This window comes from Podarcis muralis, chromosome 17 (genome assembly GCF_964188315.1).
Source record: "Podarcis muralis chromosome 17, rPodMur119.hap1.1, whole genome shotgun sequence".
NCBI lineage: Eukaryota > Metazoa > Chordata > Lepidosauria > Squamata > Lacertidae > Podarcis > Podarcis muralis.
Window position 1 is genome coordinate 29,965,424 of NC_135671.1, and position 55,596 is coordinate 30,021,019.

Consider the following 55,596-nt stretch of genomic DNA (forward strand, 5'->3'; position numbering starts at 1 on the left):
TTCTGGAGCACTCAGTTCTTGCAAAGCACTATCTACGCCTGCTGAGCCTCACCATGTTTCAAGGAAGCGTGTCGGTCATTATTGATCTAGCTGAAGAATTTGGTGGTTTCACAGAGTACTGTTCAAAAATGATTGGCACATAGAATTTTTCAAGCACAAATGTTTTCTTGCTCATCAAATATTGACTACAAAAAGCCCCATAATTCAGCCAAATTTATTTAATGAATATGTGTTTCAGAACAAAAATATAAAGGCACACGCTGTAATTCTTTTAAACCACACTTTGCAGAATTAAGGCACCTTGATGAAATGTTGTTACTCCCTTCACAAAGATTCTTGCATAGTTGACATACAAGTATGGGAGAAGAAGCAAATAAACTAGTTATAAAAACGACCATTTACAAACAAGGCCCACATCAATAATGGAAATTGGTAGGGCTTCCTTTATGCAAAGGCTTCTGGGCCAAGTACCAGTTGATATATATCTTCCTGAACAAGAATAATTTGTTGCATGCATTTCATTGATTGTTTTAGTATTCAACAATTCAGAGCAGGCTTTTTAAAGGCTAATGTTTCACAAACCTTACAATTGTCTCCTGTACTTATACGCTATAGTGGAGATATATTTCTTTTGATTTTTAGATTCATGTGGGTTACTTAGTACAATGGCTCATTGAATAAGACCTGTTGAATTCACCAGGGCTCACTATTTCCGCAGGAATACACATTCCATAAAGCAGAGGACTTCAGCAAGAGAGTCAAATTCACAAATCAGACAAGCCAAAGTTCTTAAATATAAATTGTTTTAGTTCCACTGAAGTCAATAGCATATCTTTTTCCGAATTCAAATCTATCAAAGCTTCTCAGGTTTAGTTTCAACCAGAGGGAAGTGGCGTCAACTATAAGCATGCCTAAAAGCTAATTCGGTTAACATCCCTGGAATGAATGGCCACTTCATATTCTGTACTCAGCTACAGAAAGTACAAAATGTAAATGAATGTTGCTTCATTGGGGATATGGGGAACATACATATAAACAACTGTTTTCTTCTGTAAAATACATACGAGGCTGCAATGCTAACCCCACTTGTTTATGAATAAGCTCCATTGAATTCTGTAAGTCAGGAAAGGCTCTGCCCCCCATTTCTATACATTTGAACCAAAAATAAGTGCTTTTTTCAAATTCAGTCTGCCCTTATCAACGAAAGGAAGGTGCATGTATTTTATACTTTGGCATCAGTATGTGAGTACACTATTTAAAACAAAAGAGCATCTCTTGCTTCTAATCAAATTAGCCTGACTCATAAACAGATTTTGCAATCTGGTTTCGGGCTGGTTCCTATATGTACAAAAAATGATAGTACAAAAGAATATACAAAAGTTAGAACCCACATTCAACATCCCCACATGTACACAGTTGAAAATATGGGGAGTTTAAAATCCATACAATGTCCGCAACCTTTTGCACCTCGAACAGGTGAACGGTAGTGCTGGTGTTTAAGTATGTAGTATCTACTGCTTCATTCAAGCATCTCTGAATGGAAGCTAATGTGTTTACTGTAAGTTTATTTTCATTGGGGACCTTCGATAGCCAGTACAGTAATCGATCCAAGAACATTCCTGAATGCTTGCGCTTTGAGAGAGTTATCTTTGGAGAGTGCAGGAGAGAGACTCTATCAGCTTCACTAGCAAATGTTTTAAGTAGTGATGAAAACGAAGATCCTATGTCATTGCTTAAAGTTTATTATGATTTCTAAGGTAACGTCTGTGTCATAATAGTACTTAATAACATAAATCACATGGTTTTGCTGATCTAAAGGTGATACATTTACATAGCTTACACTCTTGGATTTTCTCACTTTAAAGCTTATTTACTTGCAGGTGGAATGCATTTAAATTATAGAATTCGGATTCATAGAAAAGGGGTACATTTTGAGTTGATCCCTGCTCTTTAGGATCGTACCAGCTAATGCATCTTTTAGGAAGTGCTTTCCTCCCATATGCAATCCCATATGCTTTTATGGGGTAGAGGATGCTATGCCCAATTGTTAACGGGAACAAGTGATTTGGTTAATGTTTTCCCTTATGACTTTTTGTTGTTGCTTTTCTTCAGAGCTTCAGTTCTCTTTCTGTACAGTCTGCTTTTTTGCAGGTCTGACGAGCCTTGTTCTTCTCCGTGGTGAGCCTGTGGACCAAAAAAGAGAACAGATGTTATTAAGGTGAACTAATGCCCCCTTCCACTGGTCCCATCACCTCCTGGCAAATAGAAGGGGAAGAAATGGAGGCAGTGAGAGATTTTACTTTCTTGGGCTCCATGATCACTGCAGATGGTGACAGCAGCCACAAAATTAAAAGACGCCTGCTTCTTGGGGAAAAAGCAATGACTAACCTAGACAGCATCTTAAAAAGCAGAGACATCACCTTGCCAACAAAGGTCAGTATAGTAAAAGCTATGGTTTTCCTAATAGTGATGTATGGAAGTGAGAGCTGGACCATAAAGAAGGCTGATCGCCACAGAATTGATGCTTTTGAATTATGGTGCTGGAGGAGACTCTTGAGAGTTCCATGGACTGCAAGAAGATCAAACCTCTCCATTCTGAAGGAAATCAGCCCTGAGTGCTCACTGGAAGGACAGATCCTGAAGCTGAGGCTCCAATACTTTGGCCACCTCACGAGAAGAGAAGACTCCCTGGAAAAGACCCTGATGTTGGGAAAGATGGAGGGCACAAGGAGAAGGGGACGACAGAGGACGAGATGGTTGGACAGTGTTCTCGAAGCTGCCAGCATGAATTTGACCAAACTGTGGGAGGCAGTGGAAGACAGGAGTGCCTGGCGTGCTCTGGTCCATGGGGTCACGAAGAGTCGGACACGACTAAACAACTAAACAACAACAACAACAACAAAATGCCCCCTTCCTATATGTTGTTGTTGTTGTTGTTGCTGCTGCTGCTATTTTTAAAATTTGCATACAGCCCTTCATCTGAAGATCCCAAGGGGGTTCACAACAGAAAAATACAAAAGGAGAACACAAAATACACAATAATACAAAAACAAAAACAAACTATCGCAAACTACCCCAAAGACACAATTGATTGCACATAATATAAATGCCTAAATAATTAAGAAATAAATACGACAGTGTTATGTTCCTCCTCATACCTTGTGTTCTTCTGGATGTTTGTACTTTTCTAACAGGTGCTTCTAAAAAGAAGAAACAGAAAACAGTGTTGCAGTCTTGCATTATTTATTGCAGAGGTTTGAAACAGCGCAGTAGGTATCTTCTGAAATGTCAAAAATTTAAAGCTGACAAATTCTTTTTCAGTTTAAGACACTGGATGAATAATAAAAGCTTTTTACTATACAATATATTTCACATGCTCTATAGATCACTTGCTGTTCTGATGGCAGATATGATTCAGTGATCAGAGTACTCTCCAAAACATGTTATCATCTGCACACAGAAAAAAACAGCATGTCAGGCAGAAGAGCTCTAGCCTAGTTTTGTCCCTGATAAGCAACATGTCTAGTTGTAGGGTTGCCCTCCCTCCGCCAAGGAACCCTCAGTGATTTTGAGCCTCTCCTTTAATTCAAACGTAGTACCACCCAAACATAGGGATGCGGGTGGTGCTGTGGGTTAAACCACAGAGCCTAGGACTTGCCGATCAGAAGGTCGGCAGTTCGAATCCCCGCAACGGGGTGAGCTCCCGTTGCTCGGTCCCTGCTCCTGCCAACCTAGCAGTTCAAAAGCACGTCAAAGTGCAAGTAGATAAATAGGTACCGCTCTGGCGGGAAGGTAAACGGCGTTTCCGTGTGCTGCTCTGATTCGCCAGAAGCGGCTTAGTCATGCTGGCCACATGACTCCCTTGGCCAATAAAGCGAGATGAGCGCCGCAACCCCAGAGTCGGTCGCGACTGGACCTAATGGCGACTGGACCCTTTACCTTTTTACCACCCAAACATAGACTTACCACCTCAGTGAGATGTAGGCCACTGTGTGCAACTATAGATACAGACTGAGATCCAAAAAAACTACTTTAAGCATTGTGAAGCACTCCAACATGTCCAGGTGGATTTTTCAATTTTCAAAAAATTGAAAACAAAATTATCTCTGCCTCCTGGCACGAGGGGCTGCTGCTTCAGAAATACACACACACACACACACACACACACACACACACACACACACACACAATAGTACATGGCACTAGTTGACCAGAGCTTTGGGTTCTCTATCCACAGTCCTAGAAAGCTGAGATACGGAGCTATGAGGCAAACAATGTTAAATACCTGTAAATCACTCCGAATGGAAGAGACCATAATTTGGAAGAAGAAAATAAGATACACTGAAGTGGAAGCCAGTGCTTTTAAGTTATTGCAGGCAGGGGGATGAGTACATGCAGTTTCACACTGTAGCATCCAAGTATCGTAGGGGCAGAATGCTACAGTTTAACAGGCTGATATTAGAAAAAAAAAAATTATCAATGGTGATGCTGTCAAAAATACCAGCTGCCCACCCGTAATGCTGAGCCTCCCCCCCCCCTTCACAGTACTGTGAAAGTTCCCACATTCCCCCCACATCCTTTCTGGGTACCAGCTCCAATGTTTCTAGTTGGCTTAGGCTTGTGAAACACTTGGATATTTTTGAACAGGCATTCTGCATAAGTTTTAAATAAGACCTGGTTCAAAAAATTTTTTAGCAATTAATATTCTGCTTAATCATGCAATATGTCTTGAACAAATCCTTGACATCAGCGAGCACAACTTAATATACATAGTAAAGTAGATGACAGGTATATTGTAGTCTTGTTGGAAGTTTAAAAGTAAAAGAACTATGAGAAATGCTTAACATCCCTTTATGGTGGTTAGAATCATTGAAACAGATTTTTGTTTGTTTGTTAATGACTAATAAATTATTCAAGTAAGTTGTAAATATACAGAACACTGCAACTTTAAACTGGTGAACAAAACAAAGTCATTTCATGCCAATAGGCTACGTAAGCAACTGCGTTCGAAAGTATAGGGTGGAAATAAACAATTCTGTATTCTCTAGGTCTGGTCCTGATTTCCATTCAAGTAATTCACTCACAACAATTGTTTGGATAAAAGGGTGGTTCCATATTACTGCATAACTAACCTTCCAGATGAATTTTCTTTATTTCTGTCTCGATAATCTGTGGCTCTGCCTCAATTACTTTAGTAACTTTGGTGTACTCAGATCCAGCTACAACAGGCATTAAAAACAATTGCCAGTTAAGAGTGGGTAGGTTTTTTAAAAACAGGAAAGTGGTCCATATTTGAAATGTTACATCTGAAGAGGCTGTGGATGGGTAGAACATGAGCAAATTCCGAAATATTTTCTTAGAAGTGACAAATCCTCTGTTCTGTGGCTGGTAGCCAAGAATTGCCTCAACGAGCATGCACTGTTGTTAGTTTACATTGCAATAATCTTAACAGTGCGGTTCACAACTTGCAAAGGGCTTGTTGTGTTACCGTAGGCAATGGAATAATTTTTGTTCCAGTTTCAACTGGGGAAAGACAGCTCCAGAATGTCTGTGGAGCCATCGCCATCATGATCGCAGCGTGCAAATCATGTGTTTGTTTATATCTGTGTATGGGGGTGGGGTGGGTGGGGGTCTAGGCAAGTCTCAAACAATTATACTGGTCTCTCATGGCAGTCAGAGGAAAAGAAGGGCTGGAATAAATGAAGCAAAGTAAGAAAAATAAAAAATAAAAATAAAGACAAAGACAAATAAACGAGTCAAGGGTTCTGTTTCTAGTAGCCACTTCACAATTGCAAGAAGAACGGGGAAAAAGAATTCAGTGGATCACTTTATGATATTTCAGGTTTTATGGCAGAGATTCTAGCTACTTCCGTGTGGTCTGTGACTCACTACTTGACCATCCGACCCAGGACCCTATTCTGACTATCAGAAGCTTCCCAAGTCCCAGGCAGGGACCATTTCTCAGCCCTGTTACTGGAGATGATTTTAAATTGAGATTCTGCGGAAGGTGTCTGAGATCTTCAGCATCCATCACCTGCACTCTCCCACTGAGCTAATTGTACTCATGATTTATCACTTGGAATATTTGGGGGGGAAATGGCAAAGAATTGAGATTAGAAACAATGGATTGCACTGTTGTTGTTGTTGTTTTTTTAAAAAAATTACAGCATAAGTTTGAATAAGCCATATCAACTCCATGAAAACTGGATTAGGCAATTCTTATGTTACAGTTTGAAGGCTACTGCCTTCAATTGCCTGCCTGCTGTTAGATCCACATCCTGCAACCTACAGCTACTTATCCTTTAGATTTTTTTTTTTTTTAAGGGAGATTCCAGTCTTCCAGATGCTACTCTTCTCAAATGCACAATTGTGAAACCACTATTGGAGTCACCTTTTGGTTTGTGGAATGCCATAAAAATGGATGCTTTTCAGTATTTATTTTCTCTACAGTTAGGTCCCTTAGATAAAATAAATATGTTATCACCTGTTCTTATAGTTTTATTAAACTAAAGCTAGAACCCTAATACCACTTCTCTGAGAATGAGCCCCATTGAATTCAATGGGACTTTCACAGCTGGGTTTTTGTGCTGTAAAGTGACATTTGCTAAATGCTTTCTGAGTTCTTTAGGCAATTTTTATGCAAGAAAGGGTTTCCTGGTTAACTTCATTATATAAGGATTTCAAACTGTAATCCAATGTAGAGCCAGCTGGACTGTAATTCTGTGAGATAATCACAGCAGAAGCTGATGTGGTCTCACTTTAACTTGAGCAGGAATAAAAATATATGGTCTGGATTTAGCGGTCAGGGTTACTGTTAACTTTGTCCAGATACTTGAATTCTTTTTTCCCTTCACTTCTTAAATATCCCACAACAAGCAAAACCATTCAATTGAGGCATACAGATTAATAACATAAGCATTCGATTTTTTAAAAATTGCCCGTCAGTTTCTGCTGGTTATTTCTTGGTGATCAGTAGATTATTAAGGAGAATAGAGAGGATCAGAATGTCATTTCTGGCAATACAGTGCACCCGACTAATACTGTATGGCAGTTCATTATGCTCAGATGCTATTGGCTGGCTGGCAACCATATGGTGGCGAAATCCTCGTCCTACAAATGGGCGCCAAGGATTGGGCACAAAACAGCATGCTGTGAGTTGAACATCCATTGAAAGGTGTTACTTGTATCTCTCAGACACATGGGATTGTCACAGCACCAAATTGGTTGCCTCTGTAGCGTAGTACACATGTTTTTAGGATGCTACTTCTAGGAATCACTGCCCAATTCTACTGCAGTCATTCCTCATTTGAACCAACCATATAGCCATTTTGCATGACATTTGTACGCCATATCTGGTAATAGTACCTGCTACTTCCACAGTTGCACTGAGAACTGCTTTGTTGGCTAGCATTAAGTTGGCCAGTGGCGCCAGGTCAAGATAGCGCTGCACATTATTGCAATAGGTGTTCAGACTGCGAATTGTGCACCTTTTTATTATTAACTGAAATGAGTTTGCATCAACATGCTCATCAGTACAAAGATGAGTGCACTGTACTCTTGAAGATAATTACAAAGCTTTAATGCACAGAACCAAAAGTCATTTCAAAAGAAGGATGCCGTACATGCCTTTGACAGTTAAATAGTGAGCAATGAATATTCATTTTTAAACGAGCAATGCAAAAAGATTTGGACTTTTCTCACCTGTTGCACTTACTTTTGGAAGAATATCTTAAAATTCAAAAGTGATCACAGAATATTTATAATGCAAATAAATCTTCATTGCTCATTTGGAACTTTTTAAAGACTGGACAGATTCGCACAAATAAAGCTTTATTGTACTCCAACATGCGTGGAGGTAAACGGATTGCTCAAAGTTCATCATTTCATGCATTGGGTTTGGTTTTTCTTCCATAAATTTGGCTTAATTGAATCAGTCTTGAAAAAGTTTAAAAGATCAGTTTGTCAGCTCTTGGCACTCATTACGATGAGGTTAGTTGTCTCACACTCACTAACCTCCCTTGAGGAATCTTTTGATTTCTTCATCTTCAAGTAAATGACCGTCACCTTCAATGAATTTGGTCACCTTGGTCACCTCTGACAGAATACATGTTTATGGCATGATGCGGAACATTGAGAAATTGGTAGTTGCAGCACATTTAACGAGCTCACTTTATAATTACACAATTATCTATTGCAGTGAAAAGCCTCACGCCAAACATCTGGTTGTTTTCTTTAAAAGAAATAAATGGTTGCAGTGTGTTCCTGGTCTATAATATGCAGCATATTGGCTGTTTCACTTGAACAAGAATTAAAATATCAATGTAGTACATATTGAATTCAAGACAGATTACAGCTAAGATATGCCTTCCATTGAAACCAAATAGTAGACTAGAAAGTCAATTTTGAATACTGCCAATTCCAGATGGATTTTGCTAATTTCTAAATGCTTCAGAAATTTGCAAATGAATGCTGAAAATCTTGTTTAGGTGACTGCCAACATTAAATGGATGTGTATCTGAGTTTTCAGACATTCACAAAATTCATTTCTTTAGACATTTGAATTCCTGTTAATTTTGTGCATATCATTCCCATGATCAAATGTTCAGATCTAGTCATTTCCAGACTCTGCCTTGTATAATCGCTGTTCATGTTACGGAGCTGCTAAAATCAGCATTATTATCCTTAGAAAATAAGCCCTTGAGCGTGCCAGATCACAGTCCATACTTCCCCCTTTGACATAGAATACTAACCTTCTTCCAGCAATTTCTTAAGAGTCTCCTCAGTATCTGCCCCACCTCCTGTAGTGATTCGAGTGTATTTCAGTTCAGGACCTGAAGTGAAAAAGATCCAGTTAGGTACATGCGAGGTGGGGGGGGGGACCCTCCCAAATTATCGTTGTTGTGCTGTAGGTAACCATATCTTCCTGTTCAAAGTAATGATCTCAGAGAGCAATAAAAAAAGTCATGGTGGAATAAGGTCTCAGTAGAAGCTTAGGTGCGTTGAGTGTATCTTACAGGAGGGTGGCATGTTTGGTGGACGGTTTGACAGACACATAGCTGACAACAAAGAGAGCAGGGTGGCTTTTGAAAGTGCAGGGAAATTTGCTGCAAGAAGTGCTACAATTATCTGACCAATACACACAACCACATTCTTCTCAGAGGCTGATTTTTCACACAGCTTTCCTGAATTTGGTGGTGTGGTTTGAGAGTGACATGCAGAGGGCGCTTGGGGGCAAGGTGCTGTTGCTATGCTGAAGAGACTCAGCTCTATTTTTCAATAACATTTGGATCAGGAGAGGCTGTGCAGGCCCTGAACTGATGCCTGGATGCAATGGTAGGATGGATGAGGCCAGGGCCGGATTTAGGTTTGATGAGGCCCTAAGCTACTGAAGGTAATGGGGCCCTTTATATGTCCAGCTGTCCTTTGCCAACAATAAATTGTCGCTGTTTTTTGTGTTGAATATATGCCATATGGTAATGTGTGGACCTAATAGGTATCTAAAGCCATTTGCACATAACAAAATACGTATTTTATCAAAGTAATGGTTGAACTTCTCTTATATTTTGGAAATGTACATCCAGTTTTTTCCCCTTTAATTTTTTTGGGGGGGCAAGAGAGTGGGGCCCTAAGCTATAGCTTGTTTAGCTTATAATGGGCGCGTACAAATAATAAATTACAATTATATGTAAATCTGGCACTGGATAAGGTGGCTTTCGCCAGGGGTAAGGTCCTGTCAGCATAGTACATCTCTGCTCAGAGAACTGCACTGATTTGTTGATTACTACCATGCCAAGTTCAAAGTGTTACTATCAGAGCTTTCGTTCTGATGGTACGCAATGGTACGCAGTGCAGAGATGTTTTGAGAGAGAAGGAGGCAGGGGGGCTCTTGGATCCTGTGAGAGCATCGCACCTCCTTCCCCCAACCCGGGAAGTGTTTGCCCAGCTTAGGGAAGGAAGCGCGATGCTCTGAAAGTCCTGGAGTCCTCCTGCCTCCTTCCCAAAGCAGGGCATGGGAGGCCTCTTCCCTGGGGCAGCAGTGCCCTGGTAGTTGGGCAGGTGGACAAGGGAGCATCAAGCAGCTAATCCACCCTCGCCACCCAGCCTTGGCATTAGGCCACGCCCCCCCCACATGCTGGACACTCCCCCTGCTTGTTGGTGAGTGCCAGCACTTTTTCCTGGAAAAAAAGCACTGGTCTGTATTCATATATAAAGTCCTTAACAGCTTGGGGCCAATTTACTTGCAGGATAGCGTTACCCTATATATGCTCATTGGACCTCTTCGGTCTGCAGAAATGGCACTGTTAGAGGTGCTACATAACACTTGTTCTGCAAATAGTACGAAATCAAGCTTTTTAGTGAAGCGCTGCCTACACTTTGGAACTCCTTGAAGGTTGATATTAGCCAAGCATTGTCACTGAACACTCTTTAAATATTTACTTTAATATTTACTTTAATACCTACTTTAAATATTTTTGTTTAGGCAAGCCACTCCTGACATCTAATTTGGATGTGCTTGCATCTGTTTTTAGTTTATTGTTATTTTTAATTAGTTTTTGAATGTTTCTCAATATCAGTTTTCAACTATCTTTTTTTTTAAAGTGTATTTTTTTTTTTTAAAAAAAGCTACTTTAAGGTTTTATTACAATCAAGTGGTATATAATTTTTTTATACAAACAAACAAACAAACAGATATGCAGCAAACAGATAACAAATAAGAGGAACATGAGATGGCAATGATGGAAGATGGCAATGAACGTTAAGGTGGGAATGGAATTCCTTGATTGACGGTTATTTCTTCCTCCTCCTAAGGTATTTTCTCAAGAACTGAGATTATATGGCCATTCTGTGAAAAGGTTTGTTCTGCTTCTGGTAACTATCTCAAGTGGCCCAGAATCAGAAGTGGACTCTGTCAGGAAACCTTTAAAACTGTGCATATTCTTTTCGTTATAAAGCTTTTGTTTTCAAAACTGGGCGTATTTTTGACACATTTCTTTTTACCTTGAATGATTCTTTCTTCGGTCACTTCTTTTTCAGTCACTTCCACAGGGTAACCATCAATTATTTTCGTGTATTTTTTAATTTTAGGCTCTATAAAGATGTTTTAAAAAGTTAGAGACGGTCAAGTCACTGGATTATTTCGATGTTTCCCCATTGTCTCCGTTACGCAGCCATTGGGGCAAGAGGGTCAATGTTAGAAATGGTTAGATTCAAAGTTCTCACTCAGGGCCTTGCAGAAGAGTGCAAAAATAAGTCATTTACATTCCCAAGCATGCCCATGTCAAATATTCACCATCTCAAGCTATGAACATAATGTATTATTTAAAAATAAATAAATATTTAGTTGAGCCTTTGGGTAGACTGGCAGGTAGTTTTCATTTTTTTGTTCACAGCTAGGATGACAAAACATCAAGTTTCTTGAGGCTCAGTCATGACTCTTAGAAACATGCTACTTATGTTAGAATACGAAGGAATCAAAAGAGTTTTTCCACATTCCATCTCATGGGTACAATTCAGAGGGCAGGTGTGAAAAAATAGAGAAAGCAAAAATTCAGTGCACAAAATGAAAAAAAAGAGAGGAAACATTCCAAGAAGAAGGGAAAGCGAGGCAAAGGGTTTAATAATAAAACCGTGTAGTTGCAATACATCATTATAACACATGCTAAGAACAAATCCAGCAGTTTAAGAGAACCGGGAACTGCCTCTTCCAAACCATTCTGGTTAGTAATGTGCAGTCCATGAGACATATTCACCTCCATGAATAACTTTAGTGACTGTCTCGCCTTCCCTGACCAGCTTAAATTCTGGGTCCCCTTCAATCACTTTGGTGAGCCTTGTAATAGTGGGCCCTGAAAAGCATTATTTCAAAATGGGAAGGTGCATTATAAATATGACGTACAAAGCAAACAATGCTTAATGAAAATGCCTCGGACAAAATTAACTCCTACTCATTTGTGTCAGAGCCAATCCTAAAGCTATTGGGACTAGGATATAATTCTTCAGAGTGATGCACCATATCTTGAATGGACTCTTATATCTAGTGCTTTTTTGGGGGGGGGGGGGATGCAGGGGTGCGCATACCCCTAAACATTTTGTGAATTTAAGTTTGGCCTCAATGAGGGGCAGTATTTCAATATGAGTAGGAAAATGAGAGTACCCCTAAACATTTTTAAGGGGAAAAAACACTGCTTATATCACTTTCACAGTCATGGCTCCCCCCAAAGAATACTGGGAACTCTAGTTTGTTAAGAGTGCTGAGGGTTGTTGGGAGACGCCTGTTCTGCTCACAGAGTTACAATTTCCCTCTTTCCAGGGAACTCTGTGCGAAGTCTCCTAATAACTCTCAATACCCTCAACAGTTTCTACAGTTAACAGCCTACACCTTTAATGGTCTAGTTTTCTTTAGGGGAAGCCATGCCTGGTACATATGAGGCCACTGTTGTAGACTGAGTTGGGATTCCAGAGCATGAATATGCAAAGGTAAAAAAGGTAAAGGACCCCTGGACAGTTAAGTCCAGTCAAAGGCGACTATGGGGTTGCGGCACTCATCTCGCTTTCAGGCCGTGGGAGCCAGTGTTTGTCCACAGATAGCTTTCCGGGTCATGTGGTCATCATGACTAAACTGCTTCTGGCACAACAGGACACTGTGACAGAGCGCACAGAAACGCCGTTTACCTTCCCACCACAGCAGTACCTATTTATTTACTTGCTTTCAAACTGCTAGGTTGGCAGGAGCTGGGACAGCAATGGATTCAAACTGCCGACCTTCTGATCGGCAAGCCCAAGAGGCTCAATGGTTTAGACCACAGCGCCACCCGCGTCCCGAAATATGTAGAGTGTTTGATCCTGGTGTAAATTGATATACATTAAATGCAACTGTGTAATCCAATGTGTCATGGATTAAGTAGGCCTGCAAAAATAGGAATATGTGGAACATGGGAGATATCTGTTCACAATAGCTGTGCAGGCGGGTTCAAGGTTTTGGCATTTCTGATTCCCATCTGTTGCTTTTGTGCCTCTGCTGTTTTGCGGCTATAATATTTTGGCTGCAAACTCAACAGAAGCACATTGGCCACTTGATGATGTCATAGAATCATAGAGCGTACAGCTGGAAGGGACCACAAAGGTCATCTAGTCCAACCCTCTGCACTTCAGGAATCTTTTGCCCACTGTGGAGCTTGAACCCACGACCCTGAGGTTTAGAGTCTTGTGCTTTCTTGACTGAGCCATCCCAGAAGTATTACATTAAAAGTGGCAGCAGCCATACATTAAAAGGAAGTAGGGAAGGAAGCATTTCCCTCTTCGAGGTCAAATGAAGTACAGCATCTGGAAACTTTGCTTGGTCCTTGGCTCCCTGGCTGTGTGATTTTTCTGCCCTAAAAATATTTTTTTTTGGGGGGGGGGAAGGCTTGATGCTTTGCTTCATAGCTGGATATTATGGAAAGTCTATTAGTTATCCTCTTTCATGATACATTACCTTCAATCTCTTTTCGAACTGTGGTGCCGCCAACTACTTTTATTTCTGTGACAATGATAAGAAATATTTCAAGAGAATCAGATGGCTGCAGTTTTTAAAACACTTTTATGTTGTGCTAGGCTACATAATCTAAACATAAGAAAACATTTGACCAACTCCAATAAAAAGCTAAGGGCATAATCTAATCCCATTTAAGTACCAGGACCTGTTGAGATAAACACATGCTCAACTTTTCCAGTGAAGTCAATGGTGCTTAAAAGTGCCTAACTATGCTTGAGTTGTATCCACCACTGGCTTATTTGCTTATTCATGCTAGTTGTAAAATCTCTTCTGTGTTTCCATGCATTGTGTCTAAAATACATGTTGAAATACAGAGCCAGAGCAGAACAACCAGTGTTGTCCCGTTATAACCGCAGCCTTTCCTTTCGGCTGTCAGAAACAAAACAGAAGTAAAGTTGAGGGAAAACATGGCACACCAGAAACATCACCAGAACCTGCACACACAGTGTGTTCACAGCCATGTAGCATTTCGTATTGGATTTACTTTCCCTCTTCAGGTTGCCAGTTGGATGAGGAGAACATCGTGCACACAACACAAATTAAATGGGAAGGCGAACAGCAGCACGTACACATTTCGGCACCGGTGTGGACAAGCCCTTTCCTTTTGAATGAATGATTGGAATATGGCTTCCTGAAACATTTCCCGACCCAAGTATCTTCTGGTCTCTCCACACATTTGGGAGGCCCTGTGAAGAATGCTTCTGTGTTCTTTTGTGGCTGCCAATGTTGCAATTGTTGGCATATAGAGAAAAGCTGGAATTGGCTTCTAAAGAGGACTGTTCTTGAGTCATCGGAGGTGGGATTGTGAGCAACGTTGAGAAGCCTGCCCAACACAAATCATACCCTGGGGTGAAGCCAGCGGTAGGATGACGAGTCTGGCAGCCAATGACAAGTTGGCTGCATAGAGGGCGTGATTAGCACTCACTATTTTCTCTGCTTATTTAATCTCCACTCGGGGAGCTGCTTTTCTAACCTATAAGCCTGGCATTACTGAATGTTAGTCATTGCCTTTGGCATAACTCAATGTGAGTCACTGCTCTTGGCTTCCTTCTAGAATTCTGGGATCTGCATTTAAGGCTTGTAACAATCATAGATCTTTGAGGGGTCTCCTAACAGTTCTCAGCCCCCATAACTAGCTACAGTTTCCAGCATTCTTGGAGAAAAGCCATGGCTGTTAAAGTGGTATCAGAGTGCTTTAAATACATGGCATGGATGAGACCGTGTGATGAAGCAGACTTACTCTTTCAAGCCACAAATACAATCATTACAGAACTTAAAGGAGAACAATAATAAAGAACATGCATTTTCGGTTAAGTTATACCTCTATATGACCCAGTCTGCGCTTGCGGCAACGTATTATTAAGCCCACTCTATATTCCCCTTTTAGAACACAAAATGAGCATGGACTTGGTTGCCTAAGTAACCCTGATCTTATTAAGTTTTCCCTTCATTTTTTCATCGCCAGTCTGTAAAGTCACACATTGAATTCAAGGTTAGAGCATTTAAAACATTTTTTCCCCAGTGTTCTTCTAAGGTAAAAATTGGAAGTGGATTTGTTGAGAATTGTGGCTTGAGAAGTCCAATCCATTGTCATAATCATTTGTTATTTGTACTGACAAATTTTAAAAACCCACGCAATCCACTTGCAAAAGTAGCAGGAAGTTCTCCAATATATACCATCAGGTAAAGGGAGTGTAGCGGTTGTTGTTGGGAAAGATGGAGGGCACAAGAAGAAGGGAACGACAGAGGACGAGATGGTTGGACAGTGTTCTCGAAGCTACAAACATGAGTCTGACCAAACTGTGGGAGACAGTGGAAGACAGGAGTACCTGGTGTGCTCTGGCCCATGGGGTCACGAAGAGTCGGACACGACTAAACGACTAAACAACAAAGCTCCTTCATGGAGAGCACGTGTTGCGGTGGGGTCTGCTGAGCCACCCCTCTGTTACCAGGCAGGGTCTCTAAAGATGGCCTGGGGCAGTGATCGGTTCACTGGGTTGCTGGGGTAAAAGTTATGTTGCAATTTTGGTGGGAGGGGTAAAAATGTTTAAATACTCTGCACACAGCCTGGAGCTTTCTCTTTGCTGCGTGCAACGGATCACCCGCCCACCTGCCCTTGAGTAAGGGGTTGTTGCATTGACCTTGCTAAGCCTGTCATGGGGTCGTCTGCCGTTGGGGCAGGGGCCTGGTAGGAATTTTGTCCATCTGGCAGATTGGCTGGGCCATTTGATTTTTGCCTACTGCGTAGCAAATCGTCACAACTTGTAAGGTTGTGGTTAGGCATTGGTTATAAATTGGTGGAGGAGGGGTTAGGATAGGCTGGGCCTGCCCCTCCATGGTTGCTGCGGAAAGGGAATTCTATTAAAGGAATCCTGGGGCTTGCCATCTTTTTGTCCAATCCCTGGAATGGGACTAGGGCCGGCAAGCCTTTGGGGAGCATGCGGATGAGAATTGAGGGTCTGTGACTCAGCTCCATTTCTCCCCGACTTGCTTTCCCCCGCACTGTCTTTCGGTGGTGCCTGGAAGTCAGTTCTGTCCCCAGGCGGGGGGACAGATAGTCTTAACCAATGCCTAAACAACCACTCACGGTTTTGTATTTAAATAAAGTTGTGGCCAAAATTATGCCAAAAACCTTAAACAAAAATTAAGTGTGCGTTGTGAGTTATTTGGGGGGTGGCTTGGGGACCTCGACACGCAACAAGCGGTTGTTGCCTCCACCTCAAAATCAAAACAGATTGTTTTCAAATGGGCAGTGGATGTTCTTCTAAATTAATCTGTTTTAATTGGCCTCTTTCTGATTTGGATAGGCAAAGGCCCACCCAGCACTAATTTTTTTCCAATAGATTAAATTTGGGTGGCATCTCTCGCTTTTACCTCACAATTTCAACACGTTGTGGGCTTTTTTTCCTTTCAACAAACTCAAAGTTTCTGAGTTTTATTTGGCTATATCTGCTATTATTCATATTACTCCTTCCAACCAACCACTTTTACCTTTTCGGATGCTGGGCTCAAAGCTGCTCTCAATTACTTTAGTCCCGGGGTCAACAACTTTAATAATTCGGGTGGCTGAAAGTAAAAGAAAGCAAAAACTGGTGGATTTAGAAACGGCTACCCTACACTGTCCTTTTTAATGGTATTGGGGAACTTACTGGGATTGAATGAGTTTTATGTGAGATCGCCAAAACAGGAATGTGATGCCCTCAAGAGATGCAGACTGTGCATGCTTTTTGTTCCAGAGAACAAAGAAGAATCTTCTTCAGAGTTAAACGAAACATGTGGGGAGCATGCTATTTCTTCTCCCTGCCACTGTTCTGATCACCCTCCACACATTAGAGGGAGAATTTCTGAAGCAGGGAGCTTCCTGTACAAACTCTGTGAAGAAGAATCTGTGAAGAGAGTTCCTGTCACATATACAATGCTACTCCCGTTAGCAAGACAACTGATGTGGTATCAGTAAACCTGTGGCCACCAAAGTCCTTTTTTAATTTTAAAAAAGTGATAGCTCAGTTGTTAGAGCATGAGGCTCTTGATCTCTGGGTCGTGGGTTCGAGCCCCACATTGGGCAAAAGTTTTCTGCATTTCAGGGGGGTGGACTAGATGAACCTCATGGTCCCTTCCAACTCTAAAATTCTGTGATTCTGTGATGCTATACCAATGAAGCCCTTTGCTAACAGCTACCTCCTTTCTGACTGAAAGACAACTCCATACCATATATATATATATATATATATATATATATATATATATATATGTGGACACGGGTGGTGCTGTGGGTTAAACCACAGAGCCTAGGCCTTGCCGATCAGAAGGTTGGCAGTTCGAATCCCCGCGACGGGGTGAGCTCCCGTTGCTCGGTCCCAGCTCCTGCCAACCTAGCAGTTCAAAAGTACGTCAAAGTGGAAGTAGATAAATAGGTACTGCTCTGGCGGGAAGGTAAACGGTGTTTCCGTGAGCTGCTCTGGTTCGCCAGAAGCGGCTTAGTCATGCTGGCCACATGACCCGGAAGCTGTACGCCGGCTCCCTCGGCCAGTAAAGCGAGATGAGTGCCGCAACCCCAGAGTCGTCTGCGACTGGACCTAATGGTCAGGGGTCCCTTTACCTTTACTATATATATCTCTCCTTTTTAGGCTGAAAGCAATAATTTAAGCTATATTTTCCAGAATTATTTGTGCTTCTTTCACCAGCACAATATCTATATATTTGGGTGATACAAATGCAGGGCATGATCCTGCCGAATTTCAGTACTTCCAAGTCCCATGTATTCTGACTGCCTTTGCTTTTCCATATTAAAAGTCCAGTTGCACCTTTTAGGAAACGATTTTGCTGAAGGAGTCAGCTGAAATCTCTGGTTTGCATCTCACAGTAGCAACAACAGCAACTCTTCTTCAAGCCATGTACATCCATGAATGGACAGTTAACATTAATGGACATTCATGAATGGAGAGTTATCTTCACTATGAACTGAATGGAAAATCCAGGCTTCAAAATGGGTGATCATCTGCTAATGAATGAGTTTTAGGGACATTTGTTTTAGTGTCCACTCTGTGCCACGCATGCAGTATTGCCCCTCCAATTTCCTGACCATTATTTGACAGTTCTAGTTATCCAAAACGGACATTCAAATCCCTCCATCTCATCAAACATTTGCGACTGTTCATGTCACCTTTAAAAATACTTACTGTAAAATGTCAATGGAATCTCTTTGAATGTGCTGCCACGGACATACTGTGGAGGGGAGAGAAAGATGGGTTAAATCTAGTGGTACCTAAAGGGAAGTGGAAAACAATACTTCACATTTCACAAGGAAGAAATGACCATCGCACCGGCAGCACATGGGGTCATGTTCACATGGCGAGAATGTCATCTGAAGCATGCAACACAGAGGAGCAGAGATCCTTGGAAGTTAATCTAGGACTCTGATTAAAAAAATAAAATAATAATCCCATTTTTGGCCAAGAACTAAATGTTCCCAAAAACACAGGGTTGCCAAAACTCCCTTCTAGTAAACATCTAGTAAAACTCAGCCTGTAGACCGAACTCGTCATCAAAACTGAGCTTGCATCCTGATGTTTTCTACCTCCACAGCTGGGGGCAGTGTCCCTCTGAACAGCAGCAGCTGCAGGGAATCACAAGTTGGGAGAGCAGCAGTTGTGCTCTGGTCCTGCTCAAAGGCTTCCCACAGACATCTGGTTGTCCACTGAGAGCAGGATGCTGGCTCAGGATGCCATTGGCCTGATTCAGTAGGGCTGTTCTGACATTCTTACCACGTTGTGCATTTTCTTGCAACAGCAGTCAATAAGGTGGAGTAGAGGAGGTGAAACCAGGGGCGAACGAAGGCTAACCAACACCCGGGCCGGGGCAAACCATCGGCTGTGCATGCGTGGCACCACTACGTGTGATGCATGCACTGCACAGATATGTATGACACCTGTGCGGCGTCTCTACGTAGCGTTGCTAGGTAGGGTGGATGCACCATATGTAGCAACACTGCACATGCACCGTACATAGTGGTTTGCCGCTGGCGCCGCTCGAGCGCCATACGGACGGTGGCGGGATCCTCTGCCCGCGGCTGCAGCCACAAATGGAGGATCCTCCACGTGCAGCTGTAGCGGCGGCAGAGTAATCCCACCGCCGTCCGTACGGCGCTTGAGCGGCGCCAGCGGCAAACCGCTATGTCTGGTGCATGTGCACTGTCACTATGTACAGCACATGTGTGCAACGCCACACATGTGTTGTACATAGCAGTTTGCCACATGCGTTGCTTGAGCACTGAATGGATGTGAATGGCGGACCCTCCACATGTGGCTGCGGCGGCGCGATGGCTGTGTGTGCCGCCGCGCCTGGGGCAGTGGGGTGAGCACCCCACGGGGTGCCTTCTTGTCACCCCCCAGACATGGCACCCGGAGTGCACCCCCCCTGCCCCCTTGCAACGCCACTGGGTGAAACATGCTATTGCAATGGTTGCAGGGCACAGACTAAGCTCTATGAAATGGGAGAGGGAGACTCTCAATATGGAGTTATTCTTTGCTGCAGCTGCTGCTCTGAGTTCATTGTGACATTAATTTTGACCCACAGCTGTCACTGTAACCTCCACTTTCATGAGCATCTTTGACTGTGGGCGCCCGGGGCTCTGGTTGCCCTGCAGTTTGGATGGCCCTGGTACAGAAATTTGTGGGTGCCTGGCCACTTCATGGGGAATTTTGTGGGTGCTCAGACACCCAGGTCCCCAGGGAGTTGGCACCTATGGTGCACAGCTGTCAGGCGGCAGAGGAACCAACCCCCACGGCAGGTTGCCAGGAACGGCTAAGACAAGGAAAAGTCCTTGCCACCCGCTTTTTATTCAATATTTACAGAAAGAGGCTTGAGAATACAGCCTCTTGGAATAATGGCGCTGTCCCGAGTAAATCTCCACCCTTCCTTTCACCCACTCCCCATTTCGTCAACAGCAGCAAGGCCTTTACAGTTGTCACTTTGGGCCATCTGCCTCCAAGCTCTTTGCTCTCCTACTTTTAACGCTCGCTGGAGTCTGGGAGATGGTGGGTCTTGAATGCTTTTTGGTGATAACGTGTCAGCCAGCTGCTCCAGCTCCTCCTCCTCCTCTACTGTTATTTCCCAACTTTCTCCCTCATCTTCCCCTCAGCTGTGACTTCCCTCAAACCCCTGTTGTAATTGTGAGCTGTCTTCTTCTTCTCTGGAAGGGTCAGGCTGCGGAGGCAGTCTCCATCATTCTGCCCAGTCCCTGACAACAGCATTCCCTTCTAAGGCCTTGCAGAATCACAGAACTGTAGAGCTGGGAGGGATCTCAAGGATTAACTAGCCCAACTCCCTTGCAATTGCAGGAATCACAGCTGAAGAACCCCTGACAGGTGAAGGAAAGTCCACCTTTGAAACCTGCAGTGCAGAAACTGGAGCACAGAGCAAATTGGGGGCAACCCCTCAAGCATAGCTGTCAACTTTTCCCTTTTCTTGTGAGGAATCCTATTCGGAATAAGGGAATTTCCCTTAAAAAAGGGGAACCGTTGACAGCTATGCCCTCAAGGCTCTGTCCACAACCAGATACCTTGCCACATACCAAATTATTTCTCTTTTCTTTGCCATTGGGCTCTACTCATTCGAGTTCATTTCTGTGCTGTTCTCTGTATATTTGCTATCCTCTTGAACAAAAAGCATTTGGGGAATTACTTGTTACTAAGGGCTCTTGGCACCCATGTCAAAGTCAAGTTTATGGGCAGCCACCCCAGCTTGCTCTTTCAAGAGCACCAACCCCGCAAGGGGCAAGTGTGCAACGGAGCAATTTTCATTGCATAGCCAAGAGGATGTCCAAAAGTGGAGTTAAGAGCATGGATCCTATTTGCAAAGTCCTCTTTCCACCTCACTGTCAGGATTGTGGCCATCAAAGTGTATTGATGCTTAGTAAGGTAAAGGGACCCCTGACCATTAGGTCCAGTTGTGGCCAACTCTGGGGTTGCGGCGCTCATCTCACTTTATTGGCCGAGGGAGCTTCCGGGTTATGCGGCCAGCATGACTAAGCCACTTCTGGCGAACCAGAGCAGTGCACAGAAACACCGTTTACCTTACCGCCAGAGCGGTACCTATTTATCTACTTGCACTTTGACGTGCTTTCGAACTGCTAGGTTGGCAGGAGCAGGGACCGAGCAACGGGAGCTCACCCCGTTGTGGGGATTCGAACTGCCAACCTTCTGATCGGCAATTCCTAGGCTTAGTGGTTTAACCCACAGCGCCACCCACGTCCATTGATGCTTAGTAGGCAATAGGAAAAGAACATCATGGAACTGATGATCATCAACATTTGGTGAAGTAGATATGCTTTGTGGGATAGGAGTTATTGAGGTGTCTCTGCCTTGGGCATCTGCTGGTGGTTAACTGCCCCACATCTCACTGACATTGCTGTTCTATGACAAACGTATTTTCTGGCCTCATGGACAAAAAGCAGTGGAAATAAACCCACCAGTGTGATTCAGATTTGGCTCTATGTGTATCACAAATCACAATCTATAGAACATACCTTGAGCTGGATGTACTTAATCAATTTTTTCAGAATTGTGAGGAGCTGGTCATTTCCGACAGGTACATCTACATTTTTGTTTATAAAGAAAAAGATTTTTTAAAAGTATGGTGAGATAAAGATAATTTTAACACAGAGAGAAAATCCTAAACAATACTCTGGTTTGTTCAAAATGGAAAGTCAGTAAAATGTTTCGGCTATGCCCTATATATGAATAACTTGAATTGGAAAACAGGAGAAAGGGATTGTCAAGTTGTCAAACGCACCACATTTCCTCAGAGTAATTATAAACATAAATATTGCGTTTCCTAAGTACTTCTGTCCCAGAGAGCTAAATGCTTCATTTATTTCTTTTCGATATTTATATACCAACTCTATACCGTCTAAATTACCATCTCTGGGTAATTTTTAAGTAAAAATTAAAAACATAAAATGCAACATGAAACAGAACTCGAAAGCAAAAGAAAACCAGCTCTAAACAAGAACTAAAATATAATTAGCAGCAGAGAATTATATCAGTACAATAGTGTGAAAACTGCTAAAATATTTAAGAATAAAAAGCCTGGGAAATAGAAAAGCTCTTTGTGTGCTAAAAATACCATAACATAGGCGACGGCAAAGCTTTTCTGGGGCACCGCTCAGAGATAGGAGACGGGTATAATGTTCATTCATCTACCATCAGGTGAGATTTGTGCAGATGACTGAATCAATTTACCAAATGGTCAGATGCTACAGAAAACCTGCTTCCCTTTTGATTGGAAAACAACACATGAATGGTCTAAGGAACACGAGTGAATACATTACAATAATCCACAACCCACCTGCGGGATACAGGAGCTTGTCAATGACATGAATCACACCATTGGTCGCCATAAGGTCAGATTCCTTTGCTTTTAAATCATTCACCAGAAGAGTGTCATTCACCTAAGGATTAAATAATAAAGGTGAACAACAAAAAGAGAGAATACATTTCCAAACAGTTGAAATAAATATTATTATAATGTCTAGTATCTTATATAGTGGAATACACATGGTAAGGCAATGTTAGAAAATCCTCTTCTGGCAAAACGCTTTAGGGAGTGCAAGCGAAGCCAAAAGAGTTCTGACAAAATCAGAGAAATTTCTTGGCAGGTTTTGCACATCTCTCGGAATACTGTCTCCGTCCTTCAACTTAAATTACAGGGTTAATAATTCTTGTCGAAAGGTTACTCTCATACTCACCACTTTCAAGTACAATTTGCCGCCTTGGATAGTTTTGAGGATGTTGGTCACACGAGGTTCAAATCCGCTTCCGATGAAAACTCCTCGAGTTAAGTGATAAAGCAGAATATTCCTGAGAGCATTTTGGTCCCCTGTGGAAGAAAATCAGTGATGGACGTAAGTACGGTTGGATCAATGATTCCCCAAGCCTTTCCACTGGCAAGTAAAGTTTCCTACAGGGGAGCTGTTTATTTTTATTTTATTTTTTGTGCTACAGAGAACTTGTTTACCTCTAAATCCTTATCCCAGAACAAAATGCCCTAAATTCAAGATCTGGTTTCTTTTCACATCCACAAGGAAAATCAGAGAGTTGAGCTGGGATCAAGAAACTTTGACAAGACCAGGGGCTCTTTCACCCTTGAAAAAGTAAAAATAAAATAAATACACAGTAACAAGGTTGTTGCCTCTAGTAGTGTTCAGAGTTTCATAGAAAGCATAGTAGACTGTGAATAATCCAAGAGATTATCAACTAGGGCTGGGTTTTAGTGTATTATTGATTTGTTTATTTCAACAGTTTGTGTATATCTTATTCACAGGCCCCTGAAATTCAACACGGGTATCAACTGGATATGGAATAACTGATTAGTTCAAAATTGGGAAAGGAGTACGACAAGGCTGTATATTGTCTCCCTGCTTATTTAATTTATATGCAGAATTCATTATGCAAAAGGCTGGACTGGATGAATCCCAAACTGGAATTAAGATCGCCGGAAGAAATATCAACAACCTCAGATATACTGATGACACAACCTTGATGACAGAAAGTGAGGAGGAATTAAAGAACGTTTTAATGAGGGTGAAAGAGGAGAGTGCAAAATATGGTCTGAAGCTCAACATCAAAAAAACTAAGATCATGGCCACTGGTCCCATCACCTCCTGGCAAACAGAAAGGGAAGAAATGGAGTTGTGAGAGATTTTACTTTCTTGGGTTCCATGATCACTGCAGATGGTGACAGCAGTCATGAAATTGAAAGACGCCTGCTTCTTGGGAGAAAAGCAATGACAAACCTAGACAGCATCTTAAAAGCAGAGATATCACCTTGCTGACGAAGGTCTGTATAGTTAAAGCTATGGTTTTCCCAGTAGTGATGTATGGAAGTGAGAGCTGGACCATAAAGAAGGCTGATTGATGAAGAATTGATGCTTTTGAATTATGGTGCTGGAGGAGACTCTTGAGAGTCCCATGGACTGCAAGAAGATCAAACGCATCCATTCTTAAGGAAATCAGCCCTGAGTGCTCACTGGAAGGACAGATCGTGAAGCTGAGGCTCCAATACTTTGGCCACCTCATGAGAAGAGAAGACTCCCTAGAAAAGACCCTGATGCTGGGAAAGATGAAGGGCACAAGGAGAAGGGGACGACAGAGGACGAGATGGTTGGGCAGTGTTCTCGAAGCTATCAACATGAGTTTGACCAAACTGCGGGAGGCAGTAGAAGACAGGAGTGCCTGGGGTGCTCTGGTCCATGGGGTCACGAAGAGTCAGACACAACTAAATGACTAAACAACAACAAATCATTCAGGAGTAGGTATGGTGATGAAGTTCATTTAATGTTCATACGCAAACTAGGCAGAGGGCCTTCTTGGTAGTGGCGCCTGCCCTGTGGAACGCTCTCCCATCAGATGTCAAGGAAATCAACAACTATCTGACTTTTAGAGGACATCTGAAAGCAGTCCTGTTCTTTTACTGTGTTTTTAATGTTCTGTTGGGAGCCTCCTAGAGAGGCTGGGGAAACCCAGCCAGATGGGTGGGATATAAATAATAAATTATCATCATCATCATCTCCCGCCATGCATGTGATCACTCACAAGCAGTCTTCAATATGGATCTTTTCATAAACTTTTCACCACCACCCCTTTGTCATCACTGTTCTCGATCTCCAAGCTTAAGGTCGTAAATCTGCCTGGCTCACTGTCATTGTTTTTTTGATTCCCTTCCAATTCAGCATGACTGCATGTGTATTGGAAACCTCTGCTGTGTACTCTGCCTGGTTTTTAAAAATGCATATTCTGTCTACTCCTGCTGTGACTGTCAGAAGCGTGTGTTCTCAGAAAATATCCACTAATTAATTGAATACACTTTGTCTGTAGGAAGTGGAAGTTTTTCCAAGAAAAGTCAAGAATCTTTAAAGGCTTAAATTCTGGTCTATGCATGCAGTAAAGATTTGTAAAGGCTTAATGGTTAGTATCACAATGTCCAAACAGGAGCTTTGTTGTTTTATTCTGCAATAGACAACTACAGCTACTACAGAACAAAGCGATAAACAACTACCTGACATTCAGAAGACATCTGAAGGCAGCCCTGTTCAGGGAAGTTTTTAATATGTGACATTTTAGTGTATTTTTTATCTTTGTTGGAAGCCGCCCAGAGTGGCTGGGGAAACCCAGCCAGATGGGCGGGGTACAAATAATAAATTATTATTATTATTATTATTATTATTATTATTATTATTAGAATAAAGAGGTGTCTTCCTCTTTTCAGTCCTAGAGACTTCGGGAAGCTAAAGTGGCCAAGAGAAATCACACAGCATCTCTCACAACCAGGGCTGGATTTAGGTTTGATGATGTCCTAAACTACTGGAGGTAATGGGGCCCTTTATATGTCCAGCTGTCCTTTGTCAACAACAAATTGACGCTGGTTTTTTGTTGCTGAATATATGCTATATGGTAATTTGTGGACGTAATAGGTCTCTAAAGCCATTTGCACATAATATGTATTTTATCAAGTAATTGTTGAACTGAAATACAATTAAGAAGAAGTATGTTAATAGTGAAATACAACCCTATATATATTAGTGAGCAAACCAGTGATATTTTAGGGAGCAAGCTAGCAGGCGGGGCCCATTACCTACATCATAGGAGCCTACACAACACAAAACACTGTGGCTGTATGTAGGTTTTATTTTAGTTGTTTTTTATCTTATGTTTTGGAAACACACATCCAGTGTTTTTTCCCTTTAAATTTTTTTGGGGCCCCCAAGGGCATGGAGCCCTAAGCTATAGCTTGTTTAGCTTATATGCAAATCCGGCACTGCTCACAACATTGAAAAGGACTACTGCAGAGAAGCCGCTGGCTCTGTGATCTGCTTTTTGTGACCTACTTACTTATCAGGGTCTGTTTCTCCTGCTCAGTCAAGCCTTTGAAAGCATCATTAGTTGGGACAAACAAGGTCCAGTCACCAGGTTGAGAAAGAACCTCTTCTAAGTCTGCTGCTTCCACTAGGCTGAGGAATGTGCTGAGGAAGAAAAGAGAGCACAAAACAATTAACAACTGCCCAGTTTCTGCATGAAGACAGGAACATTGTCCTATTGTTTCAGGCGAACGTCTTCACAGGCAGAAGAGTGCCCCTAAAGTCAGATTCATATTATGAAGGAGTGAAGGGTGGCAAACTCATCAATCATCATCATATTCACCATCATGATCTTTTAAAAGCGTTAAAAAACTGCAAAAAATATCTAAAACCAAGTTTAAAATATTTCAAAAACATTTTCAGAACAGTTTAAAACTAGTTAGGGAACCTTTTAATGTTTGATGCATTACTGTATTTTAATATTTTATTGGAAGCTGCCCAGAGTGGGGAAGCCCAGGCAGATGGGCGGGGTATGAGTAATAAATTATTATTATTATTATTATTATTATTATTATTATTATTATTATTAAAAACCTATTCACGCAAGTAGTGATTTCAGGGATTGCCAGGAACACTGTCTTTCAGCCATCAAATGCCTGGATAAACAGGGATATTTCTGAATTCCTCCTGGAAGTCAGTAATGAAGGAAACAAGGTGTACTTCACCAGGAATGGCATTCCACAAACGGGGAATTGCCACAAGAAAGTCCTGTCATGGGTCAACTCCAACTAGGCAGCTCCCGGTGGCGGCAACGCCACCAAGGTCCCACCTCCCAATTGTAGGGTCTGAGATGGTTGACACTGGGTAAGTTGCTGCTTGGGTCCCAAAACATTTAGAGCTCTGTATGTTAATCATAAGGGATGCGGGTGGCGTTGTGGTCTAAACCACTGAGCCTAGGGCTTGCTGATCAGAAGGTCGGCGGTTCGAATCCCCGCGACGGGGTGAGCTCCCATTGCTCTGTCCCAGCTCCTGCCAACCTAGCAGTTCAAAAGCACATCAAAGTGCAAGTAGATAAATAGGTACCGCTCCGGCGGGAAGGTAAATGGCATTTCCGTGCGCTGCTCTGGTTTCACCAGAAGCGGCTTAGTCATGCTGGCCACATGACCTGGAAAAACTGTCTGCGGACAAACACCAGCTCCCTCGGCCAGTAAAGCGAGATGAGCGCTGCAACCCCAGAGTCATTCGCGACTGGACTTAACTGTCAGGGGTCCTTTAAGGTAAAGGTAAAGGGACCCCTGACCATTAGGTCCAGTCGTGACCGACTCTGGGGTTGCGGTGCTCATCTTGCTTTATTGGCCGAGGGAGCCGGCATACAGCTTCCGGGTCATGTGGCCAGCATGACTAAGCCGCTTCTGGCAAACCAGAGCAGTGCACGGAAACGCCGTTTACCTTCCCGCTGGAGTGGTACCTATTTATCTACTTGCACTTTGACGTGCTTTCGAATTGCTAGGTTATGCTAATAATAACCCCTTGAATTGGGCCCAGTAGCTCACTGGCAGTCAGTGCAGTACATTCAGGTGTGGTGACACATTGTCCCTTTTGTTCTGCCCCCATTACCAGTATAGAAGCCACATTCCACATTAGCTACCAGCTCCAGACCATCTTCAAGGGCAGGCACACATACAGCACATTACAGCAGTCCAGATGGGAGGTCACCAATATGGCGTCCTCAGTTTGTTGTAGGACTCCAATTCCCATCGGGCTCTGCCAGAATGACCAGTTTTCAGGGATTCTGGTAGTGGTAGTCCAACGACATCTGGAGGATGCTATATTGGCTATATTTAGGCAATGTACGTGACTGAATTCTACTGGGATGTTTCAGACATAAACACCAAAGATGCTGCTTTTCATTTTTTTCCTCTTTTCCTTGAATCTAAAGAAAGAAAAAGCACCACAAGCATGCTGGGATAGGAGCAACCAACAATAAGATACGAACAGCAAGGCAGTGAAAATATAGAACTTTCTTTTTCTGATAGACCCTCCAACATTTCTGGCTGGAAAATGTGGAAAGCAATAAATGATTCATTCTCCTAGTCAGATTTTTTTCCTGGAGAACATTATAGTTGTTGTTTTTTAAAAAAATATATTGCAGTCTTGCCTCCAGCTTCGTGGACTTGATCATGATAATAGTTGACATTCGCATGCATACGCAATATATCTGCCAAAGTACATTTAGAGGTAGTATATATTTAGAGCTCCAAAATGCAAGTACCAAGACAGTTCCTGTATTTTTGCGCTACTCATAAGGAAAATTGGCACAGATGCTGCTTCTCCTATCAAGACAGCATTAGAACTTCTCCTATCAAGAACAGCATTAGAACCTGGCTTGAGAGCAGTACATGTGAAAAGGATCTAGGAGTCTTGGTTGACCACAAACTTGACATGAGCCAACAGTGTGACGCGGCAGCTAAAAAAGCCAATGCAATTCTGGGCTGCATCAATAGGAGTATAGCATCTAGATCAAGGGAAGTAATAGTGCCACTGTATTCTGCTCTGGTCAGACCTCACCTGGAGTACTGTGTCCAGTTCTGGGCACCACAGTTCAAGAAGGACACTGACAAACTGGAACGTGTCCAGAGGAGGGCAACCAAAATGGTCAAAGGCCTGGAAACGATGCCTTATGAGGAACGGCTAAGGGAGCTGGGCATGTTTAGCCTGGAGAAGAGGAGGTTAAGGGGTGATATGATAGCCATGTTCAAATATATAAAAGGATGTCACATAGAGGAGGGAGAAAGGTTGTTTTCTGCTGCTACAGAGAAGCGGACACGGAGCAATGGATCCAAACTACAAGAAAGAAGATTCCACCTAAACATTAGGAAGAACTTCCTGACAGTAAGAGCTGTTCGACAGTGGAATTTGCTGCCAAGGAGTGTGGTGGAGTCTCCTTCTTTGGAGGTCTTTAAGCAGAGGCTTGACAACCATATGTCAGGAGTGCTCTGATGGTGTTTCCTGCTTGGCAGGGGGTTGGACTCGATGGCCCTTGTGGTCTCTTCCAACTCTATGATTCTATGATTCTATGAGAACTGGAATTCTTCCTTCCAACTGAACTTTATTGTATTTAATTCCTTTGCTATGGCTTGTGGCTGATGCAAATAAAGATTCTATCTATCTATCTATCATCTATCTATCTATCATCTATCTATCTATCTATCTATCTATCTATCTATCTATCTATCTATCATCTCTCATCTATCTATCTATCTATATCTATCTATCTATCATCTATCTATCTATCTATCTATCTATCTATCTATCTATCTATCTATCTATCATCATCTATCATCTATCTATCTATCATCTATCTATCTATCTATCTATCTATCTATCTATCTATCTATCTATCTATCTATCTATCATCTATCATCTATCTATCTGAGGTCTGAAAGGTTTGGAGGTTTCCCTGGGATCTAGCCCCAGCTTTTCTTTTAAAATTTCATTGTGGACTTATGAGCCACTGTTTGCTTCTTAAATTACTAAGTATTAAAATAATCGTTTCATTTTATGATCCCCCAAACCTCTAATTACAGATGGCAGGCTATTCACTAAAACTGGTGACAAGAGTCATCGACTCACGACACTTGGTGGATTTTATTATGATTTTAGATAATTTTCACTCCAAGCCTAAAACAACAACAGTTAAACTGAGGGTGAGAATTTTTTTTAGAATGATTCTCAACATCACTCAGTCTCAGCATGTATAACTGAGATCTCATCTTTCTGTTTAGTTTGCCAGGGGCAGGGGGAGTTTTGATACGGTTAAAAATCATGGTGTACCTGAATCGTTTATCCGATCTCAATACTTCATGTAGAGTTTTCTCTGCTGGATCAATTAATTCCCTGAAAATGTGGATAAATCCATTTCTTCCCTCTTTGCTTCCTCGAACCATGCATGAATTCTCAACACATACAGCCTAGTAATGAAAAAATAAACAGAAGTATCACAAAAATCAGCCTTGTGGGGAAACATATTAAACAAGCTCTGGATTATGCAACTTCTCCAAACTTTTGTGCTATATAAAATGTAGTTCACCCAGTTCTCTTGCAGGTGTTTAATTTCTGCTCTTTTCAGGAACCAATGTTCCCTGTTGGCTATACAAAATGTGCAGTATAGCAACGAATGGGACAGCTTTTTTCTAGATGGATGGAGTGAAGAGAGAATCTCTTACTGATCATGTTTGCATGGCACCAAGAAGTTTGCTTTGGTCCACAAAACTTTGAGCTGTTGTGCGACTTTTCAAGGGAACAAGGGGAGGGAATGTGAAGGAACATTTTCCTACTGTGGCTATGGAGAAACTACAGAAATGTTTTGATTTATTTTTTACTTAAAGCCAGCCGTTTGCTTGTATTTGAAATATACCGTTCTCCCCGAATGTGTTTACAAGCTAAGCTGGATGGACATGAAGAAATCCAAGGCAGGAACAGGAAACAGTTTTAAAAGTATCCAAATGGTCTTCAAACATTCTCAGAAACCAAATTTTGCACTCTGGCTCAGATTATTCCCAGGATTGCAATATTCTGAAAGGTCTCCTTCCCTTTTAAGGCACACGTTCTCCCCAGATAGCCTTTCCTATCAAACACTTGGATCGATGGGAGAAACTGAATCTGGAAAGATTTCTCTTTCAGTACCGTTCTTTACAACTAGCAAAGGAACAGCTCTCATGGTTCAGGCTAGGCCACTAGAGATTGGCAAATTTTGCAAGTTCTCCTTTTTCCAAGCTTAAATTCAGTTCTTACTGATTTCCTCATCAGTCTGTGATCATTATTATTAATCCACATGAAAATACAGTGGTACCTCTGGTTATGTACTTAATTCGTTCTGGAGGTCCGTTCTTAACCTGAAACTGTTCTTAACCTGAAACACGACTTTAGCTAATGGGGCCTCCCTCTGCCGCCACGCCACCACCGTGCAATTTCTGTTCTCCTCCTGAAGCAAAGTTCTTAACCTGAGTCTGTAACCTGAAGTGTTTGTAACCTGAGGTACCACTGTACACCAGAATTTCAGTGTGAAGACTCTTAACATACACATTCTTGTATGCAATTTCCCCAAATATACACATTTTTTATGCAAAGCAATTCTCTTAATGCATACTTTTGTATATACAACGTTAGCCTAGCATACGTGTTTTTGACATTACTCAGCTGGAGAACTGTACTGCAAAATTCATAAAAGTGTGAATTTTTAAGGATTACTCTACTTTGCCTCATGTATTGTTTGGGAAACAGCTAGTTAGAAAGATTTGCCTATAAATGTGAGGTGAATCAAGTTTCTTCCCCATCCCTAATGGCAACCCATTTCCAAGTTTAAAGCCTCAGTTCTCGGATTCTCAGGAGCATCGGGCTCACTAGTCACCTTTCCAACAAGTCAATTTGATTGCTGGCATCAATCCTTGCTCTCTGAAATCATTTTTTTTTCCATTGCTGTACTCAACACATGGAACTGCCTTCCAATCTTATTCTTCTAATTTGTTAAATCACTGGTCTTCAACTGGTGGATTGGGACCCACTAGCAGGACACAGCCTGTCCAAGGTGGGTCACAACAGGAGAAGAAGAAGAAAAGTTTGGATTTGATATCCCGCTTTATCACTACCCAAAGGAGTCTCAAAGCGGCTAACATTCTCCTTTCCCTTCCTCCCCCACAACAAACACTCTGTGAGGTGAGTGGGGCTGAGAGACTTCAAAGAAGTGTGACTGGCCCAAGGTCACCCAGCAGCTGCATGTGGAGGAGCGGAGACGCAAACCCGGTTCCCCAGATTACGAGACTACCGCTCTTAACCACTACACCACACTGGCTCTCACACATAGCACTACCACTATGCAAATATATGGTAAAAAACTAAGAAATGGGTCCCCAAATGCATTTTGGGGTTAAAAGTGGGTATTGGTTCCCAAGATTCTTGCTTTAAATCATGCACTTTCCCAGCTGCTGTCAATCTCGCAGCTAGACATCATTAAAAAGTACAACTGTGAATAATTCACTACACCTCTCTGTAAAACCGTATACAATCCTTCTTTCCCAAAGCCCACACACTGCCAAAAGCTCATGGACAAGATTGCTAACCAGAAACACTGGGGAGATGAAACAATGGACTCATTCCTTATAAGATTTACCTCCAGATACAGAAGAAAAACATTTCGGATCCTGGCTCCTTAGAGCTTGCTCCTGCCCCACTTTAAATCAAAGGAATACTAAGAACACAAGCAGAGCAGGGGAAATCACTGGGCAACTTTGGATACTGGATTTCCATGGTAAAATCCAATTTCTGTTAAAACGGGGCAACATAATTTACTCTTATTCTCAAAGGGCATTGGATCTCTCCAACTGTAAATATTGAAAATGATACAGTCGTATAGATCTTGAATGCCTTGGCTCCTGAACAAATTGGCTGCTGAACGATCAAAACCCAGAAGTGAGTGTTCCGGTTTTAAAACTATTTTTGGAAGCTGAATGTCCAACAGGGCTTCCACAACTGCCAGTTGGCTGCAGGAGCTTCCTGCAGCATATCAGAAGCCGCACTTTGTTTTTCGAATGTTTTGGAAGTTGAATGGACTTCAAGAACAGATTCCGTTTGACTTCCAAGGTACGACTGTACTGTGTAAAGAATACCTTTCAAAACCGTACCTGCCAGGTTCCTAGCACAGTCATATATTTAACTATAGAAGTGTTGGAGATGGTTTAGCAAGGATTCCAGATTTAACTTTGGGGTCCAAGAATTACTGAAATTTTAAAAATGTTTTTAATAAGGCACAGTGAAGTAACATAATAGTGTAGATTTTCAAGATTACGTTGGAGAACCCTATCCCTTTTACAGCAGTTCCAACACATTGCAATCTTTTGCTGTCATAAATGTTTCCCGAGTTTTAAAATTCACTTACTGTACGATACACAAATACTCTGAGCTTCTTTCCTCCCAGTGTCTCCAAGAACTGTCCATTGTAGAGGTCATTCAGGCCAATTTTCACTTTCAAAATGTGATTCTGCAGAATCAATCTGAGGATCCTCTGGTCCGTAGTTAAGACGTCATCTAACAGTTTGGATAGAACATAATGCCTAAATTAGGTTTCGTTCATGTAGTTTTACATATAATCTCAGATATAATGGAAAATGTTATCCACCTCCATTCAGCTTTGGCCTCATTCTTTCACATCTGTTATTTACCCAAAAACCAACAATTGCCTCTTTTTAAAGCATGCAGTAGCTTGCATGATGCACTGTCCTCCACTGAATTCAGATGTGTGAAGAACTATTTGAGTGGTCAAATAAATGCATAGGTGTGGAGAAAGACTGTGTGTGGAGGGAGGCCCTTTAACTATGTCTCTGGCATAGTGATGGCAGTAGTAGGTTGGGATGCAGTGACAGTCTTTTCTCTTGGTTAAGACGAGTCTCATTATTCCATATTTGTACCCACCTGGAGCCTCTCCAAGCTCCAAGCTTGGATGTGGATGTGGTTCAGTCATAGACATAATTGGGAATTTGGGGGATTGCTCTTACTCTTTTTAAAGCAAGTCCAGACACTTCCATACCAGGAATTTGAGTTAACTGTTACTGTCCTCACAGGCTGTAGTAATGACAACTCAGCCAGGCCAGTCTTGGTGCATATATATGTGTGTGCATCAGAGAACAGAGCAACGACTCTCCTCCTCCAGCATTTGTGCTTCCACCAGCAGTTGATAAGACTAGCTCCTCAGGAATGCCTCTCCCTCTGAAGCCATGAAAGGTAAAGGTAAAGGACCCCTGGACAGTGAAGTCCAGTCAAAGGCGACTATGGGGTTGCAGCACTCATCTCACTTTCAGGCTGAGGGAGCCGGCGTTTGTCCACAGACAGCTTTCCGGGTCATGTGGCCAGCATGACTAAACCACTTTTGGTGCAACAGAACACCATGACAGAAACCGGGGTATACAGAGCCGTTTACCTTCCCGCCACAGCAGTACCTATTTATCTACTTGCACTGGCGTGCTTTCGAACTGCTAAGTTGGCAGGAGCTGGGACAGAGCAACAGGAGCTCACCCTGTCGTGGGGATTTGAACCGCCGACCTTCTGATCGGCAAGCCCAAGAGGCTCAGTGGTTTAGACCACAGTGCCACCCACATCCCATGACAGTGAAGCAACCATAGCATGGAACTACCAGGCACTCACTCCTAGCCATGGAGGTCCCATGGACTTCCAGCAACAGGTCTCACAGAGCTATCTTCTTGTATTGATCAAGACTTATTTGTAGAGTCTGAGCATCCTAAATCTATCAAGGGGATTTCAGTTTCAGTGATTGTAAGTAGTTTCAACTCTCTCGTGTTGGACTTCTTCACAAAGTTGTTGAAGAAGATATTTAAGATATCTCTTAAGCGTTATTTTTGGTGCCACCAAGTCTGTCGGTCTACCTACCGGAGAAAGCCCCATTCACTGGAGCTAGCAAGGTATATTCTTCCTCTGGCTTTAAAGCTGCGGCCAAGCCAACCTGAGACACCAGGTCTTTGAAGGTGGTTTGTTGAGGACCAGCAAGATCTATAACTTGCTTAGCTGAAATTGAGGAAGAAATGGGTGGACAAGCATTAGGTTTCACTCCAAAACTCTTGACAAACAGACAAATATTTTTAAAAGGATACTCAAGGAATATCCATAGAGTTCATAAATGGGTTACTTCTTCAAAAGAGATAATTAGTTGAGACTACCTGCCTATCTATTCCAGGGGTCAATTAGTACTATAGAAAGTGCATAGGATTGGAAGTCGCCTGTGTGTCACTCTCAAGTCAAATCTTAAAAAATGTAGCATAAACACAGACAACTGGGAAACACCAGCCTGTGAGCACTCCAGTTGGAGAACAGCCTCTACCAAAGGTGTCATGGGCTTTGAAGACGTCCTGAGTTTCAGGACGAAGGGGAGAAATGTGCTAAGAGAAAGGCACATTTGGCAAACCCTCACCATGACCAACTCCCGCCCGGAAACCTATGTCCCCACTGTGGGAGGATCCAAAATTGGCCTCCACAGTCACTTATGGACTCACTGTTAAAACCATGTTTATGGAAGACAATCTTACTCGGCTATGAGTGATCGCCAAAGAAAAAGAAGAAGACTCACCAGAGTCAGGAATAAGCACTTGGTCTACCAGATGAATGACACCATTGCTTGTCACAATGTCTTTTCGCTTCACCATTTTGACGCCATTGATTGTCAAGCTTTCGCCATCACAGCCAACTTCGACAGTATTGCCTTCCAAGGTCTCGTAGACACCTCCACTCATGATGGCTTCAGAACACTGGAGAGTATTCAGAATGTGGAACTTCATCAGAGCTAAACAGGGGAGAGAACAGAAAGGACTCAAATGAAACCTGAGGCGATGCTGCAGCCATCTAAAACTGGTACGTTTTAGAAAATACAATGCCATTATAAACAGTTAATGTAATGAGTTTTGCTTTCGTTTTGTAAATAATGACATTCATTTCCACTAGAGATTGGAACGTTCTTAACTATTTAGGGGGAAAGAGAGATTCCCCCACACCTTTAGTAGTACCCATATTGAAACATTTGCTATGTGCTTGCTCCAGCTAGAAAAGTGAGTGTGGACTGCACTTGAACAAGACCTTTACAAGCATCATATGCCTTTGGACAAGGGCTTAGAAGAAGAAGAAGAGTTTGGATTTGATATCCTGCCTTTCACTCCCTTTAAGGAGTCTCAAAGCGGCTAACATTCTCCTTTCCCTTCCTCCCCCACAACAAACACTCTGTGAGGTGAGTGGGGCTGAGAGACTTCAGAGAAGTGTGACTGGCCCAAGGTCACCCAGCAGCTGCATGTGGAGGAGCGGAGACGTGAACCCGGTTCCCCAGATTACGAGACTACCGCTCTTAACCACTACACCACACTTAGCCCTTCAAATGTACATTTCATTGTGAATTTTATTTTGTACCTTGCAACTTATTATACTTACATTAGAATCAAAATCATGAGCAGAAAAATAGCAAAACCATTAAATAGCACATATAGCTAGGGATATTTAGAACATATATTTAAACTGTTTCATTAAAAAAAAAACAACCCTGTACATTATCTCTCCGGTGGCAATATGTGACATGAATCAGTAACTTGCTGTTTGTGGGAAGGGGGCAGAGGGAGAGGCAAAAGTTGCCAGTGCTGCTTATTTCAGACGGTTCATACTGAGCTGCCAGAACGGTGCTGGTTTCACATATCAATCTCTTAGCCATTCCTGCATTGAGGGGGTTGGACTAGATGACCCTTGGGGTCTCTTCCAGCTCTACAGTTCTATGATTCTGTGATTCTACTATGTTATGCATGAATCTCAAACCCAATCGCATTTGGCCAATAACCCTACACCAGGGGTCAGCAAACTTTTTTCAGCAGGGGGCCGGTCCACTGTCCCTCAGACCTTGTGGGGGCCGGACTATATTTTGAAGGGAAAAAATGAACGAATTCCTATGCCCCACAAATAACCCAGAGATGCATTTTAAATAAAAGCACACATTCTCCTCATGGAAAAACACCAGGCAGGCCCCACAAATAACCCAGAGATACATTTTAAATTAAAGGGCACATTCTAGTCATGTAAAAACATGCTGATTCCTGGACCGTCCGCGGGCTGGATTGAGAAGGCGATTGGGTCGGATCCAGCCCCCGGTCCTTAGTTTGCCTACTCATGCCCCACACGTTCACACCGCAGGTTTCCCAAGAAGCAATGCAGTTCTCCTAATGAGCTGCCACAACCCAAACACACTATGATGAACTCAGCATCTGAATTCAAAAGCAAAAGCCACAGGAGAAAGCAACACGCAGCAACCCCACTAGCCCCTGTGTGGCATAACAAGTCTTCGTCCAGTTTCTGGAACACTGTGAGGGAGCCAGTCTAATGAGGTTCTTTGGACAGGGAGACCTATAGTAGGGAATTTTAAACTTGGTTGTCTCTCAGCAAGGCTGTTGAAACTATTCCAACCATTGCCACTATCATAACATAATAATAGCTCTGGATAATAATAATAGGTTATTACATCTATCATGACTGCGAAACTCATGAACCTTTAATCAAATAATATGATCCCTATATTTAAAATGTGAATTGGAGACCAATATTTGACCTGAACCTCTATTTACAGTGCACTTAAAAGACAGCGATGATCTAAGATATTTTGGTACTTGAGGAAGGAAGTTCAAATCCCCCCTGCAATTGTAAAAATGTAATAAGCACACTAATTGACACCTAGCTCTGCCTCACTATAGAGGCCGCCCTAAAAAAAACAACACCAAAAAGTGGTGGCATTTCTCTTTTTGCTCCCCAACTTATTCCTTTTCGATGGACAAAATAGGCTAGTGGCCAGTCAGTCAGTAACCATAGAATCAATTTTGTCCCCCGACCACATCTACCTATTTTAGTGTGAAGCTAACTCCCTCTTTTTTCTTTAAAATATCAGTGTGCTTCTGGTGCACTGTGATAACATGGAAAAGAAAGCTTCACTCTTCACCCCTTTTATGCAGCATTTTCTGTGGTGCCAAGTGGGGTAATTGATCTAACAGGCCAGTTGGGAAATCCCTCCCGGTAAGACGGTTCTCAGCTGGCATGCGGCAAAGGTGTTACAAGAGAAGCGGTAAGGCTAAAGGCATTTCCAGCCTTTTCCTGCCAATCTTTCACAGGCGCATGGTCCCACTGAGATAAAAAACCAACTGGAGTGAGTTATAAAATCGACAGCCAGGCCAACAACTAGACCTGACGCCTAGGTAAACTGCCAAGGCACTTCTCTAACTTAAACATCTGACTTTGTAGTTTCCCTTCCTTTTTACCAGAAATTTCCATTTTTATCAGGGACAGTGCTTTGGTCATGGTCAAAGACCCCTGAATTTGATTTAGAAACGGCTCTGCTAGAGAATTCTCGTGGGAGAGGTTGCTTTCTCCTCAGAGAGTTCTAAACTGATGTCTTACTTGAAATACCAGGTTTCTTGAAAGACCACTTCCTTCCAAATGTACCTTCTTCAAGCTTCAGAAATCCTGCTTCAGGTGAAGTCAGGAAGGTAATTATGAGTGATACAACCTTTCTGGTAGCGGCACCCCGGGTATGGAATTGTCTTCTCAGAAAAGTTTGCCTGCCACCCTATTTTTGGTCAGGCAAACCTTTCTGTTTACCCACGCCTTCAAAGCAACTTAGGTAACCTGGATCTCTGAGTTTATAATTTTGGGACAATTGTGCTCTTTTTGTTGTTGCATTTCTTTGGTTTTGATTTTAATGCTGCTATGGCTTATTATTATTTATTAAATATGAATTAACACCCTTCATCTGCAGATCTCAGGGTGCTTCACAACATAAAATCGCAATATAAAACCCACAAAATTTGTAGCAAAAGTAACAACAAAAGCAGCAAGCCAATAATTCTCCCTCCCACAACTCATTTAAAAGGGCATCAGATGTCAATCAACCAAAGGCCTGGTTGAAGACGAACTTTTTCACCAGGCGCCTAAAGGAGTATAATGAAGGCTCCCGGCGAGCCTCCCTGGGGAGAGCATTCCACAAATGGGGAGCCACTGCAGAAAAGGCCTGTTCTTGTGTTGCCACCTTGGGACCTCTCATGGAGGTATGGGTCAGTTCATATGGAGAGAGGCAGCCCTTGAGGTATTGCGTTCCTGAGTTGCTTATTTTTTAATTTCAAGGTTTTATTATTATTACAGTGGTATCTTGGTTCTCAAACACCTTGGTTTTCAAATGCTTTGGTTCTCAAACTCCGAAAACCCGGAAGTTCGTGTTCCGGTTTTCAAACTTTTTTCGGAAGCCGAACATTCGATGCGGCGGTTGGCTGTTGTTTCCGGGGCACCTACACCAATCAGAAGCTGTGCCCCGGTTTTTGAACATTTTGGAAGTCAAATGGACTTCTGAAACTGATTAAGTATGGGGCTTTTTCGTTTTTGCTATAAATTTTGCATTTTTGTTTTGGAGGCTTTTTCGATTAATTTGTTTTTGTGACTGTGTGGAACCCAGTTCAGATTGATTGACTGTGTGACTGTGGAAATGGATAAAAGCCCCCCATCCAAACAAAGACTATCATCAGAGCAGGTAAGAAACAAAAAATAATTTTAATTTTTATCATCTACAATATTGTCTTATTTATTTTATAGTACAGTACATTGATTATTGCTTTCATTTTATGGATCAATGGTCTCATTAGATAGTAAAATTCATGTTAAATTGCTGTTTTAGGGGTTGTTTTTAAAAGTCTGGAACGGATTAATTCAGTTTGCATTACTTTCTATGGGAAAGCGCACCTTGGTTTTGGAACGCTTTGGTTTTGGAATGGACTTCCGGAACGGATTAAGTTTGAGAACCAAGGTACCACTGTATTATTATAAGCTGCCCAGAAAACTTTGTGTTATGGGGCAACATGCAACTACACCAAATAAACAAAGAAATTACACATACATAGTTAGACGCCAGGGGAAGGTGAAGGTTATGACATGATTAAAACAATTGGAGCAGAAATGTTATTTTCAGTCAAATGAGATTGTCGTAAGCTTATAGGAGGAAGATAGCATTTGAGAGATGGTTTCTAGTGAGCACTTCCAGATATCCTGTTGCTAAAGCTGAGCACGACTCCCTCGGGATCCTCCCTTTCTTTTTCCTTTGACATATGAAGCAGGGAAAATTCTTACTCCTACACTGTCTATGTATCAACTGCCCTTTCTTAATGAGAAGAACAGATGCAAGCTGTAACTTGCAGTAACCATTAGCTGTAAAGATTCTAATGGGACTTCCCTTTTCTTTTATAGAATGTTTATGGGATACAAAAGTATACCATTTGAGTAGTTCTGAGCACATTTCAAATGCAGGAAGTTTCATTTACTAGAGCTTAGTTGGTGAGGTTTTGTATCCTCAGCGGTCGCACCAATTACACTGAAAGGTGCTGTTACAGCTTTCTCAATTTCATCTAGTCAAAGCATAATAGCACATAAGGCATATTCAAGAACTGAAGCTGTTGTGAACATTAATGTCTCATTGCTGCTATTATTTTCCTAAAAGGGGCATGTATGAAAGGTTGTCTTTCTAAGTAAGCTGAAGCTGACCACATGTGCTCTAGGTACAGTTTTTCAGATACCCATAATGTTGGGTAGGAAAGATGTGGGAAGACAAGGAGAAAGCACTCTTCCTATCATCATTTACCTAGTAACTTACTTCAAACTCCTTACAGGCTTACACATTATGCAGCAATGGGCTAATGGAAATACAGTGGTACCTCGGGTTAAGTACTTAATTCGTTCCGGAGGTCCGCTCTTAACCTGAAACTGTTCTTAACCTGAAGCACCACTTTAGCTAATGGGGCCTCCTGCTGCCGCCGGAGCACAATTTCTGTTCTCATCCTGAAGTAAAGTTCTTAACCCAAGGTACTATTTCTGGGTAAGCGGAGTCTGTAACCTGAAGCATATGTGATCTGAAGCGTATGTAACCCAAGGTACCACTGTACATTTATGCGATGAGCTGCAGATGCAAGACACTGATGACACTGATAGTTTGGGAACAACTTACAGAAAGGTAATGAAAGGAGGATGAATAGCAGAAATTCCCACCTTATGGAGGGGTAATGGGTTCATCCACACTTTCAGTTGACCATTACTTTGATTGTATTGTATACCAATACCCCCCCCCATTCTGAGAGCTTTTCTCATTTTTTTCCGCAGCTGTGCCTTGCGAAAATCCGATCTCACCCGCTGAATTGAAGATTGGCTGAGCAAAATCTCCCTTCGGATTTTTTTGCACATCTGATAAGATTCATTTCAGCAGGTAAAATTGGATTTTCGCAAGGCACAGCTGCGGAACAGCGAGAAAAGCTCTCAGACCCTGGGGAATTCATCAGTACACAATACGACCAAAATACTGGTCAGGCAAAAGTGGGAATGAGCCCTGAGTTTTGAAGAGGAACAATCCGAAGAATGTGTTGGGCTGTGCTGCTGCAAATGGGAGGACAATACTCCAGGCTCACCTACAAACACGGCAGACTCAACAGCTATTTATTACTTCTCTAGGGTTGCCATATTTCAAACAGTGAAAATCCAGACAGAAACGTTGTTGAGCTTTTTGGGCAAAATTGCAACATAGGGCAACCCTAACTTATCTCACTTATTAGAGGCAGTTGTTATGCCTCCTGGAACAGAGCTGGGTTCAAAATAATTGCACATGGACAATTTTGTCATACTTATTTACAGCAAATGGTTTAACATGGTGGGAGACATATCATGTTCTTAACTATTAATAATAATAATAAATTTTATTTATATCCCGCCCTCCCCAGCCAAAGCCGGGCTCAGGGCGGCTAACAACAATAAAATAGTACAACATTCTAAATTCATTTCATTATAAAATTAATTCAAATCAGATTGATGGCAACCATTAGGCTAAAGTTCTGTGAAGATTGCCAAAGGAGGGAGTCAGGCTGTGCCCTGGCTAAAGGCCTGGTGGAACAGCTCTGTCTTGCAGGCCCTGCGGAAAATGTCAAGTCCCACAGGGCCCTAGTCTCTTGTGACAGAGCGTTCCACCAGATCGGGGCCACAGCCGAAAAAGCCCTGGCTCTAGTTGAGGCCAGCCTAACCTCTCTGTGGCCTGGGACCTTCAGGATGTTTTTGTTTGAAGACTGTAAGTTCCTCTGTGGGACATACCAGCTCCAAAGCTGTGAAATGGATTGTCTCTTTTTCTTTTCCCACAATATCAACTTTACAGAAATACCTTTAGCAGCCACCTTGTCGTTCATAATCCTGTTTAAGACTCCACGTGGAAGTTTCTCAAAAGCTTCGTTGGTAGGAGCAAAGAGCGTGTATTGCCCAGGCTTCCCAAGCGTTTCCATCACATCTGATGCCATGGCAGCAGTCTTGGAAAGAAAGAGATGCCGTTATTAAGCACCTTGATATTTTAGGAACATAAAAGCAATATTTTAAATGAGCCGAGTACGGTAATACTCTTCCCATGGTCACTTAAGACCAGTATTTTTTCATAGTCATTGGGCAACTCATAATATAATATGTAAGCATTATAACAACAACAACAACAACAACAAAACAACAACAACAACAACAACTATCTTTATTACGGTCCAGAGACCCAACAAAACATTACAAATCAATACAGAGTTCATACAGCCTACCTCCAGGTTAATCAAGCACTTTGTTTGGAATATAGGGCTCATTTGTTCTTGCAACCACCAATAAAAACTTTGCCACTGCCAACATTCTAGCTTTTGTCCGGTCTTCCAGTAGGAACCTGACATAGTGAGCCTCTGACTTTCCCGGGAAAGGCACCAGCAAGGGTAGTATCAGTTCAGCCCTGGCCTGCTCATACTTCGTACAGTGCAACAAAATATGATTTATGGAATCGATGTCATGAGCACACGAGCAAAGTCTGTCCTGGTAGGGAACTCCTCTCAACCTACCATCCAGCACTGCAGAGGGGAAGACATTCAGTCTGGCTTTGGTGAAAAGCCTTCGATAGTTAGGTACTGTCAGGTTTTTGATAATATGTAAGCATTATAGAGTTGTTTTCCTAGATGTATACTCACAAATGTAGGAACACGTAAATGCCTGCATTGCAAGGAAGCTCCCCCTACCCCATGTGCTCATTTGGCTACTCAACAATTAGCTGGAAAGCCAAATACATATACATATACTATATCTACATGTATTTTTTTGGTGTGTGTATAAAAGGTAAAGGGACCCCTGACCATTAGGTCCAGTCGTGGCCGACTCTGGGGTTGCGGCGCTCATCTCGCTTTATTGGCCGAGGGAGCTGGTGTACAGCTTCCGGGTCATGTGGCCAGCATGACTAAGCCGCTTCTGGCAAACCACAGCAGCACATGGAAATGCTGTTTACCTTCCTGCCAGAGTGGTACCTATTTATCTACTTGCACTTTGACGTGCTTTTGAACTGCTAGGTTGGCAGGAGCAGGGGCCGAGCAACAGGAGCTCACCCCGTCGCGGGGATTCGAACCGCCGACCTTCTGATCGGCAAGTCCTAGGCTCTGTGGTTTAACCCACAGCGCCACCCGCGTCCTAGTGTGTGTGTGTATATAAATAAAATTAAGGCTGTCGTAGCACAGCTCCCATTGGGGTATTTGCAGTGGCTCACGCCAATCCAGGATTTGCACAACAGCAGTGGCCATGGAATGGGAGCTGGGAGGGCAGAACACGGAGAGCAGAAAACAGTGGGAGAAGCTGGAAGAGACTGGGGAGGGTTTCTTTATAAAGAAGTTTTTAACATGGAAAAATAGCAGGCAGGTGTCCAACACAAAAGCTAACACCAAAAAGCTAACTGTGTTAGATGTGTGCTTAAATCAGGATGCAGCAACTATCAAGGCTAAAGGCTAAAGGACGTTCATAATTATGAAGGAAAGCTTACTCTGAGAGATGAAAGATCATCTTCCACGTCAAGGAAGTCTTGAATGGTATTTCCAACAGGGGTCAGCACACGGTCGATGACATGCACAACACCATTTGTAGCAATTTGGTTACCATGGATGATTCTAGCGCAGTTAACTGTAACAACCTGCATTTTTGAAGAATGATGCCAGAGAATATTCAGCACAGAACTCGCTGGCAACCAGAAGATTATCGAGAAAGCGTTACACATTTCTTTATGCTTCTATTGCCTTTATGGGATGTGTGATGAGATGTCTCCTATAAAACATTCTGGAAAGAATCTTGCTAGAACACACATTGCAATGAAACATGTACCAGATACATTTCATGTCCTATATTTGGTAGCAATAATGTTTTTAAATTCTTTAAGGTGAACATAGAGAGCGAAATTTAACACTGTGTTAGTAGCCATTGTTTTTAACCTGCTGATAGTTTGGTACATCTTTGGATTTTGTAAAGTGCCTTGAAATCATTGATTAAAAAATGACATATAACTAATAAGAATAAATAAATAGCCATGTCTGACTTGATTGCAGCAGGACCTTAGGTCAACTAACTGAAGCTACAATCCTTTACCACTTCCCCGGGAGTATTCCCCACTGGGACTTACTTCTGAGTAAGCATGCATAGAATCATGCTGCATCTTTGGATCCCACCAAACACCTATAAAAATGAAATTCTATCTAGAAAGTTGAAGTTTACAGCTCTTTCCAAGTTTAGAGCCACATTTATAACATAAATATCACATGCAACATTACAATGTCCTCTATTCCAGGGGCTAAAGTTCATGGTGCTTTATGAGAAAAAGAATAATTAAACAGACTTACACCATTGGGGTAGTGATTTATATGCAGTTTTTGGTTGTCGTACATAGACACCAGATCCATGCCATTCCTGAGGTCCTTTGTCAACATGCGCTTGTTCACCATGTGGTTATGGAGGGCATTGTACAGTTCGATGTTTACATTTTCAATCAGGCCTTCGTGAATTTCCTAGGGGAAGAGATTCAGTTAGACTTTCCATGGCCATCATCCCAGTCAGCCTGATATACACCAGATTACTCTGCTACAAGTGAAATAATCCATGCTAATGTTTTTTTCATGCTAATATTCCCTTTGGCAAGCTACAGTACTTCATTTAGCATCCAGCTGCTAAGCTTCTAAGTTTCTTTCATTTGAAAGTACCGCAGCTCCATGAATTACAACTTTCATTTATTTGTGCGGTCTTGGACATCTTGTCTTCTTTCACATCCCCCTTTGCTTTTCCTTACATGTTACCCACTATTCCACAAACATTTTTCCACATTATTTGTGCAGCCAACATATTCTGCGCCTCAAACCTGAATAAATTTGCAGAGCCTTTCTGGGATCAAAAGGCCATTTTCAGCACTGCTTGCCATTTGTCAACCCAGCCAACGTTCTTATCAAGCCCTATCCTGGGCCTTCATCTTTGACCTCCTGATCTTAGCCTGTGGTCAGGTTCTTACGTTTGCAGTCATACCTCAGAAGTCAAACACCTTGCGAGTTGAATGTTTTGGCTCCCGAATGCTGCAAACCTGGAAGTGAGTGTTCTGGTTTGTGAACGTTCTTTGGAACCTGAACGTCAGTCACAGCTTCCACGGCTTCTGATTGGCTGCAGGAGCTTCTTGCATCCAATCGGAAGCCATGGCTTGGTTCTCAAATGTTTTGGAAGTCAAACGGACTTCCGGAATGGATTCTGTTTGACTTCCGATGTACGACTGTATTACTTTGGTGGCCTGGGAGCCAAAGTGGTGTTGTTGCTGCTTCCTCTACCACTGGGCAATGTGAGAGTGTATTAACTTATGGTTTGTGTGTGTGGTTTGGGAGCTGCATGGTCAGGGGAAAAACAATGCTGTCCAGGGCTGTAAAGGCTGCGGAGAGAATAATTGGATGCACTCTTCCCACCTTGGATCAAATCTATGCTTCCATGTGTCATAAGAAAGCTGCAGAGATAGTGCGCACCCCGGAAATGATCTCTTTCAGATTTTGCCTTCTGGAAGAAGGTACAGGGTTATAAAGACTAGGACAAGCTGCCTGAGAAACAGTTTTTATCCAAATGCAATTTTTGTTTTAAACACAATGTGCGTAGTCTCTGTGGGAGTTTATTGTATTTAATTATGGGGTATCAGAGTTTTTAGGGGGTTAACCAGGCTAGGATAGCAGGCTTATTGGTTTTTGAATGTCTGATGTAGATTTTTTCAATTTCGTTGTTCTGTATGGGACAATGACAATAAAGATTATCGAGATGTCCAAGAGCACACGGGAGGTATGCAACATCGTGCTAAGGCACCTGGTCTATCAGAGCAAGCAGTTTGGCTTCCAGACAGAACAATTTCCCATTTCCTCCCTGCACACTCTGTTCCTGACACCTGCCCCCGGTGAGCCAATCTGAGGAGATGGGGGGAGTGGAAGTCCCTGTTGCATAAGCGGAAGTCCTTGCACAGGACTTAGGTTTAATAATGCCAAGGGTTTAAGTTTTTCTTAAATTTATGTTCAGCAGCTGAGTTTTATTATTTCCCCCACCAATAATTAATTTGCATAACTTGGATTTATATATCCAAAAATCCAAAAGCACTTGAAACATTTTTTAAAAAATCCATTCTGAAATACGTACACGATCCAAAGCATCCCAGGCTTCATTGCTTGGTGCAAACATTGTATACGAGCCAGGTCCTTCAATCTCTTCTCTCAGTTTTGACATGTCAGAGTAGCGTTGAGTGGAGGTCGCTCCCACAATGCCCAAAGTACCATAGACATGATCGATGGGGGCAACTGAAAAAGACAAGAAACAAGCACACTGTACGTTCTGTTTACAATGGGTTTGCCCTCCCCTCCCCTCAGTTAGTGCCACTTCATCTGGCGGAAATCATTAATGGGATTTGCTGAATTAAATGCTGCTTGCTTCAGGACCCCCAAGGTAGCTCATGATTTGACTTAGGATGCAGCAGTACACAAACCACGTAACAAAGCAGATGTTCAAAGGAAGGCAACCCACCATTTCAGGTTGCTTAGGAACTTGCGCACTTCCCACAAGGACACTACTGAAAATAGTTTAGTTACGTGGACCACACACAAATGGTCCACTCAAGGGTATGAAAAATGTTGTTACCATACTTGGGGAGCAGCCAGCTTATGCCAGGGGCTGTATAAACACACAAGACATGTGTACAAGGCTGTACTTTTGAATCAATAAGGTATAATATTCATTGTGTCAAATTGTAGATTTTAACAGAAGTATCATAAAGTTCAACAAAAAAGCAGAAGACCCAGTGGATCAGTTCGTTCTCTAGTCAGTTCATGCATAAGGTCCATGCATGTATAAGTATCTACTCCACCTGTCTGTTCATAGAGTCCAATAATCCACTTGTACATGTATGGACCTTATGCATGAACTGACTAGAGAACGAAATGATCCACTGGGTCTTCTGCTTTTTTCGTTGAACTTTACGAGACTTCAGTTGAAATCTACAATTTGACACAATGAATATTATACCTTCTTGATTCAAAAGTACAGCCGGTTACGTCGTGTGTGTTTATTGAGTATGTTTCACATAACCATAGGTTTGTTGTTGTTGTTTTGCTTATGTCAAGGACTGGGCAGAGGAGGAAGATGAAGACAGTATAGATTTACAACAGGGGTTTGAGGGAGGTTGCAGCTCAGAAGCAGATGAGGGGGAAAGCTAGTAAATCATGGGAGAACCAGAGGCAGTGGCGGAGGAAGCCGCTCGCGCGCCTGGTGTGGCACACCGGCGGTGCAAGCTCCCCATTGGGGCGGGGCGCACCGTGGGGCCTTCGGAGTCTGCCTGCCTCCTTCCACTGAGCCACCCTACAGCAGGGGCGAGGCAGCAGGCAGACCATTTGGGCAGCACAGAGCCTGTGCGCGCCCAAGCCACCGCGTCTCTCCCAGGAGAGTCCTGCCCGAGTGGTGACACCCAGGGCGACCCGTCCCCACCACCCTCCTTCCTCCGCCCCGGCCAGAGGAACACCCGGCTGAAACAATGTCATTAGAAATTCCAGACCCTCCATCTCCCAGAACCCGACGATCCTTAAAAGTAGGAAAGCAAAGAGCTCAAAAACAGAAGGCATGTAGCAGCACCCGTAGAAGTGACGAATGAGGAAGTGGGATAGATGGGGGGGGTGGAGATTCACTTGGGACAACACCATTATGCGAGAGGCTGGGGTCTATAGCCTCTCTCTGTAAAGATTGAAATAAAAAAGGACGGTAAGAAACTTTCCCTTGTCTTTGTACTTTTCTGGGCAACCAGCCGGGAGCTGCTGACAGCATCCTGACAGATTGTCCCAAGTGAACTTTAATTGCTGGTTAAGTCATAAATCACGCCATGAGAGAGTGTTTTGTCCCAAGGAGCTGGGGGGTGATGGCAACAGGTCACAACTGCTGCCCACCCTGGGAGCAGGTGAGTGATCATTTTGCACAATATTCCTTCAGTTCCTCATTTACGTATTATGCACAAACAGATCCGTCTCGTGTCCTTAAAAAACAAGGCCTAGTTTTAATGTGTGGCTCTTCCTTAAAGCAATGCTTCATAACATAAAAATAATCTCTCAAAAGCTACCTCGTATCCCCACCTGCCGCCTTCTTTTGGGAGAAAAAGTAAGCAAAATATAAGCTTCTTATGTTCTCCAACGTTACCTGCAGGGCATCCTCGTTCGCCTTCCATCTTCATATAACCAGGGCAGCATTCATACAAGACAGTTCTACAATATATGAACACAATATATCAATATATCAACATTTTATTTCCCCCGCTGTTGACTTGTTAAACTGGCTTCATCATTATGATTTCTACTTTTTACCAGAAAAGACACAAAGTTACTTATAAAAAATATTTTTTAAAAAATATGCAATGAAATAAAATACACAATACAAAAGAATCGCTGGAGATTTGACCTGGCATTTTTGCTGCTAAATCCCTAAACTTCCCTAAACGAAAGAGCTAGTGCCATGCTGTTTTTATTGTAATTTTTACTGTAATTATCTGCATAGTAGTTTTAATTATATTAAATTTAATATTTTATGATCCCCTCCCTATGTTTTAAAGTGTTCTTTTTTTATTTGTTAACTGCCTTGAGTCATTATAAAGAGGAAAAGCTGGGGTACAGGGTTAAGGCAATTCTGGTTGCAATGGCCGTATTCAACAACTTCAAGAGGAAAATGTCCAGGCAGTTGTACCCTTTCTGTATGAAGATAAGTCTGTGCAATAGGCTACATATATTTGATTGAGCATGAAATACTGGTTTATCACTTATTAGGAGACACAGTAAAACTAGTTTACTATTGGTGGCCCAGCCATAGCTTAACCTCTCTTGGGTGACTTTGCACTCAAAGAGGGAAATACACAACTGAAACAATCCCTGGAAACAACTGTCAGTTGCACAATACAGGAAAAGAACAAGTCAGCCAAGGATACCAATTCCTAGGCTGACAGGGCACTTCAGAACACATTGCAAAGGCCCTTTTGGACCAGGTATGTTGAGCCTGGTCAACTTGGCAGCGCCATAGCCACAGCAAAAGCAAAATGCAGGTATCTATTTCACCTAATAAGACAGGCCACTTTGGGCTCTAGGTCTTTTCAAAGGGCTCATGGATGCAACAGGAAGGCATTTTAAGCTTCCTTACTAAACTTACGTACCAAATAGGTAAAGGTACCCCTGACCGTTAGGTCCAGTCGTGGCCAACTCTGGGTTGCGGCGCTCATCTCGCTTTATTGGCTGAGGGAGCCGGCGTACAGCTTCTGGGTCATATGACAAAGCCGCTTCTGGCGAACCAGAGCAGCACACGGAAACGCCGTTTACCTTCCCGCCGGAGCGGTACCTATTTATCTACTTGCACTTTGACTTGCTTTTGAACTGCTAGGTTGGCAGGAGCAGGGACTGAGCAACGGGAGCGCACCCCGTTGCGGGGATTCGAACCACCGACCTTCTGATCAGCAAGTCCTGGGCTCTGCGGTTTAACCCACAGCGCCACCCCAGTCCCTTATGTACCAAATACTTATAGAATAAAATGGCAGTTTTCATGATTGATGAGACAATTGGTATGCATTTTCCAATTCTATGTGTCAGGGCCACCCAAGGTCCCAACTCACAAGAGACCAATGCCAAGTCCAGCTTATGTACAAAAGCTTTTATTGAAGAACATTGTTAGCTCCACATCCGAGGCGCGTGACCCCACGTCTGTTAGGCTTAGACCGCTGAAGTCCCTTCTGAATCAGTCCCGCCTCTACACCAGTTTAAGAGGCTTGCGCTGGACCACCTCTTCCTCTCCTTCCTTTTCCGCAGGGTCTTTCTGCCCCCCTGGGTTCCCTCCCTCCGGGATTCCCCAGAGGCTGAATCCTCTGACGCCTGCTCCCCCCTCCTCCGTGCTTTGGGACCAGGCTCCTCCTCCGGGCTCTCCTCACTTCCGCGCGCCTCCACATTTGAACTTGGCGCGCGTACGCTGCTTCTGACCTTTCTTTTGACAGTTACACTGCTCTCGGTACTACTCTCCGCCCCTTCCGGCAGGACGTCTTGCCCCGATCTCCTTCCCCTCTCTGCTTCCTGCTCTGCTCCGCCTGACACACTGGGAACTCCACCCCCTTCACTCTGTTCCGGCGGAGAAGCCGGTCCCGATCTCCAACTCCCACTGGGGGTTCCCCTGCTGCTGCCCTGCTCCTGACTACTCCCCCCTGTGGCTCCCCTTGGCCTGACCAGGGGCGCTCCCTTTTGGGAATCCTCCGATTCACTGGAGAGACTCATGGAACCCCTCGACTCATTGTCATCTTCTTCCTCGTCGCCCTGGGATCCTTCCCCCTCGCTCTCAGTCTCCTCCCTCATCTGCGCCTCTCTCCCTGAACCCCTGACACTATGTCTTAACAAAATTTGCCTTGGGAGCTACAGGAGAGTGGCCAAACTCCTACAGCTTTGATTTTCCTTTCATAAAAAAAAAAAAGAGAGAGAGGCAGAAATGTAAGCCACCCCCTCACCCCCTGCAGTGTTCTACAACAGATCCAGTAAAATAAGGGGGGGGGGGAGAATTAGGTTAACACAAATTTGATACAGATGCGCCATAAATTTTGCCAAACTGTAATGGCTGCCACTAAAACGTTATATGAGTGTATTTTCGATTATCATGTTCCTTTAAACACATAGCACACTTCCTCTGGGAAGCTCAAGGGATTCATGTCTAGCCAGCAATTGCCTTTGAATATGCAAAGCCATATGTTCCCTCATGGTTCAGTGCATCTAGAAAACTGAGGCCTCACATATCTGAGAAGTATGGGAAAGAAAGAGTTCCAGGAGATAGATGGAACCTCAGTCTTTGCCAACGTCCTTGCAGGGAGGGAAAATATGTTTTTCTGTTTGATTCAGTTTGCGGCACCTAGTAAGCACACAAACATGAGCCCTAAACCAAACACATTTCAGCCTGTTTGAACATGGGAAAGGCTCAAGCCAAGTGGCATTCATCAATCTCCTCCTTTCGAAAGAAGAAGGGCGTTTGAGAGGGCTTAAAGCTTAACCCTGTTTGGTCCTGACTAAGCAAGCTAGGAATTCCTTCTAGTCTCATCCTGTTCTCCCATACAAGTAGGCAGGCCCTGGAGAAGAGAAAGTGGGATATTGTGTTCACTGCAAGCCCCACCCTGTGTATGGCAGAGGGGTTTGGATCGCACATTTTAGGACTCTCCCCTTGCGTCACCTCTTCAAAGTTCACATCACAGAGACGCCTATGGTTTTCTGGTTCGATATTTCCCTCCCTCACACACATGGCAAATTTGGCAGCCAAATAAAAAACCTATCACTAGTTGCCTTCAGTGGCGTAGCGTGGGTTGTCAGCACCCGGGGCAAGGCAAGTAATTTGCGCCCCCTAACCTGTGGATTTGCCCTATCCCCAGATGTTGCGCCCGGTGCGGCCGGCCCCCCCTGCACCCCCCACGCTACGCCACTGGTTGCCTTTCCTCAAGTACAGACAGTGCTCCATTGCATCATAGCCACACTTCCACTGTCTTTCCCCCTGGGTTGAAGGGCGAATGCTATTGCTAATGAAATAGCAGCAAGAAATATGCTAGAATAATCATTAAGAGGTCCGTTCAGCGATTGCTTCTGTGACCTCTATAAAAACAGCAAACGAAATATATTTGTGTACTTATCTTCAGTAATTCTGTGCTTTATTAAGTCTGGCGCCCACTGCATTGCATATGTGAACCCTCCCTGCCTTCATATAATTTTTCCTCCAGCCTACCGAGCCAGGGAACTGTACCCGAGTCTGGATTCTAGGCCAGAGCGAGGCGCACATGGTTTCTCGCTCCTGCTCCCGGTGTTGCCACATGTCCTCGTTGCTTGAGAAGCTTATGTCACAGGTTTGGTCACCCAGGTTTAATAGTCATGAAAGGCACGGGACTTACGCTTTCTTGCCACAGATGGCTCCCTGGTACCAATTCCTGCACGTGCTGAAGTATTTCTTGTTGGTGCCCACAACTTGTTGGAGAGCACAGACATTTGGGCTGGGAGAGAGAAAGAAGGAAACGTTAAGAAGTCCTAATGGTTCCCCACACATTTTGGTACTGGTGGTCTATGTTCACCTCTGACAGATCCTTCCAGTGTCTATTTACAATATTTCTAGTTGCTGCGAGTAAGTGACTGCTAGAGAAGTTGACCAACCAATTCAAACGGGGACAAGCAAAGGGGAACACCGTCACCTAGGGTTGCCATACATTTCCCGGACATATCCAGAATGCAGCAGTCAAAAGCATTGTCTGGACAGAAATTGCTAGAAATGTCTCAGGAAATCCGGACGTATGGCAACCCATGTCAGCAGTGTCGTTTTTGGCGATTTCCCTTAAAAATAGCTCAAAAACTTCATTTTTTCTGTTTGAAATATGGCAACCCTACCTTCGCAGCAATATGGTTTCCCTTTATCACATGGACAACATGACAATGACCTATTTCCCCACAACAGCATACAAATCAATACCTAACTGACCCAGCAATGTAACACCCCCCCCACATTCAAACAAACAAACAAACAAACAAACAAACAAACAAACAAACAAACCACACTGAACACAACCAGCCAAGCTTAGGACACACTAATCTCTCACATTATCAATCAAAATAAATAAATACATAAACAATGAACCTACCCACATGATGCTGACACAAATCTGTACACTAATAATAGGCAATAGAACGAATGGACAATACCCCCATCTCTTTCCTGCCTCTCTCCCCTGTCTCTTTCCCCCCCAAATGCAAGGTGTCCATGACAAAAATTGTCTTTCACTATATGTAAACGAACAGTAAAAAAGATGGTGAATTGAAAGTGGAGACAATAGATGTACATTTCCCTGTTTATCTGTCTGTTTTGTCACACACAAAAAAAACTTTAATGAAATTATCTCAGGGAAGAAGTCCTAATGGCGCCTAATGCGTTCATCTTAAAAAGCAAACATTGGCTGGAGTCTCTTTCCGATATGGTAGCTTGATTAAAGTTCATGAGAGTTCATGCAAGTGAAATATTGGGTGGAATTCAACGCTGGGCTGTGGTGAACGTCCGGCCAGCACAAACATTGCAGCTTGCCAGATGGAACGGTCTCTCCTCTATTTCCACGGCACGCTGTTCTCTGGAGGTTCTCCCACCTGCCCCCCCCCCAAGTCAATTTCAGGGGACTCTTTTGATAAATGCCTCCCAAAGTGTGTAAAAGTTTACTTGCACAGACATGGCGTGCAACATTTCATACTGAAAAATGATCAGGAGACTCAGAGTTCGAATCAAACCACGTTTGACAGCTTCACTTGCAAATGTCCACTGGCTTGGTGTCTCTCTCTCCCCCCCCCCCCCCCTCGTTTGTTCACATTACGCTTGTCTCTGAGCAGAAATTTCTGTCTCTACCTTTGGAATTCCTTCTGCTTTCCAATGGTTTCCCTACTTCATTTCTATTCCTCTCCCCCCCCCTCGCACTTGAATAGCCAAGGCTAGAGATGGACAATAGGATTTCCCATCTAAACCAGGTATCTCCCACCTTCTCAGACCAAGGACCCCATTTTAACCAAAACATGTAATTGGGGACTCTTTTCTGAATCTTTCAACATGGCAGTAGTGTTCTTCTTACGACCCAACTTGGATCAGGCCACTAGTAGATCCTGATCCACCAGTTGGAAGACCAATGATCTAGAACATGCTGTGCCATACACCAAATGATATTTCAAACAGCCACCTCTGAATTTCAATTCAGGAAATTTAATGTTGTTGGTTTTTTTACAGCCAAATCCTATCAGTTCCCAAGAGATTTTTTTTTTTTATTTTTTCAGAGAGAGGAAGGTAATATGATAGAACTGTTATTCTCTTTCACTGGCAAGTTCATCACCCTTCCCTCCTGTTTGGTGTCATCTTCTGCACAGCTGCAAAGCTTAATTTGCAGTTGTGGGGCAGGGGGCGATAATGGAGTAAGGCAAACATTTTTTCCCCCTCTGCCGACCCAAGGGAAACTCTCATCTTCCATCGTACAATCGTTTATTTTGGTTGCCACTGTTTGGAATAGCACAAGAGCAGCTAAATAAATAATCCCTTCACCAAATGAGAAAAAAGGGGGTGAAACAACCCACCCTTTTGAATATTAATAATGAATCCTTTTGATTTGAAAAAGGAAATGTCTTCAGAAGCTCCAGTGAAATGAAGGATAGCTGTGCAAGAACAGGCACCATTCATTCCAATGGGGTTTGCTTGTACATTCTGCTGTGCAAAACTTCCAGCTTCAAACTTCATGTGGAAGATAACTATGGAACAGCAGTGTTTTAGATTAGGTTTCATTTAATTATTTTAAAAGTATTACGAGCATTTCCGTCCTTAACATTTCCATCTATATAAGCAATTGCTGTTTGTCCATAATGAACTTTTCAGTCAGTCAGTCAGTCAGTTTTATTGCACATAGCCAAAGGCTGCCGCAATGTACACAGAATTATTTGACAGTTAAAAGTAAATATACTGAATTGGTAAAAAAAGGCTTAATGAACTTTTAACATACCATTTTAATTAGGCAGAATATCTCATAAACATTCAATAATGTTTATCACATTCAGAGGTTAAAGGTGAATCAAGAAACTGCTTGTTTGAAAAAAACAAACCCCAAAACCCTCCCATATCATACTATTGCAATTAATTGGTAACAGTTATCTAGTCTGGGCTACACCTAAAAGGGTGACAGGTTGAGTAAATCTGAAATTGAGTTCTTCATGTCTCAAAAAGAGGTGCCAGGGCTCACATTTTTGTGCCCTCTGACCTGACAGTCTTTTTCTGCAATCCTTGATGAATGTGGGTTCTTGATTACTTAGGGAAATGTGCTCTGAATCTGCTTGGGGGGCAGAGACATAATATATTCCAGAGTTGAGCCCTTGGAAAACAGATGTCTAAACTGAGCTCTGGCACAGTTTCACCCTCCTGAAATGTCCTGTTTTATGTACATGTTTTATACTGTACATAAACTTGATGATTTCTTTTTCTTTTTCTGTCCAACAGCTAGCTAATTTATTCGGTTAGCAACCTTCAACCTTCCAGTGTATATATATATATATATTTCTTACAAATATTACTTCGCCAAATGTTATCCCCTTTTTGGACCCCTCCACTTTTGGCTGCGCAATAACTTTGCGACCCCAGTGATGAATTTTAGGAGGACGAAATGCAGACTTACCCTTGATCACGTGCCCTGATCCGACTGTGGGTTAAAATCTTGTCATAATAAGCAGTGGAAGATTCTGCCGTATGGAAAACGGACAGAAAGCAAACAGTGGCTGTGGCAACCCAGAGGAGCTCCATCCTTTTGTCTCTCTGTTGCTCCTGACTAGTCTGAGAAGAGAACTGGCAAGAGGCTCCAGAGAGCTCAACGTTTATATACGTGCTACAAGCACAGTGGGAGGGGAAAAAGATCAACCTGAGACTTGGAACCACCCTCCAAGAAGCAGGGACATCTGACGAGCCCAGTACGAAAGTGGAACCTAAAAGACACTCAATATCAGCACTTGTCCTCCCCCCCCCTTCCCTTGGCCGCCTGTACTGTGAGAATATAGGTATATAATGCATAGTTTATCACAGACTTGTTCCCCAGCCCCCTTCGGTGAATATTTAAAGCAGTCAGATAAACTGTATGAAAGTATCCATGTGTTGTAGATGTAAGATTATTATTTATGACAACACCCTTAGGATTTAATTGGAATTTGTCGAGTTAGTCCAGTTCTTCGCTCAAAAAGGCCCTGGG

The 55,596-nt window shown here is 42.8% G+C and overlaps 1 protein-coding gene across 19 annotated transcripts; it reads right to left on the reverse strand.

The window, feature by feature from the left end:
• Positions 1-200: 200 nt before the first annotated feature.
• Positions 201-55,210, reverse strand: POSTN (periostin). 19 transcript variants are annotated; one of them, XM_028712399.2, is made up of 25 exons: positions 55,033-55,210; positions 51,748-51,846; positions 48,003-48,067; positions 45,966-46,123; positions 44,159-44,323; positions 43,312-43,458; positions 41,650-41,791; positions 35,023-35,235; positions 34,329-34,463; positions 32,824-32,972; positions 29,724-29,860; positions 25,924-26,054; positions 22,782-22,912; positions 22,382-22,484; positions 21,561-21,628; positions 18,214-18,259; positions 16,526-16,600; positions 13,475-13,519; positions 11,751-11,846; positions 10,999-11,088; positions 8,751-8,831; positions 8,014-8,094; positions 5,133-5,219; positions 3,159-3,200; positions 201-2,184 (listed from the first exon to the last, which is right to left on the reverse strand). In XM_028712399.2, exons 1-25 carry the CDS (start codon positions 55,155-55,157, stop codon positions 2,117-2,119), a joined length of 2,679 nt encoding a protein of 892 aa, XP_028568232.2. In that variant the 5' UTR covers positions 55,158-55,210; the 3' UTR covers positions 201-2,116. The 19 variants fall into 19 exon arrangements, with proteins under 19 accessions (XP_028568232.2, XP_028568233.2, XP_028568237.2 ...); XM_028712400.2 differs by lacking the exon at positions 16,526-16,600; XM_028712404.2 differs by lacking the exon at positions 11,751-11,846.
• Positions 55,211-55,596: the final 386 nt, after the last annotated feature.

What these genes read in the sequence shown, in the direction of transcription:
- POSTN (XM_028712399.2), bottom strand. Translation starts at nt 55,157, where the DNA reads ATGGAGCTCCTCTGGGTTGCCACAGCCACTGTTTGCTTTCTGTCCGTT. An exon ending in ATGATCTTTCATCTCTCAGA is followed by an intron (nt 41,792 to 43,311) that starts GTAAGCTTTCCT and finishes TTTCTTTCCAAG; the next exon opens with ACTGCTGCCATGGCATCAGA. An exon ending in AGTGCTTATTCCTGACTCTG is followed by an intron (nt 34,464 to 35,022) that starts GTGAGTCTTCTT and finishes CCTCAATTTCAG; the next exon opens with CTAAGCAAGTTATAGATCTT.